This window comes from Nicotiana tabacum, chromosome 15, assembly GCF_000715075.1.
Source record: "Nicotiana tabacum cultivar K326 chromosome 15, ASM71507v2, whole genome shotgun sequence".
Classification (NCBI taxonomy): domain Eukaryota; kingdom Viridiplantae; phylum Streptophyta; class Magnoliopsida; order Solanales; family Solanaceae; genus Nicotiana; species Nicotiana tabacum.
Genome location: NC_134094.1, coordinates 77,009,848 through 77,081,936, shown reverse-complemented (window position 1 = coordinate 77,081,936; position 72,089 = coordinate 77,009,848). Strand labels below are relative to the sequence as shown.

General features: G+C 40.2%; 2 protein-coding genes and 1 pseudogene across 3 annotated transcripts in view; all 3 read right to left on the bottom strand.

Moving 5' to 3' along the window:
* Positions 1-29,600: 29,600 nt before the first annotated feature.
* On the bottom strand, positions 29,601-57,233 carry LOC107763579 (very-long-chain 3-oxoacyl-CoA reductase-like protein At1g24470; annotated as a pseudogene).
* A 2,787-nt stretch (positions 57,234-60,020) lies between these two features.
* Positions 60,021-60,428, bottom strand: LOC142169687 (uncharacterized). Its single transcript, XM_075231586.1, has one exon. The coding sequence runs from the start codon at positions 60,426-60,428 to the stop codon at positions 60,021-60,023; it is 408 nt and encodes a 135-aa protein (XP_075087687.1).
* Positions 60,429-69,481: 9,053 nt separating this feature from the next.
* The window catches only part of LOC107763578 (regulator of G-protein signaling 1), a 10,611-nt gene continuing 8,003 nt past the window's right edge, over positions 69,482-72,089 (bottom strand). Inside the window, exons 7-12 of one of the 2 annotated variants that reach the window (XM_016582066.2) lie at positions 71,383-71,471; positions 71,052-71,290; positions 70,615-70,739; positions 70,321-70,442; positions 70,006-70,175; positions 69,482-69,911 (exon numbers count right to left, since the gene is read on the bottom strand). In XM_016582066.2, coding sequence (XP_016437552.1) covers positions 69,905-69,911; positions 70,006-70,175; positions 70,321-70,442; positions 70,615-70,739; positions 71,052-71,290; positions 71,383-71,471 — 752 coding nt within the window. In that variant the 3' untranslated portion in view covers positions 69,482-69,904. Of the gene's footprint in view, positions 70,176-70,320; positions 70,443-70,614; positions 70,740-71,051; positions 71,291-71,382; positions 71,472-72,089 lie in introns of both variants that reach the window. The other variant, XM_016582064.2, reaches the window with a different exon arrangement.

Here is a 72,089-nt window from a genome sequence, read left to right as displayed (position 1 = left end):
ACATTCGCCGGAATCACACTTAAACATTCCGGATCACCACCAAACTTTGTACATATGTTCAAATCAAATTAATTAACCTATACAAGGTCTCAAAACCACAATAGGAGTCTGATAACCCCAAAGTCAACTTACAATAAAAAATATGAACTCTCAAATTCTTCAAATTGCCAATTGATAATCTAAGCCAAAACCTTCTAGGAACATCTAAATTCAAATCCGATCATATGCCCAGGTTCGAAATTGCCATATGAACCTATTGGAATCATCAAATTACCAATCCGAAGTCGTTTACTCAAAAGTCAAACATTGGTCAACTCTTCCAATTTAAGTCTTCCAAATTGAGAATTACACTTCCAATCAACCCCAAACCTCTATAAAATCAAAGACAACCATGCACACAAGTCATAATGCATCCTATGAAGCTGCTCGAAGGCTCAAATTGCCGAATGAAAATGCTAATGCTCAAAATGACTGATCGAGTCGTTACATCCAAAATGGCCACTAACTCCTCTTCGTAAGCCAAATTCCCATCCAATTTCACTGAAATAAAACGCAACACATATGACTGATTCTCATAATACTTCTGAAGCATGGAAACATAAAACACCAGATGAACTCCCGACAAGCTAGGTGGCAAATCAAGTCTATAAGCCACCTCACCAACTCTTTCCAGCACCTCAAATGGACCAATGTACCGATGGCTCAACTTGCCTTTCTTCCCAAACCTTATCATGCCTTTTATAGGCGAAACTCTAAATAGAACATTCTCACCCACCATGAATGCCATATCACGAACCTTCCTATCAACATAACTCTTCTGCCTGGATTAGGTTGTAGTGCCTCTCCTGAATCAACTTCATCTTATCCAAAGTATCACGAACCAAGTCTATGCCCAACAACCTAGCCTACCCAATCTCAAACCAAACAACCATAAAATGACATTGCCTCTAATATAAGGACTCATCCAGAGCCATCTCGATGCTGGACTGGTAGCTATTGTAGTTGGCGAACTCTGCTAAAGGTAGAAACTGATCTTATTGGCCTCCAAAGTCTATAACACAAGATCTTAACATATCCTCCAAGATCTAAATGGTCCGTTCGGACTTCCCGTCTATTTGAGGATGAAATACAATACAAAAACTCAACCTGCGTGCCCAACTTATGCTGAACGGCCCTTGAGAAATGCAAAGTAAACTGAGTGCCACGGTCCGAGATGATAGAAACAGGTACACCATGCACGCAAACAATCTCTCTAATGTAGATCCTAACCAACTGCTCCGATGTTTAGGAGATGTTATAGCCGGAATGAAATGCCCCAACTTGGTCAACCGATCAACAATGACCCAAATAACATCAAACTTCCTCAAAGTCTGTGGCAACCCTACTACAAAGTCCATAGTAATGCGCTCCCACTTTCACTCTGGTATATCAATCTTCTGAAGCAAACCACCCGGTCTTTGATGCCCATGCTTGACCTGCTGACAGTTCAAACATCGTGCAATATGTCCAACAATGTCCTTCTTTATCCTTGTCCACCAATAATACAACTTCAAATCACGATACATCTTCGTGGCACTGGATGAATAGAATACTGCAAACTGTGAGCCTCCTCAAGAATAAACTCTCTCAATACATCGACATTAGGAACACATATCCGACCTTGACGTCACAATACATCATCATCACTAACGGTCACCTCCTTAGCACCACCTCGTTGCACTATGTCCCTAAGGACAAGCAAATGAGGATCATCATATCGGCGATCCTTAATGTGCTTAAATAAGGATGATCGTGAAACAATACAATCAAAGACTCTACTCAGCTCTAAAATATCCAATCTCACCAACCTATTGGCCAACTCCTGAACATCCATCGCTAAAGGCCTCTCAACAACTGGAATGAGTGCTAAACTCCCCATACTCTCTGCCTTTCTGCTCATGGAGTCTGCTACCACATTAGCCATCACTAGATGAAAAAGAAAAGTTATATCATAATCCTTCCAGCTCCAACCATCTCTATTTCCTCAAATTAAAATCTTTCTATTTAAACAGATGCTGGAGACTCCGATGATCCGTATACACCTCACAATATAGGCCATATAAGTAATGCCTCTAAATCTTGAGCACGTGCATAATATTTGCTAACTCCAAGTCATGGAATAGATAGTTCTTCTCATGGGGATTTAATTGATGCGACGCAAAGGCAATCACCCTATCGTCCTGTATCAACACACACCCAAGACCAACCCGCGAAGCATTACAATAGACAATGTACAACCCCGATCTTGAAGGTAGTACCAAAATTGGAGCCGTAGTCAAAGCAGTCTTGAATTTATAAAAGCTCTCCTCACACTCGTCTGACCATCTAAATGAAGCACCCTTCTGAGTCAACTTGGTCAATGTAGGTGTAATAGATGAGAACTCCTCCAAAAAGCGACGATAGTACCCAGCCAAACCTCGAAAACTCGTGATCTGAGTAGCGGTAGAAAGTCTTGGCCAACTCTGAACTGCCTAAATATTCTTTGGATCCACCTTGCCTATCACTAGGCACCACGTGGCCCAAGAATGCCACTAAATCCAACAAAAAAGTCACACTTGGAGAAGTTAACATACAACTTGTTCTCCCTCAAAATCCGAAGCACAATCCTCAAATGCTGCTCGTGCTCCCATCTACTGATAGAATATATCAAGATATCATCAATAAACATAATAACAAAGAAATCCAAATAAGGATAGAGCACACTGTTCATCAAATGCATGAAAGCTGCTGGGGCATTAGTCAAGCCAAAAGACATTACCAAGAACTTGTACCGTCTTAGGAATGTCCGAAGCCCTAATCTTCAACTAATGGTATCCCAATCTCAAGTCAATCTTTGAGAACACCTTAGCACCCTGAAACTGATCAAATAAATCATCAATGTGCCACAATCGATACTTATTGCTGGTGGTAACCTTGTTCTATTGCCTGTAGTCAATGCACATCCTCATAAAACCATCTTTCTTCTTCAAAAATAATATGGGTGCACCCCAAGGTGAAACACTAAGCCTGATGAAAATCTTATCCAACTACTCTTGCAATTGTTCGTTTAATTCCTTCAACTCTGCTAGTGCCATACGATACGGTGGAATAGATATGGGCTAAGTGCCCGACACTAAATCAAAACCAAATCAAGATCCCAATCGGGTGATATGCTCGATAGGTCTACAAGAAACACATCTGGAAAATTTCTCACTACTGGAACTGACTCAATAGTAGGAGTATCAGCACTAACATCTCAAAGGCCAGATACGACAAACATACCTTCTCAACCATCGTTGAGCCTTCAGAAATAAAATCACTCTACTAGGAGTGTGACCAAGTGAACCTCTCCATTCTAGCCTCGGTAACACCGACATCACTAATGTCATGGTCTTAGAGTGATAATTAAGAATAGCATGGTATAGAGATAACCAATCCATACCCAAAATCACCTCAAAATCAACCATATTGAGCAATAGAATATTAACCCTAGTCTCATAACCCCCAATAGTAACCGTACAAGAACGATATACATGATTTACCACAATAGAATCACCAGCTTGTGTAGACACATGAACATAAATATCAAGGGAACTAGGAGGCATATCCAAGTAATGAGAAAAGTATGATGATATATAAGAGTAAGTGGAGCGAGGGTCAAATAATACTGAATCATCCCCATGGCACGTTGAAACAATACCGGCAATCACGCCGTCTAAAGCAAATGCCTCTGGCCAAGCTGGAAATACATAGCAACGGGCCTATCCTCTACCCTGACTGACCTCCTTCTCTAGGACAACCTCAAATAGACTAGGACCCACCCTTAGATGGTTGTGCGGGTGGTATAGATGCTGGCAGTGGAACCATGGACTGGGTTCCCTGATGCGATGTACTACTTAGAAGTCTGAGCCTCCTGAGATGACCCAAGTCTCCACGCTCAAAAGCAACCCATTTTCTCATGAAGCTACTAGCTCTGTGACTGCCCCTAGGAACTTGAATACTTGCTCGAAAAACCCTGAACGAATAGGGCACGATGTGAACTCTGCGCCGGCAATGCATTAAATGATGACTGGCTTGGCGAGTTTTGTATGAACCATGGCTGATTGAAGAACAATGATGAACCTACTGGGCTGACTAAACATGCCTAAAAGGACGACCGCTAATGTGGTGTCCCTATCTTCCAAATGAGGCATCATCAAAACCACTTGAACCATGGGCCCTCTTGGAATCCCGCTTCTCTCTCCCCCCCGGTATGCGAATATTCTCCAAGTGCCTGGAAATCTTAACACTTCGATGGAAAGTAGTATCAATCTCGGCCTCTTGGACCATCCAATACAAAATACCAAAGTAGAGGCCCTCAGTGAACCTCCTAACCCTCTCCCCCTCAGCAAGGATTAAGAACACTGCATGATGTCCTAGCTCCGTGAACCTCATCTTTTACTGAGTCATGATCATACCCTCCTAGCATAGATGCTCAAACTTACAAGGCAACTCATCTATGCAAGTCTATGGGATGAACTTGTCTAAGCAAAGAATTAAGAACTGAGGCCATGTGAGTGGTGTTGTGCCAACTGGCCTACTCAACTCATAGGTCTGCCATCATCTCTAAGCTGGCCTTGTCAGGTGAAAAGTAGTAAAGTCAACTCCATTTGAGTCCACTAGGCCCAAAGTGTGTAGAATTCGCTAACACTGATCAAGAAAACCATGTGTATCCTCAGTAGGCTCTCCACTGAAATAAGGAGGATGAAGTCTCTAAAATCTCTCTAGCTTCTTCTACTCCTCAGTAGTCAAGGATGGTCTAATCTCGGGTTGAGCTGCAATGAATGGCTGCACCGGCAAAACCCCCATTGTATGGTAACCCTAAGCTAATTGCTCTAGTGTGCGTGCAGCGAGAGTTTGGACTCCTCCCCAGCCTGCGAGGTAGCTGGTGAAACTAAATCTTACCCGTCTGATCCAAACTCAAATACACACTTAGAATCTGAGCAAAAGTCTCCTAAAGACCAAGTGTAGCAATGGGTCCCTTCAGAGCTTGAGATGGTCCTACTGGTTCAACATAATTCGGAACCTACTTCTCCACGGGAGAGACTGGTCGCTCCATTGTGGCTGCTCTAGCAGGACTATAGCTGGGACGCGCATTCCATCCCTACCTCTACCTAAGCCCCGGCCTCTCACGACTATGGCTTGAGGTACTGACGCCTGCTCAGCTGAACTTAATGAACGTGTCCTCCCCATCTTTGAGAGAATATAAGAGAAAAAAATTCAAACTTCAGGATAAACAAATCCACACGATAGAGAATGAACAAAAGAGAAGTTTTAATAACAGTCTGGTATCCTCTCGAATATAAGTACAAATATACCGATACACAAGACTCTACTAAACTTGCTCATAACCCGTAGAATCTATGAACCTAGGGCTCTAACACCAACTTGTCACCGCCCAAAACCACCACTAGTCAGGATGGCGCCTGAACTACTTGCTAGGCAAGCCAAACATAACACAATATCGAAACATGATAACCAATTACAGAATAAATAATGATGAGAGTCAAATAACCATAGATAAAGACTACGACAATACATAATCCTGAGAACTTGAAATACCAAGTCATGAGCTCTAATACAAGAATATAAATTTGATAATATAAAGTACTGTTAGAATCAAATATAGTAATAAAATGATAGAAGGAGACACCAAGGACTGTAATTAGGGTGAAACTCTACTCCGGTCTCCACAGCAGCAACAACAATCTCCAAAAGAGGCTCAGCTGGGTCCAACTCCCGGATCTGCACAATTAAGTGCAGAGTGTAGTATGAGTACAACCGGTCCTATGTACTCAATAAGTATCATGAATAACCTCTAAGAGGTAGCGGCAAGATATCATCAATGATACTCACATGATAAATCTGTACAACTCATAAATATATACGAATATGCAGTAACAATACTAGAATCTACGGATAATTGCAGATCAGGCCAACAGTGCATATAAAGAAGATATGCACTAACATCAAATAGAATAATAGTTCATCATATAGAAAAGATATGATAAATGGACAAGTCAAGTCACATAGAGAGAAACATATAGAGAAGATATGTAATGAGTATCCTTTTATCAACTAAGCGGCACATAGAGAAGATATGTGCAAAAAGGCCATGTATACAATTCTAGAGCTAACATATAGAGGAGATATGTCGTAAAAATTATTTATACATCCAAGGAATTTGCATAAAGAGAAGATACACTAAAGCCTAACACTGATAAGTTTTTCCATAACCGTGTGTATGTCATCAAGGAGAAACATGAGCGGATGACCCTAGGGGGATGGATCTTTATCCACACGCTGCCCGAATAACTCATATGCTATAAAAATCGCACGGACAACTCACGTGCCACAATTAGCTCAACCCACACAGACAACTAACGTGCTGTCAAACCAGTCCATAACACAAAAAATATATACAAGAATATATGTATACAATCAATGGATATCAAATTACATACTCCTAGGCTGATAACTAGCATGCTAAGGTATATGCATGTGCGAAGTGTGCGATTACAGCTCAGATTAGGCGGTTACACCATACAACAACGAGTATCGGGTTCAAACAGGAAGGCAAGCCTACACATGATCTCTAGTATGATTCACGAAGTTACATAACCATAAAAACATCAAAGACATGATATCAAGAATCACAATATCCAATACAAGGCATAATATAGCCTAAGGACTACCATGAACATGGATAAACCTGGTGCACGCATATGGGCTTGACCCCTCGCATGTATGCCACCCCTAGCACGTAGCCAATATCAATAATTCAAGAAACTAGTCCCTCGAGCCAAATCTAGGCAATATATTTACCTTAAACGAGCCAAGTCAATACTCCAAAAATGCCTTCCCATACGAATCGACCTCCGAACGGCTCGAATCTAGTTAAATAACACGCCATAGTGCCAAATAATACCAAAGGAAACAAGTATAGAGCATAAAGGTTCCATATTTAATCAATTACACATATTCAACCAAAAAGTCAACCCGCACTCGCCTCCCGAAACCCGACTAAACTTACAAATCCTGACTACCCATTCAGATACGAGTCCAAATATACAAGTTTCATCCAAAACTGACACCAAATTAGGGTTCAAAACTCAATTATTCACCTTCTAAAATCTAGCCCCAAATGCCAAATTTCCTCTTTCAATTTATGTTTCAAGTGTATAAATCCATGGGGAAACAAGATCTAATATCAAAATCAAGTAGAAATTACTTACTATCCAAAGTATGGTGAATATCCCTCTAAAACTCGCCTCTAGCCGAGCTCCAAAACTTTAAATAATAAAATATGAGCTAAACCCTCGAAATATAAGACTGCCCAGCAATTTCTGCATCCGCGAGCCTGCAGGTGCAATCCAAATCAGCACATATGTGGCCTTCTGACAACTGGCCAAACCTCTCAAGCGCGGTACCACTTCACAAATGCGATGTCTATATCTGCGGACTTCCCTCGCAGAAACGGGCCTCACAGAAGTGACCCAGCTTTGCAAAAGCGGCCACTACCCAACCAACCTCCTATTCGCATCTGCGAACCCCTTGCTCGCATATGTGACTTTGCACCTTCTCATACCATCTTCGCGTGTGCAATGCACCAGCACTAAATCTACCAACCAATACTAAAATGGTCCGGAATCCATCCAAAACACACTTGAGCTTTCTAGGACCCCATCCAATCATACCAAAAAGTCCTATTACCTCCCCCAAACCTATCCAAAGGCTCAAAATACCATAATTAATATCAAAACCAAGAATCGATGATCAAAACACAAGTTAACCTTCCCTTAAGTTCAATAACTTCCAAACTTCAAATCACACATCCGGTTCAAGCCTAACCAATCCGGATTACATTTAAACTTGCAAATCCAAATAACAAAACTAACCTATTCCAAGTTTCAGAACAACAATCCAAACCCAATATCATCAAAGTCAACTTCCGATAAAACTTGTGAACACTCCAAACCTTCAAATTGCCAACTTTTGGCAAATAGAGCCAAAACGTCCTAGGAACCTCCAAATTCGAACAAATGCCCAAGTCCAAAATCACTATATGAACCTATTAGTACCATCAAACTTTGGTCAACTCTTACAACTAAAGCTTCTAAAAATGAAACTAAGTGCCTCAATTCACTCTGAAACCTTTTCAAAGCCAAACCAGCCATCCCCGCAAGTCACAAAATATCAAACAAGCATAGGGAAAAATCAAATAGGGGAACATGCTCAAATAAACAAAACGAACGATCGAGTCATTACAAGTAGCATACTTAGGCTTTGGCAAGTGTTTCACCTTTTTCTTATCTTAAATATTTGATGATGCCTTGATACAATTGGATAGCATGTTTCAGGATGCCTATGGCTCGTTTTCTTAGCTAAATTGCTTTATGCTTAATATTTCTTGACTCTGTAAATATTTTCTTAATTTGAGAGCCGGTGTCATAATGTGATTGTCCTTAGTGAGTCATGTGCCATGTGTGGTGAGATTTTTGTATAGTCCATATTTTGCAATTGTGTATAAAACTTGCCTGGAATGTGTATCGAAGCAAAATCCTAGGTGTTGTTCGGTTGGAAAAAGAGTATTAGGCTTTCTTTGATCTTTTTAAATTTTATTACTTTTAACAAATAAAATTATCCCTAGTTAACCCTTTTGAGACTATAAACCTTTCATTTGGCACCCGCTTTACAAGCCTATACCCTTTGTTTTTAATTGAATTGTGTTGATTCTTTTACCTCTTAAAGCACTTGAACTGTAAAAGAAAGCACTAGAAATAAGTAATGAGGAAACTTAGGGTAGCTTATGAGTGGAACCAATCGACGGGAGAAATTTACATTTGTACCTTAAAGACGACATCACTAGAAGGGAGGGCAAATTTATATTTAAAAACAAAGTTGGAATATATATATATATATATATATATATATATATATATATATCAATTTGGAAAAAAAGAGAAAAAACATGTAGCTAAAGAATAAATCCATCTTGTTCTTGCTAGTGAGTGTAAGTTAAAGTAGTGCTAAAGAAAAAAGAAATGTTTTTTGATGACTTACTTGTAATGTTTGAAGTGGGTTGAAGAAATTTGTGCTCAAAGTTAACTATGTGATGTCTTAAAATGCTTATGAGGGTTAGTCACTATTTCTTATATATATCCTGTCCCTCCCTTAGTCCATGTTACAATTATAATAAAAGTCTTACTTAATTTTAGCAGGCCTACATTAGTAGAGATTTACATATTGGGCAAGCCTATGGTACCATTTACATGTATGCTACTTCTTTGTGAGAATAAGTGATTTCTTTCATATGAGTGAGTCCTTATAATATATTCGATCATTTGATTTGGATGTGTGGACTGATTACTCTCTTGCTTTTATTGTGCACATAGTTCACGATGGATAGGTAACGTTATTAGACTTCTCTATTAGGTTGAGTATTCAAGCCTTGAATGTATTGTGTCATTGAGTTAGTTATTGAGTCTAGGATTGCTATGATGCATGCCTTTTATGTTTACAATATTTTGTTGTTTGGCATAAGTTATGGGAAGTGTGTGTTGAATGCATATGTTAGAGCTTAATTATTGCTATCAACTATGGTCATGGGTAAAGTTTACTTAGACGGTATAATGTCGTGTGTTACTTGTTTTGCTTGTAAATAGTGAAAATTCATGTTATGTTTGCACTTACTTAAGTTGATTTTGTGTGTAGGACCATTTGGAAAAGAAGTGGAAAGAAAGTTGGAGAAAGAGGCATAAAAATAACGAAGTAGAGCACAAGAGGAATTACGACGAAAGGCCGCAAAATGTTTATGCCTCAGAGGGCGCTAGGTGACCAAAATTCTTGCGCCTTAAACGGTGCCTCACAAGGTTAAAGGCACAAAAGTCAGCGCGTGTAATGACCTGATTGGTTGTTTTGTGTAATTGCACCTCGTTACCCCTTTTATTTCTCCACACTTGTGTGTTTATGTCTTTATGGCTTGCAGGGTTATTTAGTTTCGTTCCGAGAAACTTTCAGGTTGATTTGGACCCCTGATTCTAGACTTAGAAGTTTAAAATTAAAAGCGTTGACCAAACTTTGACTTTTGTGAAAACGACCTCAGAACTATATTTTTATATCTCCCATAGCTTCGTATCGTGATTTCGAATTTAGGTGTATGCCCGAAATTGATTTTGACTGTCCGTAGGTTGATTTGTGTTCATATGCAAAAATTTGGCAATTTTAAGTTGAAACGTTTGACCATAAATTGACTTTTACCTATTGAGCTCAGAATTTGATTTTGGGACTTGGAATAGGTCTGTTATGGCATTTAAAACTTGTTTGCAAAATTTGGCGTCGTTCGGGGTTGATTTGATAGGATTTAGATGCTTAGTTGAAATTTTAGTTCTTGAAAATTTCTTTGAAAATCATGTGTTTTAGAGTTCAATTCATAGTTTTAGATGTTATTTTTGTGTTTTGATCGCGCGAGCGAGTTTGTATGGTATTTTTAGATTTGTGTGGATGTTTGGTTTGGAGCCCCGAGGGCTCGGGTGAGTTTCGGACGCTTAGCAGAGTGTTGTTGCAATCAAAGTTGCTGGTTTTTCTACATAGGCATCAAATCTCGCATTTGCGAGGTCTGGGTTCGCATTTGCGAAGGTAGGCCACGTCTGCTGGGTTCACATTTGCAAACCCAGTGTTCGCATTTGCGAAGGCCTTCTAGGATGGGCTAGTTCACAATTGCGATGATTCTGTCAGAATTTTGAGGCAACAGAGGTCGCAAATGCGATCCTATCTTCGCATTTGCGAAGAGTTCCCCAAGCCTTCAATGCCGTAATTGCGACATCTTTAACTGATCAAATAGCTGGGAGATGAGATTTTTGAGTTCATTCTCTCATTTGTGAACCTTAAACTCGATAGGAGGCGATTTGGAGGGGAGAGTTTCACCAACAAACCTTGGGTAAGTGATTCTAATCTATTTCTAGTCATATTTCATCAACATATCTTAGATTTTAACATCAAAATCATGTGAATCAAAGTAGAAATATATGAAGCTTTGTCATATTTTTGAAAAATAAGAAATTGAGTTTTGAGAGTCGATTTGGACTCGGATTTTGATACTAATCACATATATGAACTCGTGGGGTCATGGGTAGACGGAATCTACCATTGGACCCGGGTTTTGATCGGGCAAGCCCCGGGTTGACTTTTGTTAACTTTTTAAGAAAAGTGTAAAAATATTAACTTTATCTATTGCAATTGAATTTCCTAGCATTGTTTGATGATATTGAGTCGATTTTGGTTAGATTTGAGCCGTGTGGAGATGAATTTTAAGGGAAAAGCTATTTTTGAGTGTTGAATTTGCCTAGTTGAGGTAAGTGTCTTGCCTAACTTCGTGTGGGAGAAATACCCCTTAGGATTGGTATTGTTTGATTCAATTGTGTTAAGTGAAATCTGTGTACGAAAGGTGACGAGTGGGTACACGGATTGTACGTAGTATTTGACCGGTCTAGGCTACTTAGACTATTTCCATGCTTTAATTGAAATGCCGTATTATGTTCTAAATCTCATAGTCAAATCATCCTTAATTGTGTTAGGTTATCCTTAAATGCCTTAGTTGACTTGTTTAGTATTTGTTCTACATCCTACTTGCTAAATTGCTCCCATGCTTTAGTTGAAGTTGTTGTCCCTTTTATTGTTACATGTTATCTATTCATTGATAATTATCATTGTTTGAATTAATTGTTCATGTTGCCCCTTTACTTGTTGACTTCTATTATTTGAGATTCATTGTTGAAGATCATTTCCTTTATTGTGAGCTTGTCTTATCTAATATCGTGGTTATACGTTATTTTCTCATTGTTGAGTTATTTTGTGTTAAAGTTGTGAAAGTCATTAATACGTTGAGGCGATGTTGGTTATTGTTGAAACATCTATCTTATTGAGCATTTTCCATCCATCATTGCTGTTGGTATTCTTGTATACGTTGTGGTGGATCCATGGGCTATTATTGTGGAAATATTGATATTGTTGTTGTTGGCAAGTTGTGAAATATGGGTACTTGTGGTGCGAGTTGTTATTATAATATGATATTGATGTGCATGCAGTGGTATAAGGCTTGGGTTGATGTGCATGCAGCGGTATAAGGTAGTACTTATGTGCGTGATTGCTTGTAGGGGAACTACATGAAGCCACGCGGCATCATAAGGTGGGCTAAAGCGTGTGTAGCTATTTCGGAAAACTGTTTTCAAAACTTATTTTCAAATGTAAGGCTCACGCGGCGGTATAAGGAAGGATTGTGATTGGAATTGAGAAATGTGAATACGAGGTGGTACCACGGTTGTTATTCTTGATTATACGAGGCGGTACCTCGTTGTGTTTTTTGTTGTTTGTTTCATGTTGCAAAGTCTTGTGGAAGGAATATTTCTTGTTGCTTCATTCTTTATTATTCTAGCAGTTTTAGTCTGTATATGATCATTGTAGCATTTTAGTTGCTTCTTTTATGTTGTTTCTATTATTAACTTCCGGTACTAGCTCTTGCTATTATCTTATTCCGTATTAGTTATTCTTCACTTCCGTTACTTATATGTATTACATTTTAATACTGTCTATTTCACATCCTAGTAGGTGTCTTGACCTGGCCTCGTTACTACTCTACTGAGATTAGGCTTGATACTAACTGGGTACCGTTGTGGTGTACTCATGCTATGCTTCTGCACATCTTTTTGTGCAGATCCAGGTACGTCCGCTCATGCCAGTAGATAGAAATTTCCTGCTAGCTTCTTTTACCGGAGACTTCAAGGTATGCCCTCTTGGCGTCCGCAGACCTTGGAGTCACCTTTCCTTATTTTTATTATTGTTGTATTTCCTTTCGGACAGTGATGTAGTAGTACTCTAGTTGCATTCTATAAAGCTTATGGATCAGTTCCACCGGTTTTGGGGTGTGTATTTGTGAGATTCTATTTTCAGAAGGTTTTATCTATTATTCAGTCGCTTTTAGTAACTTGTTATTATATATATCTATTCAGTTTTTGTTGTTTGTTAGGATTACCTAGTGGTAGAGACTAGATGCCATCACGACATCCTTTAGAGAGAATTTGGGGTCGTGACAGCACATGTAGTAAAAGGTAAGCTAGGGCAACCAGCTATGAGTGCGACGTGCCACTACCACTGCCCGAGGTGTTTTGACTCCCAGTCAACTTAAGGATTGGTTATTTTGGCTCTAATTTTATTCTAGCATATAAATACCTCTTAAACTTAGTTTTTAAGGGTTAGATAATATTTTGGAGAGAAAAAACAACTGGAGCAATTGCAAGCAACGAATCATAAAGATTCTTCTTCTAATTCTTCCTAGTTTGTAGAATAATGGTGTCAATTATTAACGTGATTGTTAGCATGACTAAGAATAGTTAAATTTCTATCTAGTTTGTTGAACCTTCGGAAGGATGATCTTCCGTTATATTCAAATATAAATTTTCCTTTTAATTTCTCTACGTGTTTAACTACATATTTATTTTAGTTGATTGAATGGCCATCAATTAGCTTTCCCTATTTTTTATGTATTGCTTGAGAAAGAATTGATATTTAGGTAATTTCTGAATAACATACTCCCAATGTATATTATAGGTCAACACGACGGCTTTAAAGGCGGGTTTAGAGATAATAAAACTTTGACGTTATCATAGTGAGCAGTAAGAAAAGTGCAACTAACGTAATTCGAGAGAGTGCATCCAAAATAATATTGTAGTTACTTGAGAGAGAATTAGGATAAATAGAATGCTCATGATCCGCAGAGAATAGGTAGCGAAATTATAGGAGACGTAGTGGAGAGGATTCCGACTATTTGAAAAATCATAACTCGGGCTTTTCCATTCTTGTCTAAAAAAATTGTTTTGCTAGTAATAATTTACTGCATTTATTTATTGCATATTCTTATTCATTAAATTGCCAAAAACATACTATTTGCTACTTCTTGAAATTGATTGCTTTAATTCCCACGAGACGAATAGTTATGAGTAATAGATTAATTCTGGTTGGGAATCAACTCTAGACTCTAAATTGAAGTATATTTATAATAATCGCTAGACCTTTTAAGAGGCATAGTTGCGCGGGATCAAGCTTCAACCCCCACTGAACTATGAAGAACAAGAGCATTGTAATATCTAAAGAACTAGAACAATTTTTGACAATAGTAGATGTAGTTTTATAGAGAGCAGAATGCATATACATGTGTAAATATGAGGTATTTATAGCCTACGTCCAGTGTAACTGTCACGACCCAAAATCCCAACCATGGGCCGTGATTGCGCCTAACATCCTCTTGCTAGGCAAGCCGACATCAGCTAAATGATTAATCACTTTAACAATTTTTAAAAGTAGATTATTAAGTAGATAAAGATGTAAAACTATAAGAAAATTAATAAAATCCATACACGATGTCTAGACTAATCCCATAAACTCGTGCCACAAGTATATGAGCTACTAAAAGTACTATAAACATAGTCTGAAATAATAATACACTTGTCCGAAATGAAATAAATAATATAATAAATAAGAAGGGGACTTCAGGGTCTATGAACGTTGTGGAGATCTACCTCAAGTCTCCTGATGAAGCGGGTCCGAGCAAATATTCCCTAAACTATGCTGGGACCAATACCAAAATCTGCACAAGAAGTGCAGAAGTGTAGTATGAGTATAACTGACCTCATATACTCCATAAATGCCAAGCCTAACCTCGACGAAGTAATGACGAGACTATGACAAGGCACTCACTAAAAACCTATACGAATATAAGTAGAAAACAATAACGGAATAGAGAAACAATAATTGACATGAAAATCGGAATAAGAAATGCGCAACAGAGGGCCCCAGAATATCATCTATGCTCAGTTTCTCAACACAACATGGACCCATCCCATATATAATCTCAATACCGTTGCATAGTGCAATCTGATACCATATATAATGTATATGTACAATACTATAACCAACTACAGCGTATCTCACAATGTAACGCAAAAGGTAAATAAACGAATAAAGTCTCTAAGACAATTCAATATACATAGTAAAGTGATATGGAAACAAGTAACGCGATTAAACAAGCAAAGACATAAGACAAGTAAAAGCGGCTAATTATCAACATATAATAACATAAGGCAAGTAAAGGCGGTCAATAAATGAGGGCATGTATACATGGAAACATATAGCAAACTGAGGCATGTAACAAAAGAATGCATGAATTTAACAAGTAAAGACAAGTAGCAAATAATGCACGAAATGAGTAATAACATGGAATACAAGAAGCAAGTTATAAATGAAAACATGCAATTGAGTAGCCCACCCCGCATGCTTAAACCCAAAACAACGCATGCACGCTCGTTACCTTGAAAATACGCCGTCCCCACACATAAATGAAGTAGCAAATAGACCAATCAAGTCCTAATTCTCTCAAGTCAAGGTTAGTTATGACACTTACCTCTTTCCGAGATCGAATCAACAATCAAGCACAATTTTTTCTTTAGAACAAGCCTCCAAACCAACCGAATCTAGCCAAATATCATTCAAAAAATCCAAAACAAGCTTTAGAAACAACCCACAAATGAAAAAGGTTCAATATTTAACTAAATTTAAAAAGTCAACAAAAGTCAACCCCGGGCCACGTGGTCGAAATTCGATATTCGTACCAAATCTCAATTACCCATTCACCCCAGATTCCGGATACGTGATTTATTTTGAAATCCGACCTTAATTTGAGATCTAAATCTCAATTTTACAAAATTCCTAAATTCTACCAAAAACTCCTAATTTCTACTTAGAAATTCATAGATTTGATGATTAAATTCATGGAAAAGTAATTGAAAATGATTGAAAACTAGTTAAAGTTGCTTACCAATAAATTTGGGAAGGAAATCCTCTTCAAAAATTGCCTCTAGAGAGTTTAGGATTAAAAATGGTGTAAAATGAGTTAAGTCCGATTTTCCCAGCTTTTATCCAGCTACAAGTATCGTAATTATGAACACTTGTCGCAACTGCGATGTTCACAAAAGCGGGCCACTGTTCGCAAAAGCAAACAACTTCCTAGCCCCTCTGTTATCGCATTTGCGAAGTTCCCTCAATCGCAAAAGCGAGACAGCCTTCGCAAATGCGAAGACGTCCCAGCCTAACTTTCAGTCGTAATTGCGTCGCCAGGATCGCAAATGCGGCTTCCCCCTATTCGTAAATGTGACCCTTCTTTTGCAAAATCCAAGTCTTTAGTCCCCAACCCAAATCCGCAAATGCGAGCATGACTTCACAAAAGTGAAGCTGGCATTTGCGAACAGGTCTTCGCATTTGCGAGACCTGCAACCCAGCTACACCAGACTTCCTCAACAGTCCAAAAACACTCCAAAACACATTCGAAACTTACCTGATCCCCTCGAGCTCCAATATGAATATTTACACAAGTGTAAAAATATCACACAAACTCGCTCGCTACCTCAAATCATCAAAATAACATCAAATATTAAGAACCGATCATCAAAACTCAAGACTTTTAACTTAAAAACTAAACTTTTACCAATTTTTCACATAATGCGTCGAAATGCCCTTGGGTCATCTGGGACTCCAACCAAACATGCGCACAAGTCCAAAAATATCGTATGAACCTATCAAAATTGTCAAAATACCGATTCGAGGTAATTTACCAAAAACATTGACCGTGGTCAACTCAAGCCTCATTTTAAGTCAAAAAGTATATTTTCTTTAAAATATCACATAATAGCTTTCCGAAAAGCGACACGAGCAACGCATGCAAGTTGTAACTCATCAGTTTAATAAAAAAAAAGTATTGTCACTGTTGAGTTCTTCACTCAACATTGATAATAGGGAATATGTGGTTGTCAAAGTTTATTGCATTCATTTTGTAAGACCTCATGACACTATGTTTTTTATTTTAGATATATATAAAAACTAGTCCTAGGCACACTGCCTAGTGGATTTTCTAAAAAAAAAGTTGTAGAGAGAGAGAGAGAGAGAGATAGAGAGAGAGAGATAGAGAGAGAGCGCTTTTCGAAAAGCAACACGAACCACGCACGCAAGTTGTAACTCATCAAATAAAGCTACAAGAGGTCTCGGAACATAGAAAAGGGAGTTAGTACTCAAAACGACCTATCGAGTCAACTTTCCCTTTTAAGCATATATATTACACATGTTGTGATTAGGTAGCAAGATTCTCGCTTTCAAAGGCATAACTAACGAGCACAATTATAACAAGAAGATCCTGCATATCTTGGAATGCGATGCTAATGTGCAAAGATGTCTTCGGCCACTCTTGAATATTTCAGATACTTCATTCCGGGGACTAGTCTTCCCATCTCTAGATATATGGTTCCGGGAATTAACACGATTCTTACTTGTCCCAGGACTTTCTAACTTCGATTATTACAATATTGCTCGAAATGATTGTGCTGCGTGTCACCTTCTGCATCTGCCGCGTATCACGATCGATTATACCAATATAGAAAGAAACTTTAATCTATTCTCTATTTTATTTTAATGTGGACTCTCTCTCTCTCTCTCTCTCTATATATATATATATATATATATGAACTATGCACGTAAGTTGTAACTCATCAAATAAAACTACAAGAAGTCTCGGAACATAGAAAAAGGAGCTAGTACTCAAAACAACCTATCGAGTCAACTGCCCCTTTCAAGAATATATATTACACATTTTGTGATTAAGTAGCAAGATCCTAGCTTGCAAAGACATAACTAACGAGAACAATTATAACAAGAAGATCCCGCATATCTTGGAATGCAATGCTAATGCGCAGAGATGTCTTCGGGCACTCTTGAATATTTCAGATACTTCATTCTGGGGGCTCGTCTTCCCGTCTCTTGATAGATGGTTCTGGGCATTAACACGGTTCTTACTTGTCCCAGGACTTTCTAACTTTAATTATTACAGTATTGTTCGAAATGATTGTGCTGCGTGTCACCTTCTGCATCTTCCACGTATCAAGATCGATTATACCAATACAGAAAGAAACTTCAATCCATTCTCTATTTTTGCGACCACTGAAATATGACTTTCTTTCTTGTTCACTATTTTTATAATCATATTTAGGGATGTCAAATGGGCATGTTGGATTGAATTTTAATTGATCAAAATAGGCTGAATCAATAAAAGGAAGGGTCTCAAAAGTTAGTTGAACTGAGATGAGAGTTAAAATGAGCTAAAACAATATATCATAATTCAACTCGTCCAACTCTAATAAGGTTTTAATTTCTTTATTTATTTTCTTATAATTTATTTAAATAACAAACAAAGCTAATAAAAAAAATTCTTTATTAGTTATACCTAACATATCAAAAAAATAGTTTTGTTAAAAAATATTATATGAACAAGTTTCCTTATGGTCAATTCGGACTACATATTTAGTTTAAAACAATCCAAATTTTAGAGGACTTGCTTGGGTTGTTGTTGCGGCCAAACACACACGTAAGTATACGTGGTCATCAAGTAATAAAGTGACTAGAAGTAGATATCAAACCCACAGGAACTTGTTATCAAATATTGACTAAATTAGACTATCCTAATTATCTAAACAAGAGTTAAACTTAGAAGTATTTGACTCTAAACTAATTAATTAAAGAGAAAACAAATAGTGAACTTTGAATAAAGGAAGAGTAGATTTTTATGTTATCAATATGATGAAAATGATATACGGTTATGGGCTATCTAACAATAATATTATATTCTTTACTTGAATTGACTACTTAAATTATATAATTTATTGGTTGACAGTGTTAATATTACTCAAAAGAATCTATCGAGTTCTTGCTCGCCTATTCAAGCTAACTTAATGCCTATGTCTATAGAGTTCGGCAATTAGCATATGTCTATCCTAACCGCGAATCTATTCCCCGATGTCCAGGTTCAAGAACATACTCTATTCAATCCTATGTGCAATCTAGAATCTCCACTTTTGAGTTCAATTCTAGATTCACAGATTCAATTGGAGAGCAAGCAATCAAATAATTAAGTGCAGGATTGAATAAATAAATTAATATGATAAACCAAGAAATCAAAATCAATATTAGAATAACAATAGTCATGAAAGAACTACAACCCTAGAATGTGAAGTTAGCTCCATATAGACATGGTAGGCAAACAACAAATCATTCAAAAAAAATATAAAAATTACTAAGTTTGGCAGAAGAAAGATGAAATCTGATGAACTCCGGCCTCCATGGAGGCTCCTTGCTCTCCAAAGTCGAATTCCCCCTCAAAAATGAGTTCAAGGACTATTTATAGGTATAGGGTCGAAGTATCCAAGTCCAAAATCAGCAAGGAAATAATTTTCTCCCGGACAGGGGCAACTGGTTAGGCTTGGTCTAAGGTTAGGAAATAACATGGCAAGACCTGGTCTGGAGCGAGATAGGAGACCTTGCTAGGATGTCACGACCCAAAACCACCAACCGATCGTGATAGCACCTAATTCACGTGCTAGACAAGACAACATGACAAAAACGGGACATAATAATAGAAATAGTACAAGTATAATGCCAATAACATAAATAATTGCATCGAAATACAATAATTCCCCAGAATTGGTAAATACAATGTCATGAGCTCTAAACTGAAGTACAAGTCTGAAATGCAAAATAACCATACTGTCTGAATAAAAATAACAGTACTAAAAATAAAAAGAGACGCCAAGCTGCGATCGAGATACAGCTCTACCTCGTCTCCCGAAGATGCCTACAACAACAATTCATAGCTAGCCACAACTCGGTCCAACATCTGGATCTGCATAGTTAAGTACAGAGTGTAATATGAGTAAAATCAACCTTATATACTCAACAAGTATCATAGCTAACCTTGGCAAGGTAATAGAAGCAATAATTATTAATGATACTCGCTATTCACCTGTACAGTTCATAAATCTAACAAGTACAAAACAATAATATGGTCAAGTCATGATCAACAGATAAAACCACCTTGGTATACATAACAACTTAACATACTCTACTCAGTCAACAATCTATCATATCAACAAGATATGCAAATAAAACAAGTAAACAACAAAGGAAATTGCAAGTAAAGAAGAAATGCAATAACTAAATCAAACATTGGCCAATTTTGCTCATAAATACAATAACCGAACCAAACCACCAATTAGCTTTCCTCAGACCGCGTGTTCCATCAAGAAAGAAATATGAGAAAGTGACCCTAGGGGGATGGATCCTTAACCACACGCTGCACTGCGTATTTATGTGCCATAAATATTAACTGCACGACATATTCACGTGACAATAATCACAACTGCACGACCCATTCACGTGCCAATAATCACAACCGCACGACCCATTCATGTGATAACAGTCCAAACTATATCACATGAAGCAGATATACAAGAATACATGTACCTAAAAAATGGATATAAAATTTCATACTCATGGGCTGGTATAAGTGACATGCTAAGGTGTATGCATGTGCGAAGTGTGCTACCATAACTCAATAAGGAAATTACATCGCGAAAGTAGCAATTATCAGTTTCAATCAGGAGATTAACTTTAATGTAACCTCAAAACATGGTTCAAATAGCTCACAAAAGGGGTACAAATATAAGAAACATCACATCATGAAGCATAGCAATCAATTCAGGGCATATAACAGCCTAAGCACTATCCCGAGCATGAATAATACCCCGGTACATGCACATGGGATCAACCTCACACATGTGCGCCACCCATAACTCGTAGCTATCACAAATAACTCAGGCAACAAGTGCCTCAACCAAGTTTAGGTAAGATACTTACCTCAAGCAAGTTAAATCAATACTTTAAGAAACACTTTCTGCGTCAATCAACCCCAAAATAACTTAATAACAATAAAAGCCATAGGAAATAATTCCAAACAATAAAGCTAAGATCTTGAATCAATTATGCAAAGTCACAAATGTCAACCTCAGGCTTGCACCCTGGAACCCGTCAAAACTCACAAATCCCGAATACTCATTCCAGTATGAGTCAAAATATATGTGTTTCATCCAATTCCAACTTCAAATCGACCCTCAAATCATCAATTTTCACTCTCCAAAATCATAATCCAAAACCCCCCCAAATCCCACCTTTAATTCACATAAATTAGGTGTAATAATCTATGGGTAATCAATATCTAACACCAAAATCAAGTAAGGATTACTTACCTCTTCAATTGTGATGAAAATCCTTCCAAAATTCGCCCTTAGCCGAGGTCCACAAATCCAAAAATGAGAAAATAGTCAAACCCTTCGAATTATATCCTGTCCAGAAATTGCGCATTTGCCGATACTTAACCTCATATGCGATGCCGCTTATGCGGTCAGAATAGCACATCTGCGCCTTTCACTCAACCTCCATCCTTCCGCATCTGCAGCCCCTACGCCACATCTGCGGGATTGCTTCTGTGATGCAACTCCAACATTTTCTGTAAACCCCTAGACTCTAGACTAGTCCGCTTGTGCAGCTTCAAGCCCACATCTACGAACTCGCATCTGCGACCAACACTCCGTAGATGCGGAAACAACAGAACCCAGAAATCTTCAGCAATGCCAACAATGCCCAAAATGATCCGAAATCAATCTGAAACAAATCCTAGGCCCCCGGAACCCCGTCCAAAAACACCAACCAATCCAAAAACATAACACATACCTAATCAAGGCCTCAATACACACAAAACAACATCAAAATCATGAATCGCACCTCAATTTAAGCCTAAGGAACTAATCCAAATTTCAAAATTCAAAATTTATGCCGGACATGCCTAAACAATACAGAATGACCTCAAATTTTGCATGAAAGTCCTAAATGACACAACAGCCTATTCCAACTCTCGAAACCACAATTCGGACGTAAAATCATCAAAGTCAACTATCGGTCAAACCCATGAACTTTCAAAAACCGTCAACTTTTCAACTTTCGCCAAATAGAACCAAATCGACCTAGGAACTGCCAAATTCAAATTCGGACATACGCCTAAGTCCAAACTCACCATATAAACCTATCAGAACCATCAAAACACCATTCTAGAGTCGTCTACATAAAAGTCAAACTCTGGTAAACTCTTACAACTTAAGGCTTCAACCAAGGGACTAAGTGTCCCAATTCAATCCAAAACTTTCCTAAAACCAAACCAACCACCCCCGCAAGCCACATAATGACAATTACACATATGTAAAGCATCAAGCAGAGAAAGCGGGCTATAATACTCAAAACAACCGGCAGGTTCGAACATTGAGGTCGAAGAATATAGGATCGGTGAAGGTTCATTGGACTATGATGTACGAAGTTGCTCCTGAATCAGCTTTACCTTCTTCAAGGCATCACAGACCAAATCAGTGCCCAACAACCTAGCCTCGCCAGGCTCAAACCAACCAACCAGAGAATGACACCGCCTCCCATATAAGGCCTCATAAGGAGCCATCTGAATACTCGACTGATAACTATTTTTATAGGCAAACTCTAATGACGATAGAAAATGATCCCATGATCCCCCAAAATCAATGACGCAGGCTCGTAACATGTCCTTCAAAATCTGAATAGTACACTCGGACTGCCCGTCTGTCTGGGGATGAAATATCATACTTAACTCGACATGTCTACCTAACTCACACTACACTGCTCTCCAAAATGCGATGTAAACTGCGTGTCTCGATCCGATATAATAGACACTGGCACACCATGAAGGCGAATAAATTCACGAAGATAAATCCAAGCCATCTGCTCTAAAGAGTAGGTAGTCATGACTAGAATGAAGTGTGCAGACTTGGTCAGTCTATCCACAATGACCCACACTGCATCAAATCTCTTCAATATCCATGGAAGCCCAACTACAAAATCTATAGTGATACGCTCCCACTTCCACTCCGGAATATCTAGCCTCTGAAGCAAACCATCTAGTCTCTAATGCTCGTACTTCATCTACTGGCAGTTTAAACATCGAGCAACATACTCAACAATATCCTTCTTCATCCTTCGCCACCAATAGTGTTGCCTCAAACCATGGTACATCTTTGCGGAACCTGTGTGAATGGAATACCATAAAGTATGGGCCTCCTCTAGTATCGGCTCTCTCAATCCATCCACATTCAAAACACATATCTGACCCTGCAGCCTCAATACCTTATCATCATCAATAGTAACCTCCTTAGCATCATCGTGCTGCACCGTGTCCCTTAGGAAGAGAAAGTGGGGATCATCATACTGACGCACCTTGATGCTCTCAAACAAAGACGACTGTGATACAACACAAGCAAGAACCCTGCTAGGCTCCAAAATATCCAACCTCACGAACCTGTTGGCCAAAGCCTAAACATCCAATGCTCACGATCTCTCCCCAATTGGATATAAGCAAGACTCCCCATGCTCTCAGCTTTCCTACTCAAAGTGTCAGCCACTACATTGGCCTTTCTCGGATGATAAAGAATGGGGATATCATAATCCTTTAGTAACTCTAACTATCTCTGTTACCTCAAGTTAAGATCATTTTTATTGAATAAGTGCTGGAGAGTCATGTGATCTGTGAACACCTCGCAAGACACTGTATAAAGATATTGCCTCCAAATCTTGAGTGAGTGAACAATGACTGCCAACTCTAAATCATGTATTGGGTAGTTCTTCTCATGGGGCTTCAATTGGTGTAAAGCATAAGCAATAACCCTGTCATCCTGCATCAACACACACCTAATGCCGACTTGAGAAGCTTTAGAATATACTGTATAAGAACCCAATCTCGAAGGCAAAACCATAACTGGAGCTGTAATCAAAGCAGTCTTCAGCTTCTAAAAGCTCTCCTCACACTCATCAGACTACCTTAATGGGGCACCCTTCTGCATCAATCTAGTCAATGAGGCTGCTTTTGATTAAAATCCTTCCACAAAACGACGATAATACCTAACTAACCCAAGGAAACTCTAGATATCAGTAGCAGTACACAATTTGGGCCAACTCTAGACTGCCTCGATCTACTTTGGATCCACCTTAATCCTCTCACTAGACACCACGTGGACAAAGAAAGCCACCGTGTCTAACCAAAACTCACACTTGAAGAATTTAGCATATAACTTCTTCTCCCTCAAAGTCTGGAGCACAATCCTCAAGTGCTGCTCAAGCTCCTCCGGCTGCGAGAATACACCAATATTTCATCGATGAAAACGATGATGAAGGAATCAAGATAGGGCTAAAATACATTGTTCATCAAGTTCATGAAAGCTACTGGAGCATTGGTCAGCCCAAAAGACATAACCAAAAACTCATAGTGGCCATAACGGGTCCTGAAAGCCGTCTTAGGAATATCTGAAACCTTGATCTTCAACTGATGGTACCCCGATATCAAGTCAATCTTCGGGAATATCCTAGTACCTTGAAGCTGATCCAACAAATAATCAATAAGCGATAGTGGGCATTTGTTCTTGATAGTAACCTTGTTCAACTGCCTGTAGTCAATGCACATCCTCATAGAACCATCTTTATTCTTTATAAATAGCACTGATGAACCCACGGTGACACACTAGGCCTGATGAAACCCTTATCAAGTAACTTTTGTAGCTGCTCCTTCAACTCATTCAACTCTAATGGTGCCATGCGATATGGTGGAATAGAGATAGGCTAAGTGCCTGGCACCAAATCAATGCCAAAATCGATGTCCCTGTTGGGTGGCATGCCCGACAGGTCTGCAGGAAATGCATTAGGGAACTCTCTCACTACTGAAATCGACTCAACAGAAAGAGTGTCAGCACTAACATCTCTCACGAAGGCCAAATATGCAAAACACCCCTTCTCAACGTCACAGTCTTAGCATGACAATCAAGAATAGCATGGTACGGAGATAGCCAATCCATACCCAAAATCACCTCAAAATCGACCATACTAAGCAATAAGAGATTAACCCTAATTTCATAACCACCAATGGTAACCACACATAACCGATATACACGATCCACCATAATAGAATCACCACTAGTATGGATATATAAACAAGCATATCTAAAGAAGCATGGGGCATATCAAAATAATGAGCAAACTAGTATGACATATAAGAGTAAGTGGAACCAGGGCCAAATAACACTGAAGCATCCCTATGGCACACTAAAACAATATCTGTGATCACGACGTCAGAGGAAACTACCTTTGGCCTAGTTGGAAATGCATAGCAACCTGACTAACCTCCCCCTCTGGGGCGACCTCAAACTAACTGAGCCCCACCCCTAGGTGGCTGTGCATGTGGTCTAGATATTGGTGCTGAAACCAGATGTTGCATGCTCTGTTGTGGGACTCTGCTTAGAAGTCTGGGGCAATCCCTCTAGAGATGGCCCAAGTTTCCACACTCGAAACAACCCTTCCTACGAGGATGTTGAACCTAATGACCTAAATAATTGCCTATGGAACCCTGAGAAGATGGTGCACGGTAAGAACTCTGTGCCGGTAGCACACTGAATGAAGATTGAACTGGGCGAGCACTGTATGAACTGTGGCTAACTGATGAGCCACGAGGAATTTGACAAGCTGCCTGAGCGGGCCTAAAAGGATGACCTCTGTTGTGATATGATTGGACTCCAGATGAGGCACCACCAAAACCACCTGAACCACAGGGCCTCTTAGCCTCCCGCTCCTCTCGCTCAAGCTTGCGAACATGCTCCAAATGCCTAGCAATCTCAACCACTTGGTCAAACCTAGCATCCGTCTCGACCTCTCAAGCCAAACTATATCGTAGACCATAGTTGAGGCCATCAATGAATCTCCTAATATTCTCTCTCTTAGTGGGAACCAACCATACTACATGATATGCCAAATCCACGAATCTCATCTCGTACTGGGTCATAGTCATACCCTCCTAGCATAGATGCTCAAACTCCCTACGTAACTCGTACCTATGAGTCTATGAAATAAACTTCTCTATGAAGAGAACTGAGAATTGATGCCATGTAAGTGGTGCTGCGCTGGCTGGTCTACCTGACTCTTAGGTCTGCCACCACCTGTAGACTTGCCCTATTAGCTTAAAAATAGAAAAATCAACTCTACTAGTGTCCACAATACCCGATGTGTGAAGAATCTGATGGCACTGATCCAAAGAACCCTAAGCATCCTCTGATGCTACTTTATTGAACTAGGGAGGACAAAGTCTCTAAAATTGCTCCAACCTCTTCTGTTCCTCATCAGTCATAGATGGTCCAACCTTAGTCCACGCAGCAATAATTGGCTGAACTGGTAACACTCTTGGTGTCTGATAACCCTGAGCTAGCTGCTCCGGTGTACGGGCGGCGGGAGTCTTGGCTCCTCCCCCAACGTGCGAGGTAGTTGGTATAACTGGTATCATACCCGCTTGAGTCAAACTCGTGTACACACTCATAATCTGGGCCAAAGCCTCCTGAAGACCAGGTATAACAATTGGTACCGCTGGTGTCTGATCTGGTCCAATCAGCTCAACAGTATCCGGAACCTGCTCCCCTACTGAAGCAACTGGTGGCTCCACAGGTGCTTCTCTAGCTGCAGTGTGAGCCCCACCTCGGCCTCTACCTCAGCCCCGGCCTCTCACGGCCTTGACTGGTGGCACTGGTGCCTGCCCACCCGATCTAGTTATATGTGTCTTCACTATCTGTGAGAGAATAGAAGAGTAAAGGTTCAAACATCAGAATTTAGCAAATCTGCACAACAAGAAGGCAAGAAAGTGAAGTTTCCTAACAATTCGGTAACCTCTCGAAGATAAGTAAAGACGTCTCCATACCGATCCGCAAGACTCTACTAAACTTGCTTATGACCCATAGAACCTATGAACCTAGGGCTCTAATACCAACATGACAAAAGCAGTACATAATAATAGAAATAGTAGAAATAGTACAAGTCTAATGCCAATAACATAAATAAGTGCGACGAAATACAATAACCCCCAGAATTAGTAAATATAGTGTTTATGAGCTCAAAACTGAAGTACAAGTCTGAAATGCAAAATAACCATACTCTGTGAATGAAAATAGCAGTACTAAAATGTAAAGAGATGCCAAGACTTCGATCGAGATGCAACTCTACCTCATCTCCCGAAGATGCCTACTGCAACAACTCACAGCTAGCCACAACTCGGTCCAACACCTGGATCTGCACAGTTCAGTGCAGAGTGTAATATGAGTACAACCGGCCATATGAACTCAGCAAGTATCATAGCTAACCTTGGCGAGGTAATAGAAGCGAGAGAAGAAAGAATTATTAATGATACTCAATGTTCATCTGTACAGTTCATAAATCTAACAAGTACAGAACAATAATATGATCAAGTCATGATCCACAAATAAAACCACCTAGGGGCACGCAACAACTCAACATACTTTGCTCAGTCAACAATCTTGAATACAAAGAAGATATGCAAAAAAATAGGTAAACAACCAAGGAAATTACAAGTAAAGAAGAAATACAATAACCAAATAAAACACTGGCGAGTTTTCCTCAGAAATACAATAACTGAACCAAACCACTAATCAACTTTCCTCATACCGTATGTATGCCATCAAGAGACAAACATGAGAGTGTGACCCTAGGGGGATAGACCTTATCCACATGCTGCATGGTGTATTCACGTGCCATAAATATCAATCGCACGACGTATTCACGTACCAATAATCACAATACTACGGCATATTCATGTACCAATAATCACAACGCACGATGTATTCACGTGCCAATAATCACAACCGCACGACCAATTCACATGCTACCAGTCCAAACCACATCACACAAGAAGAAAATATACAAGAATACATGTACATGAACAATGGATATTCATGGACTAGTATAAGTGACATGCTACGGTGTATGCATGTGCGAAGTGTGCTACCACAGGCTCAAATCAGGCACTTACATCAAGAAAGTATCAATTATCAGGTTCAATTAGGATATTAACCTCTATATAACCTCAAACATGGTTCAAATAGCTCACAAAAAGGGTACAAATATAAGAAATATAACAATTGAAGCTTAACAATCACTTCAAGATATATCATAGCCTAAGCACTACCACGAGCATGAATAATAATCCGGTACACGCACATGGGCTCAACCTCACACATGTGCGCCATCCATAGCATGTAGCTATCACAAATAACTCAGGCAACTTGTGCCTCAACCAATATTAGGTTAAATACTTACCTCAAGCAAGCTAAATAAGTACTCTAAGAAGCCCTTCCCGCGTGAATCAACCTCCGAACGGCTCGAACCTAGCCAAAATAACTTAATATCATCAATAAAAGATATAGGAAACAATTCCAAATAATAAATCTAAGATCTTGAATCAATTATGCAAAGTCAACCCAAAAGTCAACCCCGGGCCCGGCATCCCCGAACCCGACAAAACTCAAAAAAATCCCGAACACCCAATCTGAAACAAATATATGTGTTTCATCCAATTCCAACCTCAAATCGACCTCCAAATTATCAATTTTCACTCTCCAAAATCATAGTCCAAAACCCCCTAAATCCCACCTTTAATTCATATAAATTAGGTGTAATAATCTATGAGTAATCAATATCTAACACCAATATCCCGGAACCAGACAAAACTCAAAAAATCTCGAACACCCATTCCGATACGAGTCCTAATATATGTATTTTATCCAATTCCAACCTCAAATCAACCCCCAAATCATCAATTTTCACTCTCCAAAATTATAGTCCAAAAATTGTAACGACCAGGACGATTGTTATGAGTATTGTAGCCCCGTTCCCCAATTTGTTTCTTATTCTATGTTCATTTGCGGTTATATGACTTGTCGAGGTGGTTGGTTTGGTTCTGGGGATGTTTCGGAATGAATTGAGACACTTAGTCCCAATGTTGGAAGCTTAAATTGAAAGAGTTGATCGGATATTGACTTATGAGTAAACGACCCTGGAATAGTATTTTGATGGTTCCGATAGTTTCGTATGGTGATTTTAGACTTTGTAGTATGTCTGAATATTGATTTGGAGGTCCATAAGTCGTTTTGGCTTGAATTGGCGAAAGTTGGAAAGCCGAAGATTTGGAAGTTGAAAAGTTTGACCGAGAGTTGACTTTGTTGATACCGAGCTTGGATTTTGATTTTGAGAGTTGGAATAGGTCCATTATGTCATTTATGACCCGCTTAATATCTTATCGGGTGGCTAGCAAATTAGTACATTTACAAGTCGATAACCGATAAGTCGAACCGTTAAGCGTATATATCCGCCCGATCAGCCCGATAAGCAGTCCTAGTCCATCCCGTATGCTTAAACCCATGACATTATATATGCACTCGTCACCTAGCATATATACCGTCTCCATACATAGATCGCGTAGCAAATAGACCAATAACATCCTAATTCCATCAAATCAAGGTTCAACACGATACTTACCTCTTTCCGGAACCAAATCAAAAATCCAACACAGCTTTGCCTTTAGCACAAGCCTCCAAACAATTCGAATCTAGTCAAAAACGCTCAAAATTACCTTGTACCAGCTTTACTAGCTATATTTAGCTGATGCAGTAATGGATCTAATTACAAATTCGCGGATTCAGTAGAATTAGACACAGAGTATATATTTTTGAATCCATCTCTATAATAGGTATTAATAATTTCAGTTTGGAGAGCAATCTATCATACTTGACATATTTGTGTAAAATATTTATACAGTATAAAACAAAGCTAATGAAATTACTCTGTAAAGAATTATGAAAGCTTAATAAATATTGTGCTTATTACTCCTCCTGCTGAGGCCGATGGAGAGGCGCCAGGCATCAAGAAGAGGTTCAGGCAACAAAGAAGCAAACCACCATTGAAGTGAATGTGGCCAGTAAGGCATTCTCCTTCCTCCATATCCTATTTGTCCGACAGCTGCTTTCGCATACTTTTCCGCTGATGGACTGAACAATGTAGATCTCTCTATGCTTGCAACTCTAGAAGTCATCTTAGTTTTAACATATAATGGTACCTAATTAAAACAAATAAACCATGAACTCGATCTTAAATTCACCTTTACATATTTCCATTTCTCACTCCATGTACTTTAAATTAAGATTCAACTTATATACTCTGACAGTGTAAAGAATCTTTGCATTATTCAAATATTTTAATATGTTGCAGCCAGAGGCGGATTTAAGATTTCTAGTAAATGGGTGAACTATTAAAAAAAAAAGAAGAAAAAAAATATATTAAGTGAGAATTGATTCATATTCCTACTCGTAAATAGCTCAACATTCAATAAAGTGCACCATAAAGACTTTTTAAAACATGTATGTCAACAATTAATATTATACGAATTTTAATAAATACATATATATAAAATATTAAATTTTACGAAAAGACTATGGGCTCACGTACAACAAAATCTCTGTATCAGATAACCAGAGGCATTGGTAGCATAGATATAAGGATCAGTAAAAGCTCAATAAATAACAGTATTAAATTCATTCATAATTATAAAAGTACAAAGAGTTCATTATTAAAGTAATGATGGGAAAGTTGTTTGTTCATAGAGAAAATTGACAATTCCATCATGTATAGTAATAATATATTATTGCAGATCGACATATACGGTCAAGTTAATTTGTAAAGTGAAAAGACATGATTTAAAGGTACTATATTTTGAATGCATTTGGAATGTCCGAAGATCATAACTTACTCCCTCCGTATTTTTACTTCTCAAAAAGTGAAACGTGACAGGAATATATTGCAACTAAACAATGGAGATATAATGAGTTAGTAGTACGTACCTGACACTGAACATCTATACCGTGGGGTTCGTATTCGACGTATAAGCATCTCGACAACTGATCGATATACCTGAGCATGTTTATTTCAATTTTTATTAATATATGAATACACCAGAAATCCAATTCCAGTAGTCCATATAATAGCATTAATTATAGCATTAGATAAGATCCATCTCTGGAGATCCAATTATTTTTTGTTTGGATTTTGGGGGTGAAGGTTAAAAAAATTGTGATGTGGAAGTTGCTTAATATATATATATATATATATATATATATATATATATATATATATATATATATATATATATATATATATATATATATATGACGGGGCAAACGAGGCATCACATGCACAAGGTATCAAGAACATGGATTTTCAGAAGCTAACGTGATTCTATATTTGTTCTAACAAATTTGTAATTTTGTATCTATTATCGTAAACAATAGTGGTTTAATGTGAATAGCTCGCCTTCGTACTAATTCCTAGTGACTAACGAGTTTGTATTAGTAAGTGTCCTACTTTAGTTAAATGCAAAAGTGCAGTGGACCTCCAATTGTTGTATGTTGGAAAGAATTTACTACGAATTACTGACACCAGAAGAGTGTCTGATCAAGAAAAAGATAGGTGTTTACCCTCAAAATTGGATAACAATTAAATTTGTGAGTGATTTTAAGGATATGCGGATTAATTTGATACAAAATGATAAATTGAGTTAGAATGGACAAGTAAAGATACAGTAAATTCAAACCACGCGAGGAGGATGATTCCAGCCTCAGTGAAGCATTCACCCTCGATCCGGGCTCACATTGGACAACTTTGACGAACGATTGAAAAAGCTTACAATAACAGTAAAAATAGTAGTATATTGCTTTGGAATACATGTTACAATGTCCCTCATGAATTATCAGACCCTCCTTTATATAGTAGGGGAATCCTACTCTAAGTACAACTTTATAAAAGGTAAAAAAATCTTCTGTTTAACTGATTATCGATTCTTCATTGATATGTGTCGAGATCCATGCCGTGATATTCGGCCGGTCGCGGATATTACAGCCTTCTGTTGATCATGTTCGATTACCCGAAGTCTTCCAGGGTTTGGATCGATCTCGACTCATGACCCCGATATTTTCGAGGGCAGATAACGTGCACCCGGATTCTGACTTGATGAGTCCTTTACTTCGATCCCGATCCTTCGCAATCATCTTTGAGCCCGTTCTACCTTGATGGAGGCCGGAGTGTATCATGAGCCCGATTTTTACCCGTATACAGATAGTCCCCTCGTTTCTCGGAAAGCGGGCTGACGAGAAACGACATGAGCATCCCGATTCCTTCTCCAATACGTCGTGTCATAAACAACAAAAAGCTCGAAACATCTCGTCAGTCATGTCATAGTGGCATTAAATGCATGTCATCTGCCGGTCGGCTGTCCCTGTAGACAAAGCGTAGCGGAACCATTATAAATAACCCCTCTTTCGTTTATTTTTTACTTTATATTGAACCGTCTACACTCGTACCCTTAGGATTTCACTACTCTTTTTCACGTTCTAGAATTTTTACCTCCGTTATGCAAGATTCCTTTGAAACTTTTACTCATCATCTATTCTAGCCAACACATCTGAGCTTCGAGCTTTCAACCTTTCTCTATCTCTTTCAAGCTTTCCCTTATAACAATGGCAAAAACCTCAAAATCTGTTCCCCAAAAGGTCACTTCTACTTCCCGAACGGCTGCTGAAACCACTTCCGATGTGGTCGACCTCGGGAGACCTGCTGCTAATGTGGCTATCGATGAACCGGCTCCTGAACCTCCCTTGAAAATGTTCATTCCAGAAGGTTGTTCGATCGCTGACGATTTCAAGGTCGAGAAACCTTCTTCGGTTCAAGGTCGATGTGAGGATGCCTCGAGATATATTTGCTCAATCACCGAAGAGGACCTCCCCATGGTCCGAAAAGACTGCAACTGGGCCGACAAAGACATTGTGGTCTCCGACTCCGAAGAGGCCATTACCACCCATGTAGAGGGATACCTGAGTATTTACACCTATCCCTTTACATTGGGCTCGGTGGATCCGGTCATCTTGGACTTCTGCAAGAGATATAACGTATGCCTCGGCCAAATTCACCCTTCACTGTGGAGGATCATGATCCTCCTTCGATTTTTTGTGAATAAAATCGATTCGTGCACCTTCACCATCGATCATCTGCTCCGTTTATACAGTCCCCGAATCTTCCGGGGGGGGGGGGGGGGTGATAAAGCTTGTACGCCGGACCAGTAAAGCCCCATTTTTGAGTATCGATGAGGACTGGGATCGAGGCTAGCAAGGTCGTTTTGTCTGGGTGAGGACCTCGAATTTGATCCTAGCAGAATTCAGACCATTCCCCGAGAAGTTCAATGTATCACATAAATAAAATTTTCCCTCGAATGTTGATTTCATGTTCATCTCTCTTTTTCTCAATAGTATTCGTGGTGGTGCAGCTGTCGCTCGAGTCCCAAATGTTGTCCCTCGACTCAAGGAGTGGGTCAAAGGCATTGTCTCACAGATGCGCTACTCCGAGCGCTCGTGGCGCAAACTCTCAAAGGGCCGTTGGGAGGTCCGTTCCCATGGTAAGATTTCTTTCCCGAGTAGGTTGTGTTAGGCTTCATCTCATCACGTTCTTATTATTTTTTCTTTACTTCTCTTTTGCAGGTTTGCCTAACACCGTCGAGCTTAGGCCCCCGGTTGGGTACGAGGGCTTACCTGCCGATTCTTCTGCTTCGGGACAGCTCGGGGCCACAACAGAGGAGAAGAAAAGAAAAAAGGTTGTGAGTTCACCAAGCTCGGAGAAAACGAATACGAAAAGGAGGCTGGTTCGTAAGCCAAAAGAAACCTCAAGCTCCCGAATGCTTGACTCGGAATCATTCCTCTGGCTCAGAGACGAGCCCGAGGAGTATGACATCTTCATAGCCCATGAGCCATCTGTCCCCGAGGAATGGGTGGCAGCCGAGGGGGAAATAACTCAAGCTAATCCCCCTCGAGTTCGTGAGGCTGATGCCGAGGTAAGGGCCGAGGACTTGCAAGATGTCGGTCCTGCCCTGCCCGGCATTATAGATATTTCGGGATCGCCTTCGTTCACAAAATCAATGTTTGATGAAGCCCGAACAACGAAGGAGCGATCCCATAAGGAGGTCCATAGAGCGGATGATCCCCTCCGAGGCTTTTTTGATGGTATAGACTCATCCGCCCCGGAGGAGTTTACCGGGTTGGGTGACTTAGAGGTGACGAAGAAAATTTCACCTTCGGCTACTGGCGGGTCGAGCTCGAGACCGAGATAAACCAATTAGTTCCTTGCTCCGAGCACGGATCTTGGTCGGAAGCGGACTGTCGTTATCACCATTCCCGAGGATGCCCGGATTCTTTCTTCCCCCGTAGGGATAGCCATTTATCTCTGATATCTAGTAACCAAAGAAGACCAAGCCAAAATGAACGAGGTAGACGTACCATGCCTGCTCAATGAAGCACAACAGGCGCTGAACCGGGTAATTCTCGATAATTCTTGATGATTCTAATATCCCTTCTAATATTTGAACTAATTTTTGATAATTCTAATATCTTTTCTTGTATTTGCAAGCCTCAGTACTCCACCACGAGACCTTCCTCTGGTACCGGGATGAGCTGAGCCAACTCGAGGCTGAAGTCAAAGAGCTTGTTGAGAAGAGAGGCATGTATAAGCTTCTTAGCGAGCAACGTGAAGGAGAAGTCAAGAGCCTCCGAGCCGAGTTGGACGCGGCTCAGAAGGAGCACGCCGACCTGTTGGAACACGTAAAAATCTTTGAAGTTAGTAATGATGAGCTAGGCACGGTGTCTAACGATCAGAATCCACAGGTCCAACAGAAGGTTGATCAGGTCGATCAACTTCGGGCTGAGATGGATGAAGTCAAGGCCATGGCCGAGGAGTGGAAGTGCAATATGGATTGATTGGATTTGGAAAAGGAGACCGCTCGGGATCAGTTGGCCTCAGTGGAGGCCCAACTTCGATCAATGAAGGAGAAGGCTGAAACCCGATCCTAAAAAATCGGAGACCTCCAGTCTCAGCTGGGCTCGATCGTCGTCGCACGGGATACCCTTGCCAAGGAGGTTGAAGTGGCCAAGTCAGCGGCGGAAATAACCAGGGTCGACGCTGAAGAGATGGTGGCCCAGTATAAAGCTGATGCTGAGGCGGCTCAGGAACGCCTGAAGGCCATCGTCAAATATGTGAGGTGGCAGTCCCGGAGGGAGGTTCTCGAGGAAGTTCATGTCCGGGGGTTCAATTTATTGGCCGAGATTTAAAATGTTAAGAGGCTTGAGGCCGAGGCCAAGAAGTTGGCGTACTCCGAGGAAGAGGAAGATTTCGAGGGTTCCGGCAGATCCGAGGACGGGAAAGACCCCGATGGTTTCGGTGACGAGGCGGGCTCTGGCGAAAATCAGGCTTCTTAGGTGCCTTGTAGATTTTTCTTTTCTTTTGTACTTTTGTATTTTGTTGAGGATGTTTGGCCTTTGTAAAAAGTTATGTATATATACAAGGCTTTTTCCCTTCGACAAATTTCAAGCTTGTTTCTTTTTGCTTCTTTCTTTATGATCGCAGAGAATTTGAATGCCTTAGCGCATAATAACAGGTCTTGTTCGGAGGTTCGAACAATGGTCGTTCTTGATATTATTTTTCTTAAGACTCGTGGGGGCTCGGTATGACCAGAAGCTTTCCCTGAAGTGTTTACTTAGAATTTTTTAGATTATAATTTTGTCGAGGGTAGCCTTTGAACCGATTTGGAAATTTTGAAGGCCTTATGTTTTGGTTACGGATCTTGGACGTCTCCGAGCCGTTCTAGGACGGCCGTAGCCTCTTAATTTTGGGTGTTGCCCAATGGGCTCATTACCCTGAGTCATCCGGGCTCGCCCGGGATGACACTCCCCGGATGGGGATGGCCGTAGACTTTAAAGTTCGGGCACTGCCTAATAGGTTTTGTGCCTCCAGGCTTCGTAGCCCGAGTCATCTAGGATTGTCCATGACGGTAGTCCCCGAGCGGGATTGATCTCTTGGATTCGGACAGAGGTGGCCCTTGGGCCCGATGTCTTTAAGGAACAAAATACAATGATTAGACAAAATATGTATCTGTAAGGTAAAACCTTTCTTTTATTTCTGTGCAACATACAAGATTGTAAATGTGTACAAGCTTCATGTTATGGCTTAAGTGGTCTATGTGGACACGGTTCATTTGACCGTTTGGCCCTTACAATAAATCCTATCCACCAAGCCCAGACTTGTCTGAGCATGAAGTTTCCTTCTTGCTAAAATCATTGCCCGAGGGCGATGGCCCCCAGTATTCCGGGCCAATCTTAGAGAGAGCTAGGATATTTTTGATGCGAACCTTGACTCCGGTTCATAGTCGGTCTTCAATTCTAAGTTAGCACGATCCATTGTTGCCTCGTTAAAAACCTTGCCGGAAAATCCATTTGGGAAAAAACCGGTCCAAGGGAAAAAGAGTGCAACGCATGCTTTCGGGCCTAATAGTTGCATCATTCCTTGGTTGTTACCTACAAGTGTTAGTCCCATCCGTAATATATTTAAATAAAGTTAATAAATGGGATCGTACCTTAGCAGTAGTATCGTTTTAAGTGGGTTTTGTTCCAGTTGTTCGGTTGCCGCTCACCGTTCACCGTTTCTAGTTTATACGATCCTTTGTCAGTGATTTCTATAATTTGATATGGACCTTCCTTATTTGGTCCCAGTTTCCCTTCGTTCGGGTTCCGGGTGTTTAGTGTTACCTTTATTAACAGCAAGTCCCCGTTATTGAAGTGTCGAAGATTGGCTCTCCGATTGTAATATCTTTGATCCGTTATTTTTGGGCGGCCAACCGAACGAGGGCGGTCTCGCGCCTTTCGTCTAACAGTTTCAGGTTCATACTCATGGCCTCGTCGTTTGATTCTTCGGTTGCATATCGGAACCTGGGACGCAGTTCTCCTAATTCAACCGGTATAAGAGCTTCGGCACCGTAGACCAACGAGAATGGGGTGGCCCCGGTACTGGATTTTGAGGTCGTGCAATATGCCCATAGGACTTCGGGCAAGACTTCATTCCATTTCCCTTTGGCATCGGTCAACCTCTTTTTGAGGTTTTGGATTATGGTTTTGTTCGTGGACTCTTCTTTCACGTTTCCTCTAGGGTGATAGGGCGTTGATAGGATCCTTTTGATATTATGGTCCTCGAAAAACTTGATCACTTTGCTGCCGATGAACTACTTCCCATTGTCGCATACGATCTCGGCCGGTATTCCGAATCGACATATTATGTGGTCCTATATGAAATCAATAACTTCCTTCTCCCTGACTTTCTCAAATTCCTGGGCTTCCACCCACTTAGAAAAATAATCAGTCATAAATAAGATAAATTGAACCTTACCGGGCGCCCAGGGCAGGAGACCAATGATGTCCATTCCCCATTTCATGAACAGCCAGGGTAACAAGACTGAATGCAACAGTTCCCCGGGCTGATGGATCATCAGAGCATGCCTCTGACATTCATCATATTTTCGCATGAACTCCTTTACGCCTTTTTCCATGTCGATCCGATAGTAGCCAGTTCTGATTATCTTCCGAACCAACGACTCGGTACCCGAATGATTCCTGCAGGTGCCCTCGTAGACTTCCCTCAAAACATACTCGGTGTCCCCCAGTCCTAGACATATGGCGATGGGTCTTCTAAATAGGGTACCGTCTTTGTACAAGCTAAATCGGGTCACCTTCATATGTAGAGGTCTCGATTCTTTAGGATCCGAGGGAAGTTTTTTGGTCTTTAGGTAATCTATGTATTTGTTTATCCAGTCCCAAGTTAAGCTCGTAGAGTTTATCTCGACATGGCCTTCCTCCACTACCGACTTCATGAGTTGTACGACCGTCTTTGTGTTGAATTCATCATCGTCAACTGACAATCTCAAGTTAGCAAGAGCATCGTCCTCGCTGTTTTGATCTTGAGGCACATGTTGTAAAGTCCATTCCCTGAACCGATGTAATGTCAATTGTATCTTATCCAGGTATCTTCGCATTCGTTCCTCTTTGACTTCGAACGTCCCATTGACTTGGTTCACTACGAGGAGAGAATCGCACTTAGCTTCGATAACCTCGGCCCCCAGGCTTTTAGCCAATTCAAGACCTGCAATCATGGCTTCATACTCGACCTCGTTGTTAGTCAATTTTACAGTTCTAATAGATTTCCTAACTACATTACCCATTGGTGGCTTCAGCACGATGCCAAGCCCGGACCCCTTTGCGTTCGAGGTGCCATCCGTAAAGAGGACCCAGATTCCGGAAGAGGTCCCCGAGTTCAACAACAACTCCTTCTCGACCTCAGGAATTAGGGCTGGTGTGAAGTCGGCCATGAAGTCCGCCAAAATTTAAGATTTGATGGCGGTTCGGGGTCGATATTCGATATCATACCCGCTAATCTCCACGACCTATTTGGCCAATCATCTCGAGAGCTCGGGTTTATGCATTATGTTTCTCAATGGGTAAATAGTCACAACACATATGGGATGGCATTGAAAATACGGTTTTAGCTTCCTAGAGGCGCTTAGCAAAGCGAGCGCCAATTTTTCTAGGTGAGGATACCTAGTTTAGGCCTCGTCTAGAGTTCTGCTAACATAATAGATAGGAAATTGCGTACCTTCCTCTTCCCGGACCAGGAATCCACTTACCGCTATCTCAGATACCGCTAAGTACATGTACAATTATTCATCTGCCTTCGGAGTATATAGTAAAGGTGGGCTCAAAAGAAACCGCTTCATTCCCTCCAAGGCTTGTTGGAACTGCGGGGTCCATGAGAAATTATTCTTCTTCTTCAACAGTGAGAAGAACTGATGGCTCTTGTCGGAGGACCTCGAGATGAATCAACCCAAAGCAGCTATGCGCCTGGTTAACCTTTGAACGGCTTTGACACTATCCATAATGGTGAGGTCCTCGATATCCTTGATTTTATCGGGATTAATCTCGATTCCCTGGTAGGACACCATGAATCCGAGGAATTTCCCGGACCTGACTCCGAATGCGCATTTCTTCGGGTTTAGCTTTATGTTGTATTTTTCAATATATTGAAGGTTTCCTGCAAATGTTTCAAATGGTCCTCTACTCGCAGGGACTTAACCAACATATCGTCAATGTAAACCTCCATTGATTTTCCTATTTGCTCTTCGATCATCCGATTTACTAGGTGTTGGTAAGTGGCACCGATGTTTTTTAGTCTGAACGGCATTACGTTATAGAAGTAGGTACCATATTTAGTGATGAAGGACATTTTTTCCTGGTCGTCCGGGTCCATCCGAATTTGGTTGTACCCGGAATAGGCGTCGAGAAAACTAAAGATCTCATGACCGGCCGTTGCATCGATCATGCGATCGATGTTTGGCAGAGGGAAAGAGTCCTTGGGGCATGCCTTGTTTAAGTCTTTATAGTCTACACACATTCTTAATTTATTCCCTTTTTAGGGACTACTACTGCGTTTGCTAACCAATCTGGGTACTTAATCTCCCAGATGGACCCTATTTTATGGAGTTTAGATACCTTGTCCTTGATGAATGCATGCTTGACTTCGGACTAAGGCCTCCTTTTCTGCTTGACCGGATGGAACTTCGGATCTAGGCTCAGCTTTTGAGTAGTTATCTCCGACGGAATCCTTGTCATATTGAGGTGGGACTAAGCGAAACAATCTATGTTAGCTATAAGGAATTGAATGAGTTTTTTCCTGAGCTCGGGATTTAACCTCGTGCCCAGGTATATCTTATGATCGGGCAGGCGCTCAATCAATATGACTTGTTCCAGTTCTTCGACCATTGATTTGGTGGCTTCGAAATCATCAGGGACTATGAAAAACCTGGGAACTCCGTAGTCATTGTCCTCACTCGTCCCCTGCTTCTCCGGTTCGATCGAGGCTAGTGTCGGTAATTGCTATTTGGTTTCCTCTTTGGCCACCAAACTTAGACCCTTCGATGTTGAAAGTGCGGATACCGGGATTACCTCGTCGACCGCAAATATCTCCTTTGTGTCCGGTTGTTCCCTTAAACTATTTTAATCCCTCCTAGCGTCAGAAATTTCAGCACCTGGTGCAGCGTCGAGGGTACTTCCCTCATGTTGTGAATCCACGGTCTCCCAAGCAAAGCATTTTACCTCATGTCTCCTTCGATCACGTAGAACTTTGTTTCTTGGATGGTTCCAGCGGTGTTCACCGGTAATGTTATTTCCCCTTTAGTGGTCTCACGTGCCATGTTAAATTCGTTCAGAACTCTGATTGCATGCACGATTTGGTCTTGTAGACCTAGTTGTTCCACAACCCTCGATCTAATGATATTGGCCGAGCTACCTGGATCAATTAACACATGCTTAACTCAAGATTTATTTATGAGTACAGATATTGCCAGTGCATCATTGTGGGGCTGCGCAATGCCTTCAGCGTCCTCGTCATTGAAAGACAAGGTTCCTTCTGGTACGTAATCTCGAGTCTATTTTTCCCTCGTGATGGATACTTTGGTGTGCTTTAACATCGGCCCCTGGGGGATGTCGACCCTATTGATGATCATGTTAATGACGTGCTGAGGCACCTCATGCTAGATCTGCTTACTAGAATCTCTATTCCTGAAATGGTTTTTGGCTCGATCGCCCAGGAACTCTCGGAGATCTCCGTTGTTGAATAACTGGGCTACTTCCTCGCTCAATTGTCGGCAATCCTCTGTTTTGTGGCCGTGATTGCCATGATATTTACATATTAAGTTGGGATCCCTTTAGGCTGGATCAGACTGTATAAATCGAGGCCACTTGGTGTCTTTGATGCGTCTGATGGCAGACACGATAGCAACAACATCGACGTTGAAGCTCTACTTCGATAATCTCAGCACTTCATTAGGCCCGATGGGCCTGTGGAAACTATTTTTGCTCATGAATCCCCAGTTATTTTGACCTCGGTCGTTTCTCCTTTCACTTCTCACAGGGTTCTGTCCATACCCGTTACCCTTATGATCACCGTTGTACGGTTGATACCGATCTCTACTCGACCTTGCTTCATGATCAATGTCTCTTTTGGATCTGTCACTATCTCAGATGGGATAAACAAACCCGGAAGGGACCCTAAGCTGATCGTCTTTGACCCTAATTTTTGATTGGTACCGGTTGTGCACATCGGCCCAAGTTACGGTTGGATATTCTACCAGATTTTTCTTCAACTACTGCGAAGCCAATGAGCTTCGAGTATTGAGTCCTTGGGTGAAGGCCTGAACGGCTCAATCGTCTGCCACAGGCAGCAGGTCCATCCGTTCCATTTGAAACCTTGACACGAATTCCCTGAGTATCTCATTATCTCGCTGCTTTACCTTGAAAAGGTCCGACTTCCCAGTCTTGACCTTGATGGCTCCGGCGTGCACTTTTACAAAAGAATCTGCCAGCTTAGCAAATGAGTCAATAGAATTGGGGGGGGGGGCAAGTTGTGATACCATATCATAGCTCCTTTTGACAAGGTCTCCCCAAACGTTTTCAGCAGGACAGATTCGATCTCATCATCTTCTAAGTCGTTCCCCTTGATGGCGCACGTGTACGAGGTCACATGTTTATTTGGATTAGTTGTTCTATTGTACTTAGGAATTTCAGGCATGCAGAACTTCTTTGGGATCGGCTTCGGAGCTGCGCTTGGAGGAAAGGTTTTTGAACAAACTTTTTAGAATCTAGGCCTTTCAATATCGGTGGTGCTCCGGGGATTTGGTAGACCCTGGAGTTGTAGGTCTCCACCTTCTTATAGTTGGCATCGATCTTCTTTTCTCCCGTTTCTACCCATTTTGTCAATTCCTCAAGCATCTTTATTATCTCAGGGTTGGTCCCGAGTTCAGCTACATTTGGCCTATCCATGGCTGGTTCATTTCTGCGAGTGTTTTCCTGGGACAGCTCGGGCTCAACTCTACTGGGAGCGCGGCTTTGGTTTTGCAATTGGGCTATCGCTGCCTACTGAACCTGCAGCATTTCGAAAATCAACCGTAAATGGATCCCTTCCTTTTCACTGTCATGAGTATTTTGGGATACCGATCAGACTCCCCCGCGGATGCCGTTCTCAGGATCGGTAGGCAAATTCGTGTTAATTGACACATATGAGTTGGCATCGATCGAATCCGCGACCGGAATTGGATCGGCATGGGGTACCTCATTATCGGGAACAATGTTGTTGTTCTCACCATGGTGGCCAGTCTCAGCATCTGTGTTTAGAGGGGCGGATTGAGAGTTCGACATTTTAAACTTAGACCTGAAATCAAAGACACTTCAAAGAATGAAATGGGGTGTGTTGTGGAAATTTATATCAAATTTCCATTATTATCCTTAGCCTCACGGTGGGCGCCAAACTGTTTACCCTTAAAACTGGATAACAATTAAATTTGTGAGTGGTTTTAAGGATATGCAGACTAGTTTGATACAAAATGATAAATTGAGTTAGAATGGACAAGTAAAGATACAGTAAATTCAAACCACGCGAGGAGGACAATTCCAGCCTCAGTTAAGCATTCACCTCCGATCCGGGCTCACATTGGACAACTTTGACGAGCGATTGAAAAGGCTTACAATAACAGTGAAAATAGTAGTATATTACTTTGGAATGCTTGTTATAATGTCCCTAATAAATTATCAGACCCTCCTTTATATAGTAGGGGAATCCTACTCTAAGTATAACTCTATAAAAGGTAAAAAAATCTTCTGTTTAACTGATTACCGGTTCTTCATCAATACGTGCCGAGATCCACGCCATGATATTCGGCCGGTTGCGGATATTACGGCCTTCTGTTGGTCATGTTCGATTACCCGAAGTCTTCCAAGATTTGGATCGATCTCGACTCATGACCTCGATATTTTCGAGGACAGACAACGTACCCCGGATTCTGACTTGATGAGACCTTTACTTCGATCCCAATCCTTCGCAATCATCTTTGTATTAGTTATACATATGTTGAAAAAGTATATCAAACAAAGCATTACTAATACACAAAGCTAATGCATGCATTATTTTCTCTAACACTCTACCAAACGACCTCTTAGAAGTCTAACCACAGCCCTCCCATGCATGCAATAAAGTAAAGGATGAGATGTTTTATGGATTGCCTTGCACAACTTGTGTGGGGCCTTAATTTATCTCACAAATTTTTGGATCCATATGTTACACTTTTGGGTTTACAAAATTTTGAATTCACAAAAACCCTTAAACTTGCATGTTTTGTAAGTGGACATTCTAACTAACCTAGTGACAAATTAGACCCTTCTATTTGACATAAGTGTGTCTAACGAATACTCGCGTTCATAAGACCAAGTGTAACTACAACAACAATAACAACAAGTCCAATGAAATTCTACAAGTGGGGTATGGGGAGGGTGAAGTGTACGCAGACCTTATCCCTACCTAATGAAGGTAAAGAGGTTGTTTCCAAAAGACCCTCGGCTCAAAAGAAGTGAAAATGAAGCAATAAACAGATAGTAGCAAGTAGCAATAACCAGCTAAGTAGACATGGGAACAAATGAAGATACGTGCAACAATAGATATCTAAGAATAATACGACACTATAAAAATATATTCAGTCTTGCTGGAAATAATGACACTATGAAATAGCAAGGGGCTAGGCATAAAAATATACAAGACTAGGACTAATACTACTGGGATGCCTAGACGAAACTCTAGACTGCTTGTCAACCCACAACCCTAATCCTCGACCTCCACACCCTCCTATTGAGGGTCATGTCCTCGGTAAGCTGAAGTAGGGTCATGTCCTATCTAATCACCTCACTCCAGTACTTCTTAGGCCTCCGTCTACCTCTCATCTGATCCGCCATGGTCAACCTGTCACACCTCCTAAATGGGACATCAGGCCCTCTCCTCTTCACAGGCCCGAACCAAGTGTAACAAAAAATATAAAAATACAGTAATTAAATAAAAAAGGAAGTAAAAAAAACAATTAGACTTTCCTCAAACCCATGTCGTCCCCTCCGTGATCCCCAACCCCTTGACCGTTCCTATGATGACCCAAAAGGTCATCTTATTCTTTAGAACTCGAATATGCGCTCTTAAGCCTTAAAAATCTCATTTTTACCCTCCTCGATTGGCGTGCACAGCCCAGGCAGGTTTCCGGAAAGCGTTTATATTGAAAACTAATGAAAAAATAAGACCTTTTACCTTAAAAGTTGATTTTAGTTGACTTTGGCCAACATTTTTGGTAAACAGGCTCGGATCTGTGTTTTGACGGTCTCGGTAGGTCCGTATCGAATTATGGGACCTGGGCGTATGCCCTGAATTGAAGTTGGAGGTCCCTATCTTGAGTTATGAATTTTTGATAAAAGTTAAAAGTCTAAAAATTAATTATTTTTAAGAAATAATCAATGTTTGGCATTGTTAGTATCGGGTTCGTATTTTGGTTCTGGAGCCCGGTACAGTTTCATTATGATATTTAAGACTTGTCTATGAAATTCGGTGAGAAACGGAGTTGATTTGACGGGATTCGGACGTCCAGTTGAGAAGATATGGATTTTAAAGTGTTCTTGAGAATTTCATTTGATTTGATGCTAAATTCGTAGTTCTAGGTGTTATTTTGGCAATTTGATCGCGCGAGCAAGTTCGTATGATATTTTTAGACTTGTGTGCATGTTTGGTTTGGAGCCCCGAGGGCTTGGGTGAGTTTCAGATAGGCCACGGGATGTTTTAGACTTGGGAAAAATCTGGTTTCTGCAGATTCTGGTGTCTGGCATATCCTTCTTCGCGTTCGCGAAGGTCCTCTCACGAACGCGAAGAGTAAACTGGTGAGGCTGAGACTTCTTCTTCGCGAACGCGAAGGCCTGGTCGCGAACGCGAAGGCCTGGTGGATTTACCCTTCGCGAACGCGACCTGACCATCGCGAACGTGAAGCACTTGGGGACCTGGGGGAGGGTTGGTCATGTTCTTCTACGCAAACGCGTCCACTGGGTCGCGAACGCGAAGGCTAGGGGGAGTTGCCTTATGCGAATGCATAGGAAGACTCACGAACGCGAAGGCCTTAGGCTGTTGTTCATCGCGATCGTGACGGGCCTCTCGGGAACGCGATTAAGACCTGTCCAGTGGCTTAAAACAGACTCCAAACAAGGGTTTGAGCCATTTCTTCAACATTTTCAAGAACCAAACGGTTAGAGGGGTTTTCCAAGAGTCATTTTCTTCCCCAAAGTGTTGGTAAGTGATTCTAAACCATTTTCTTTTAATTACCCATTACAATTCTTGAATTTCTAACAAAAAATCTAGAGTTTTCATGGTAGAATTAGGGGTTAGGGTAGAAACTAGGGATCTCGGAAATTTGAGAATTTAGACCTCGATTTGAGGTCGGATTCCACAACCAATTATATATTCGGGCTCGGGGGTGAATGGGTGAATGGATTTTGGTCCGAGCCTCGGGTTTTGACTAAGCGGGCCCGGGGTCGATTTTCTACTTTTGGGGGGAAAAATTAGGAAATCTAGATTTATGCAATGTAATTGACTCCTTTAGCAATATTTGATAATATTGAGTCATTTTTGAATAGATACGAGTGGGTTGGAGGAGAATTCCAAAAGGAAAAGCTGTGATTGAGAATTAAGTGGCCTTCGCAGTGAGGTAAGTGTTGTGTCTAACTTTGGCTTGAGGGAGTAGGTATTGTGTGAGTATTTGCTACGTGTTTTGTTGTTGAATACGACGTATAGTTGAGGTGACGAGCATCTATACGTTGTGGTCGAGTCATAGCATGCGAGTAAAATTTCATTTCTTGCAAATTTGTAGTCTTAAATCTTGCTATCCATGCTTATTGTTGTTGTTGAAATGTTGGAAGAATTGTATCCGGTTCCACAAGGTCGATAAAATTATGAATATTGATTCGAGGTTGAGATGTTAAATTGTGAAAGTAATCATTTATGAAATAATGATTTCTTGTGAAACTACTCTCTATCCGTTGTTATTGATTCTGTGAATTGTGAGGAAGAGAGTAAAAGCACGAAAGATGATACCGTGCATAATTTAATTATATTGTGAGGAAGAGTGTAAAGCACGAAGGGTGATGCCGTGCATAATTTAATTATATTGTGAGGAAGTGTGTAAAGCACGAAGGGTGATGCCGTGCATAATTTATTTATATTGTGAGGAAGAGAGTAAAAGCACGAAGGGTGATGCCATGCAGGCTTATTTGTTATTTGGTGAGGTTGAGAGTAAAAGCACGAAGGGTGATGCCATGCAGTTTTCCTTGCTGTCTTGATTGCTCAATTCATTTAAGGATTTCCTATTTAATTATGTCCTTTCATTATTCTCACCCTTTATGTTGCATTCCCCCACTGTATGTTCCCCTTCCATTATTTCTGCATTATTGTTTTACTTATTGTTGTTGCCTCTAGCATGATTATACTGTTCAGGTTATATATGGGTGTCTTGTCTTAGCCTCGTCAGTACTTCGCCGAGGTTAGGTCTGACACTTACCAGTACATGGGGTTGGTTGTACTGATGCTCCACTCTGCAATTTCTGTGCAGATTTTGATACTGGCTCAGGTTGATCGAGATTTGCTACTGGTCCGCTGTCCGGAGACTCAAGGTAGATCTGTCGGCGTTCACAGACCTTGAAGTCCCCGTCTATCCTTTATGTCTTATTGTTTTCTTTCGTTCAGACAATTGTATTTCTTTCAGACTATTACTTGTTGTAAATTCTAGAATGCTCGGGAATTGCAACTCCAGATCCGGGTGGTGGTAGTTAATAGAGATTTATGATATTCCGCACTGGTTATATTTCATTGTAGTTTATTAATGTTAATTGCTGAATGGAAATAAGAAATTGGTAAATGATTGTCTAACGTTGGCTTGCCTAGCAAGTGTAATGTTAGGCGCCATCATGGTCCCGTTGGTGGGAAATTTCGGCTCGTGACAGTTGGTATCAGAGCACTAGCTTGCCTAGGTCTCACGATTCACGAGCAAGCTTAGTAGAGTATGGAGGATCGGTACGGAGACGTCTGTGCTTATCTTCTAGAGGCTATGAAGTTTAGGAACAAGTTTCACTTCTTTTCTTCTCTGTCGTGCGATTTTGCTTTCTCAATACTGATTGAACTCTTCTACTTTTATTCTCTCGCATATGGCGAGAACACGTACCGCTTCTTCAGCTGAGCAGCAGCCAGAGCCTCCAGTGACAACTCCTACGCGGGGCAGAGGTCGAGGTCGAGGCCGAGGCCGAGGCAGGGGCAGAGCTCAGCCTAGGGCCCGAGCAGCAGCCCCAGTAGTGGAGCCTCAGATAGAGCTTGACGAGGAGGTTCCATCCCAGACTGTTCCTACCGGACCAGCTCAGGTTCCGGAGGGGTGCGTTGCTACCCCAGTACTTCAGGACGCTTTGGTCCGTTTGGTGGGTCTTATGGAGAGTATGGCCCAGACTGGTGCATTTCCCATGGCACCAGCAGTATCTCAGGTTAGAGGAGGAGCTCAGACTCCCACCACTCCCGCTCTGGAGCAGATAGCTCCCCAGTATCAGGCTCCAGTAGCTCAGCCAATCGGATTAGTTCAGTCGGTTATTGCGGCATAGGTCAGAGATGGGCCAGCTATGTCTTCGAGGCCTTATAGAGATTAGACAGGTTTATCAAGCTCTTTCATGTTCACTTCAGCGGTGCTCCGTCAGAGGATCCCTAGGAGTATCTTGATAGCTGTCACGAGGTTTTACGGAACATGGGTATAGTGGAGACCAATGAGGTCGATTTCGCTGCATTTCAGATGAGTGGTTCCGCCAAGAAATGGTAGAGAGATTACTTGTTGACCAGACCAGCTGGGTCGCCTGCTCTTACTTGGGACCAATTCTCTCAGCTCTTCATAGAGAAGTTTCTGCCTATCACATTGAGAGAGGAGCGTCACCGTCAGTTTGAGCGTCTCCAGTAGGGCAGTATGACTGTTACTCAGTATGAGACCCGTTTTGTGGATTTGGCCCGTCATGCTATTCTTCTGCTTCCCACCAAGAGAGAGAGGGTGAGGAGGTTTATTGATGGACTAGCTCAGCCTATTAGATTGCAAATGGCTAAGGAGACGGGGAGTGAGATTTCTTTTCAGGCGGTTGCTAATGTCGCCAGACGAGTCGAACTGGTTCTTACTTAGGGAGGTCAGGGGTCTGATAAGAGACCTCGTCATTCCGGTGAGTTCAGCGGTGCCTCACCTAGAGGCAGGAGTACTTTTGGTAGAGGCCATCCTCCCAGGCCGTTCCATTCAGCGCTTCAGGCATCTCACGGTGCCTCAGGTGGTCGTGGCCCTCAGATGTATTATTTCGACCAGCTAGCCTACAGTGCACCACCAGCTCCTATTAGTGCACCTCCACTCCAGAGTCATCAGGGTGGTTATTCAGGTCGACAGGTTCAGTTTCAGGGCCAGTAGTCATAGCAGTCGAAGTTATGTTATACTTGTGGTGATTCGAGGCACATTGCTAGATTTTGCCCTCGGGCAATGGGCAGCTCACAGCATCAGAGTTCTCGTGCTATGGTTCCGGCACCAATTGTTGCACCACCTGCTCAGCCAGCCATATGCATGGGTCAAGCAGCCAGAGGTAGAGGCCAGACTGTTAGAGGTAGAGGTCAGGCCATTAGAGGTGGAGACCAGCCAGCTAGAGGTCGTCCCAAGGACGTAGTTCAGGGTGATGGGGCCCAGCCCCGGTGTTATGCTTTCCCAGCCAGGCCTGAGGCTGAGTCATCTGACGCTGTTATCACAGGTACTGTTTCAGTTTGTAGTAGAGATGCTTCAGTTTTATTTGATCCGGGATATACTTACTCCTATGTGTCATCCTATTTTGCTTCCTATTTGGTTGTTCCCCGTGATTCTTTGAGTGCTCCTGTGTATGTGTCCACACTAATGAGAGATGCTATTATTGTAGATTGTGTTTATCGTTCGTGTGTGTTCACCATTGGGAGTCTTGAGACTCGTGTAGATATCCTACTTCTCGATATGTTTGATTTTGATGTCATACTGGGTATGGATTGGCTGTCACCTTATCATGCTATATTAGATTGTCATGCCAAGACAGTGACCTTAGCCTTGCAGGGGTTACCTCGATTAGAGTGGAGAGGAAATCTTGGCCATTCTGCCAGCAGGATTATCTCTTATGTGAAGGCTCGGCATATGGTCGAGAAGGGGTGTCTAGCTTATTTGGCTTATGTCCATGATTCTAGTACGGAGGTTCCTTCCATAGATTTGGTGCCGGTTGTTCGTGAGTTTCCAGAGGTGTTTCCTGCAGACTTGTCGGGGATGCCACCCGACATGGATATTGATTTCTGCATTGATTTGGCTCTAGGCACTCAGCGTATTTCCATTCTGCCATATCGCATGGCCCCGCCAGAGTTGAAAGAATTGAAAGAGCAGTTGCAAGATTTGCTTGATAAGGGCTTCATTATACCTAGTGTCTCGCCCTGGGGTGCACCTGTATTGTTTGTGAAGAAGAAAGATGGATCGACGAGGATGTGTATAGATTATCGGCAGTTAAACTAAGCCAACATCAAGAACAAATATCCATTTCCGAGGATTGATGATTTATTTGATCAGCTTCAGGGTGCCAAGGTGTTTTCAAAGATTGATTTGAGATCTAGCTACCATCAGTTGAGGATTAGGGCATCCGATGTTCCTAAGACAGCTTTTCGGACTCGGTATGGGCATTATGAGTTTCTAGTGATGTCATTTAGGCTGACAAATGCCCCAGCAGCATTCATGGATTTGATGAATCGGGTGTTCAAACTCTACCTGGATTCCTTTGTGGTGGTGTTTATTGACTATATCTTGATCTACTCCCACAGTCGAGAGGAGCATGAGCAGCACCTTCGGATCATTCTTCAGACTCTGAAAGACAGCCAGTTATATGCTAAGTTCTCAAAATGCGAGTTTTGGTTGAGTTCAATTGCTTTCTTATGTCACATTGTATTAGCAGAGGGTATTCAGGTGGATCCTAAGAAGATTGAGGCAGTTCAGGACTGGCCTAGACCCACATCAGCTACAGAGATCCGTAGTTTCCTGGGTTTGGCGGGCTATTATCGTCGATTTGTGGAGGGGTTTTCATCCATAGCAGCCCCGTTGACCAGATTGACCCAGAAGGGTGCCCCGTTCAGGTGGTCAGACGAGTGTGAAGCGAGCTTTCAGAAGCTCAAGACTGCTTTGACTACGACACCGGTATTGGTGTTACCCACAGGTTCAGGATCTTATACAGTATATTGTGACGCATCTCATATTGGTCTGGGTACGGTATTGATGCAGGGTGGCAAGGTTATTGCATATGCTTCGCGGCAGCTGAAGGTTCATGAGAAGAATTACCCTATTCATGATCTAGAACTGGTAGCCATTGTTCACGCACTGAAGATTTGGAGGCACTATCTTTACGGTGTGCCATGTGAGGTATTCACTTATCATCGGAGCTTGCAGTATTTGTTCAAGCAGAAGGAACTCAATTTAAGGCAGAGGAGGTGGCTGGAGCTATTGAAAGACTATGATATCACTATATTGTATTATCCCGGGAAGGCCAATGTAGTGGCCGATGCTTTGAGTAGAAAGTCAGTCAGTATGGGTAGTCTCGCATATATTCAAGTTGGTGAGAGACCGCTTGCATTGGATGTTCAGGCCTTAGCCAACCAGTTTGTGAGGTTAGATATTTCTGAGCCCAGCCATGTTCTAGCTTGTACAGTTGCTCGGTCTTCTTTATTTGAGCACATCAGAGATCGGCAGGATGACGATCCTCATTTACTTGTCCTTAGAGACACAGTGCGGCACAGTGGTGCCAAGCAGGTTACTGTTGGGGATGACAGAGATTTGAGGATGCAGGGTCGTATTTGTGTCCCTAATGTGGATGAACTTCGTGAGTTGATCCTTGAGGAGTCCCACAGTTCCCGGTATTCTATTCATCCAGGCGCCACCAAGATGTATCAGGACTTGAGACAGCATTATTGGTGGAGGCGAATGAAGAAGGACATAGTTGCCTATGTAGCTCGGTGCCTAAATTGCCAGCAGGTAAAGTGTGAGCATCAGATACCTGGTGGTTTACTCTAAAGGTTAGATATTCCTGAGTGGAAGTGAGAGCGTATCACTATGGACTTTGATGTTGGACTCCCACAGACTCAGGGGAAGTTCGATGCAGTTTGGGTCATTGTGGACAGGCTGACTAAGTCAGCGCATTTCATTCTTGTGGCAGTTACCTATTCCTCGGATTGGTTGGCAGAGATTTATATTCGGGAGATCGTCCGTCTTCACGGTGTGCCCGTGTCTATCATTTTTGATCAAGGTACGCAGTTTACCTCACACTTTTGGAGGGTAGTTCAGAGTGAGTTGGGTACGTGGGTTGAGTTGAGTACAACATTTCATCCTCAGACGGACGGGTAGTCCGAGCGTACTATTCAGATCTTGGAGGATATGCTCCGTGCTTGTGTTATAGACTTCGGAGGATCGTGGGATCAGTTCTTGCCCCTTGCAGAGTTCGCCTACAACAACAGCTACTAGTCGAGCATTCAGATGGCTCCCTATGAGGCATTATATGGTAGGCGGTGTCGGTCGCCAGTTAGGTGGTTCGAGCCGGGAGAGGCTCGATTATTGGGAACAGATTTAGTTCAGGAGGCCTTGAATAAGGTCAAGATTATTCAGGATCGGCTTCGCACAGTTCAGTCCAGGCAAAAGGGTTATGCCGACCGTAGAGTTCGTGATATTGCATTCATGGTTGGAGAAAGAATATTGCTTCGGGTATCGCCCATGAAGGGTGTTATGAGATTTGGGAAGAAGGGCAAGTTGAGCCCTAGGTATATCGGGCCATTTGAGATCCTCGAGAGAGTGGGGGAGGTAGCTTATAGACTTGCGCTGCCTCCAGGGTTATCCTCAGTTCATCCGGTATTCCATATGTCTATGCTCCGAAAATATCATGGTAACCCGTCCCACGTGTTAGATTTCAGCTCTGTCCAGTTAGACAAGGATTTGACTTACGAGGAGGAGTCGGTGGCCATTCTAGACCGGCATGTTCGTCAGTTGAGGTCAAAGAGTTACCCTTCAGTTCAAGTGCAGTAAAGAGGTCAGCCTATTGAGGCGACTACTTGGGAGTCCGAGTCCGATATGCGGAGTAGATATTCCCACCTTTTCACCAGCCCAGATACTTTTCTATGACCGTTCGAGGACGAACGGTTGTTTTAGAGGTGGAGATTGTGATGACCCAAAAGGTTATCTTATGCTTTAGAACTCAAATTTGCACTATTAAACCTTAAAAATCTCATTTTTACCCTCCTCGATTTGCGCGCACAGCCCGAGCAGGTTTTTGGAAAGCTTTTATGTTGAAAACTAATGAAAAAATAAGAATTTTTGCCTTAAAAGTTGATTTTAGTGGACTTTGGTCAATATTTTTAGTAAACGGGCTCGGATCCGTGTTTTGACGGTCTCGGTAGGTCCGTATCGAATTATGGAACCTGGGCGTATGCCCGGAATCGAATTTGAAGGTCCCTAGCTTGAGTTATGAATTTTTGATGAAAATTAAAAGTCTGAAAATTAATTGTTTTTAAGAATTGATCGATATTTGGCATTGTTAGTATCGGATCCGTATTTTTGTTCCGGAGCCCGGTACAGTTTGATTATGATATTTAAGACTTGTCTGTAAAATTTGGTGAGAAACGGAGTTGATTTGACGTGATTCGGACGTTCAGTTGAGAAGATATAGATTTTAAAGTGTTCTTGAGAATTTCATTTGATTTAGTGCTAAATTCGTAGTTCTAGGTATTATTTTGGCGATTTGATCACGCGAGCAAGTTCGTATGATATTTTTATACTTGTGTGCATATTTGGTTTGGACCCCCGAGGGCTCGGGTGAGTTTCGGATAGGCCACAGGATATTTTGGACTTGGGAAAAATCTGGTTTCTGCAGATTCTGGTGTCTGGCATATCCTTCTTTGCGTTCGCGAAGGTCCTCTCGCGAACGCGAAGAGTAAACTGGTGAGGCTGAGACTTCTTCTTCACGAACGCGAAGGCCTGGTCATGAACGCAAAGTTATGGTGGATTTACCCTTCACGAACGCGACCTGACCATCGCGAACGTGAAGCACTTGGGGACCTGGGGAGGGTTGGTCATGTTCTTCTACGCGAACGCGTCCACTGGGTCGCGAACGCGAAGGCTAGGGGGAGTTACCTTACGCGAACGCATAGGAAGACTCGCGAACGCGAAGGCCTTAGGCTGTTGTTCATCGCGATCGTGACAGGCCTCTCGGGAACGCGATTAAGACCTGTCCAGTGGCTTAAAACAGACTCCAAACAAGGGTTTGAGCCATTTCTTCAACATTTTCAAGAACCAAACGGTTAAAAGGGGTTTCCAAGAGTCATTTTCTTCCCCAAAGTGTTGGTAAGTGATTCTAAACCATTTTTTTTAATTACCCATTACATTTCTTGAATTTCTAACAAAAAATCTAGAGTTTTCATGATAGAATTAGGGGTTAGGGTAGAAACTAGGGATTTCGGGAATTTGAGAATTTAGACCTCGATTTGAGGTCGGATTCCACAACCAATTATATATTCGGGCTCGGGGGTGAATGGGTGAATGGATTTTGGTCCGAACCTCGGGTTTTGACTAAGCGGGCCCGGGGTCGATTTTCTACTTTTTGGGGAAAAATTTATGAAATCTAGATTTATGCAATGTAATTGACTCCTTTAGCAATATTTAATACTATTGAGTCATTTTTGAATAGATACGAGTGGGTTGGAGGAGAATTCCAAAAGGAAAAGTTGTGATTGAGAATTAAGTGGCCTTCGCAGTGAGGTAAGTGTTGTGTCTAACTTTGGCTTGAGGGAGTAGGTATTGTGTGAGTATTTGCTACGTATTTTGTTGTTGAATACGACGTATAGTTGAGGTGACGAGCATCTATACGTTGTGGTCGAGTCATAGCATGCGAGTGAAATTTCATTTCTTGCAAATTTGTAGTCTTAAATCTTGCTATCCATGCTTGTTGTTGTTGTTGAAATATTGGAAGAATTGTATCCGGTTCCACAAGGTCGATAAAATTATGAATATTGATTCGAGGTTGAGATGTTAAATTGTGAAAGTAATCATTTATGAAATATTGATTTCTTGTGAAACTACTCTCTATCCGTTGTTATTGATTCTCTGAATTGTGAGGAAGAGAGTAAAAGCACGAAAGATGATGCCGTGCATAATTTAATTATATTGTGAGGAAGAGTGTAAAGCACGAAGGGTGATGTCGTGTATAATTTAATTATATTGTGAGGAAGAGTGTAAAGCACGAAGGGTGATGCCGTGCATAATTTATTTATATTGTGAGGAATAGAGTAAAAGCACGAAGGATGATGCCATGCAGTCTTATTTGTTATTTGGTGAGGTTGAGAGTAAAAGCACGAAGGGTGATGCCATGCAGTTTTCCTTGCTGTCTTGATTGCTCATTTTGTTTAAAGATTTCCTATTTAATTATGTCCTTTCATTATTCTCACCCTTTATGTTGCATTCCCCCACTGTATGTTCCCCTTTCATTATTTCTGCATTATTGTTTTACTTATTGTTATTGCATCTAGCATGATTATACTGTTCAGATTATATGTGGGTGTCTTGTCTTAGCCTCGTCACTATTTCGCCGAGGTTAGGTCCGATACTTACCAGTACATGGGGTCGGTTGTACTGATGCTGCACTCTGCACTTTCTGTGCAGATTTTGATACCGGCTCAGGTTGATCGAGATTTGCTACTGGTCCGCTGTCCGGAGACTCAAGGTAGATCTGTCGGCGTTCACAGACCTTGAAGTCCCCGTCTATCCTTTATGTCTTACTATTTTCTTTCGTTCAGACAGTTGTATTTCTTTCAGACTATTACTTGTTGTAAATTCTAAAATGCTCGTGAATTGCTACTGCAGATCCGGGTGGTGGTAGTTAATACAGATTTATGATATTCCGCACTGGTTATATTTCGTTGTAGTTAATTAAGGTTAATTACTGAATGAAAATAAGAAATTGGTAAATAGTTCTCTAACGTTGGCTTGCCTAGCAAGTGAAATGTTAGGCGCCATCACGACCTCGTTGATGGGAAATTTCGGGTCGTGACAATTCCATCTTTATTTTTGGTACAATTAGACTCCCTTTCTCAAGTGTTTGATTCCTTTTTTTTTTTGATTAAGATAGAGATTAGAAAATTAGTAGGCAGTCGAGCTATTCTCCTTTTCGTTCCTGTACTGGTAGTTTTAGTGTTACTATGGTATACTAACACTAATCAAAAACCTTGCCATTCCTTTTATTTTGTTTTTTTTTTGGGGGGGGGGGGGGGGGGTTACACTTTATTCACAGTCACAGTCACTAGAAGATGGTTCAATATGAAATCAAAGACAACAAGTACACAAGAGTCAAGACTATTGTTTTCTGGTTTAAATGTGACAGAGTGGCTCCTGACCACTACATTGAAATTTGAGCTGTGATCCTTGAAGAGTGGCGCAGAAAGAAAAGAGAAGAAGAAAAGGAGTACTAATACTTCATCAAGTTTTAACTGGATTTTGGTAAATATCACAATTTTTATCCATAAAACACCAAGCAGAGGCATTCATTATGAATCAAAAAGTAGACACCAGCAAACGTTCTAGCTACGGGTATCTATACTGACGCAAAGAAGGAGCTAGTATTTAAAGCGTGTAGGTTCTAAATATTAAGAAAGAACACTGGCCTAAAGCTTGTGTTATTTTTTTTATGAAAAAAAGAAAAGAAACGTGGTAATTGCATGTTCGTTTTAATAAAAAATGTGAAATTTAAAACGGAACAAAACTAGAAGGGAAGACCTATATATGTTGATAGATACACTAGAGAGAACTAAAGAACTTCAACCAAAGGCGGATTTAAAATTTTAAATTTGTAGTGTTAGTCTGTTAGATTTTAGAACTAGACAACTTACGGAGTTACATTCATAATAAATATTTATATATATTAAATAAATTTTAACTGAGCTAAAATTACTGAATTCTGCTCGACTCATAACTAAGTATAATATAAATCCGCCGCTAACGTCAACTGTACTAAATGGTCACATAAATTCTAATTTCGTCTTTTCTTTAAAGGTCAAATAGAAGAGGTAACAATTTTAAGTATGTAGTTATTATGTATTCTTCTGACAAAAGAAGACTCGACATATTGATTAACTTTTTGCATAATAAGCAAATTTCTGTAGTAATTTTACTATAAAGGAATTCTTGTTTCAATTTTCACATGAAAACTAACAGGAAAAAAAAAAACCTTAGTTCACATAAAATGATGAAAAGAAAATTATAAATGGCTAGAAGAAGAAAGACTCACGCTTTAGTTGCAGCATAGATGGCAAAAAGAGGGTGAGAAGGTACAACAATTGAAGCACCAGAATCCATATTCACGATTGCACCCTTTCTTCTACGTATCATTCCCGGTAACACTGCCATTGTCACTAAGTGGTACCTATTAAAAATATAACTAAGTAAATAAAAATATATTTAACTTAAAGTATATTTTTAAATAAAATAATCACACAATTTAATACTGTATAGTATCGAAGTAGGCACCACTAGGCTTCCATCCATTATCAAAATTAATTTACGCATGCTAGGCTCATGAAAAAGAATAAAGTCGTACATGAATGACCGTTGAAGACATAATTAATTAATTTAAAAAATGTGTTTTTTTAATAAAAAAATTTAAATCAGATAGCCACACAATTCAATATAAAAGCAGAGACACCGCTAGGCACCAACCATTAATATGTTAGGTTAATGAAAAAGAATTAAACTTGCCGAGGAGGAACGTGTACAGTTGAAGCTTTTAAATAAAATAGGAATACGTACAATTCAACAGTACCTTCCAGGTTCACTTTCACTATATTTTTTCCATATGTTCTCATCAACCTCATGAAAAAACATGGCTCCTGGATATGTGACACCAACGTTGTTAATTAAAACACCAATATCTACCCCTTCAACGGCCTTTTTCATTTCTTGAATTCCTGCAGAAAGATCACCAGAGAAGTCTAGAACAACAATCTTGATTTGGGTATTTGGATTTTGAGCTTTGATTTCAGCAGAGACTTGTTGTAGTTTGCTTAAGTTTCTAGCCACTAATATTAGGTTAAGATTGTCTTTTTGGGCCAGTTGAAAAGCAAAAGCTTTTCCAATTCCATCAGTTGAGCCAGTGATGAGTGCCCATGAGCCATAAGATTTAAGATTCTTTGAATTTCTGAAAAATGTGATGAAGATCCATTTGAGAAAAATAAAGGAGTTTTTGAAGAAGGAGATGAATCCAATAAATGAGAGAAGAAGAATTAAGAAAGGTTGAGATTTGAGGTGATCCATGGCAGTTGAAAGCATCTTCTTGAGTAGTTGGAGGATAAGATCAGAATGTTTCTCAAATTGCTATGTCCTATCAAACATTTATTGCTTTTTATTTACACTTTGATTTATTTTTACAACAGAAAACAAGAAAATAAATGAATGAGTGATTGAATTAATGGAAGTGCATTGACTTTGTCCGATCCCTATTGCTATGAGTTATGAGTAAAGACTGGTAGGTTTAGTTTACGTGGAGAAACAGAGGACAGAGATGTGATCGTCAAGTGTAAACAGTTAAGAAAGGGTCATGGGCTGATATATACATTATTATGTTAGGTAGAAAACAAGGATGTAATACGGTAGGAAAACTACCGACTAATGTCCATTTATAAATAGTTTATTATAAAAATTGGTTAATTCATAAGATATTACTAATACTAGTCAAATATTACCAATATTAGCCAATTAGTTATTTGTAGCAAAAAAGGTTAAATTTTGCTTTCTTTTGAGCGGATGTTATTAGAATAGATTGGGTACATCATAAGGAGCTTGAATCTCAGTTTTGGGATGATTTGGTGGTGTTTTGAGGTGGTTTGAATTGCAAATTCGAAGTAGAAGATGAACATGAAAAAATAATAATATTTGTATCACACTGTGTATCATTTGTGTATAACATATGTATTATATTTGTATCAAATGTGTATCACATGTATATCCATGTATACCTGTGCATGTATACCTGTGTGTAAGATACATGTATCGCAGAAGAATATTTTTTGAACTCGATTTTAACTACGAATTTTGATACCAAATCACCTCCAATCTTCCTCAAATTTTGTATATTGACTCATCTATATGTTCTCAATGAATCTCAACCATACCCATTGAAAAAAGTCTTTTTTTTGCTTAGATTTTTAGAATCTTATATATATATTTCATCTAATGTTGCTAATCACGCTTTAAAATATGGAAGGAGATCTTAGCATGTGATTCTTTGAGAGAAAGAACCTTATTTATTTGGGTTTTAATATTTATATGTGCTTGGCTATTTTTGGTAAGTCTATGATTCATGGCTAGAGGTTGGTAAGTTGGGACTTATTTGGGACATTTCTGTAAGATTTTCATAATTGTAAGCACTAAAATTTTATTGGATTTAAATTTAAAAAATAATTTGGACTATATTAAATCCAAGATATATTAGTCCTAGTAATATCGCGGCCTAATAATAGTTGGATTAATTTTTTAACTCCAATAGATATGAATTTAATAAATAGATCCAAATGCATTAGGCTAGCCCTTTTAATTGAGTTACAAACAATGAGTCTACCATGTTAAGCCCAAGATGTCATCTTATCTTAGAGGACCAAACTTGTGTCACGTGTCAAATGATATGGCACACCAAGTCAAATGAAAGAGACAATAGGATCATGCCACATGTCAAAATGACATGGCATGCCAAGTCAAATAAAAAAACCTACGAAATTCGCGTCACGTCTACAAGTGACATCTAGCCAAACAAGTATGGTCTTGTCGCGCTTCAACCTAATTGGCCGGAAAGAGTTTATTCTCATCACCATTCTTCTATCCTAGAACTGGAGATTAGGGTCTTCATAACTCAGAATAGGGACCACAATTCATAACCTGAAGCAAGTGGGAGCTCATGAATTGAATGCTACAAATTTTTCTACAAGCTACAAGTATTCAAGCGTTCTAAGGATTAAAAAATCAAGACGGAGGGTCAAGAATAAGCTTCAAGCTCTTGGATCAAAATACATAAAATTTGAGATCAAGCCACAAGCCATTGGATTAAAATACATCACAATCCAGATCAAACTTCAAGCACTTGGATTAAAATAATATAAAATTCAAAATCAAGCTCAAAGACCCTTGAATCTAATTTTAGAAAAGAAAATCAGAGATTCATAGATATTGTAATATATCTACGATATTGAACTAAACTACTATAGTTGTTGTGACTCGAGTTTTATTGTATACAATAATATTTACTTGGTGTAGCTAGTTCACTTTAACCCAGGGGCGGAGCTAAGTTCAAGCAAGGGGTTCAATTAAATAACTTTCATACAAATAAATTATATATACTATGCAAATAGGGAAATATCAATTGTTTTAGTTTTATATATGCTGTTGAATTTTCTTGATACAATAAGAAATTAAGATTCTAGAATTTAGTATAGCGGCAAAGGGGTTCAAAAGTTTCTTCTAACCCTATGTGTGATATTTTATATTGTCACACTGTCAGTACATATATGATAATAAAAATATTACACAAAAACATGTTCAAGGTAATCAAAGTGACACGAGAATAATGGCCACAACATGTAGGCAATATAACACTAATATGTTCTCTGTAATTGCAAAAATAGCATGTTAGGTCAAAACCAGTCGCTAAATTCTTCAAAATTTATACCTTAACATAATCGTTCAGTACCAATTTATTTGTTTTTCTCTTTTCCGTTTTCTTTTTGGTGCGCATTAATTCCAGATAATACGAGCTTTTGATTCCTCAGATGGAATCTCAAAATTTTGTAGTTCCTAGTTTTAAAGTTACTACATATAGAACCTTAGGTGTAGCGGCTGCTACGATGCCAAAAATGTAAAGAAAGGAAAAGACAAAATTAAAAGGAAAAAGAGATAAATTTCATTTAAGATAGATTCTCTAGTACACTGAGCCTACTATTTATACTATGTTGGACATCTGTCATCTCAGAATAATGTCTAACAGCTCTATATAGGGAACTACACGTGTCCTATTGACTACACAGCCACCCAGACTTACTAGACTAACATAATGTGCTATATATGAAAATGAGACTATGACTAAAATACTAGTATCAGCTAATGACTGGCCCAATAAGGTATTAACCACTCCGGCCCAAAAGGTTACGAATGCAATTCATAACATTTCATCCCTCTTCCAGAAAAGACTTTCATCTCTTTAACGATCAAATTCTGGGAAGTGTGAAGTAATAAATGCGTAGTCCTTCCAGATGGCTTCTTCCTTAGAAAGGTTAGCCCACTGCACCAAGACCTCCACTGTTTCTTTGTTGCCCTTTTTCACCATTCGACGCTCTAAAATTGCGATAGGTTCAGTCAAAATTTGTCCTTCATCGTTACAATAGGGTCGGTCTTGAGATGGGAAGATTCCGGAACCAACCTTTTTCTTCAATTGTGAAACATGGAAAATTAGGTGTATTTTGAAGCCCACTTTCAATTCTAGCTCATATGCCACAGTACCAATTCTTCGAAGCACCTTGTAAGAACCAAAATACTTGGCTACTAGTTTCAAGTTCCTTCTAACGACTACTGAGATTTGGCGGTAAGGCTGCAATTTGAGGAAAACCATGTCCCCTACCTCGAAGGATCTGTCACTCCTCTTTCTATCAACGAATTATTTTATTCTATTCTGGGCCTTTTGTAAATTATCTTGCAGAATTTTGCTCATAAGCTGCCTATCACAAAGCAACTAGTCTACTGCTTCAAGCTTGGTCTGGGCTACCAACTCGAAGGTAGGCTGAGGTGGATCACACCCATAGAGGGCTTTGAAAGGTGACCTCCCAATAGATGAGTGATGGGTCGTGTTGTACTCGAATTTGGCTAGAGGAATCCATTTACACCATTCCTTGGGCTTGTAATCCGTCATACACCTTAAATAGGTCTCTAAACACCTGTTCAACCTCTCTGTTTAACCGTCCGTTTATGGATGGTGAGCCGTGCTTAACTTCTACTGAATTTGCAGACCTTTTATCAATTCTTTCCAGAAATTACTGATGAAAATGGGGTCCCTATCCTATACCACTGAATAGGGTGCGCCATGGAGCTTGAACATATTATCTAAAAACTTTTGTTCTACTTGGGTGGTATTGTAAGGATGAGACTAGGTTAGGAAATGGGCATACTTAGTGCATTTATCGACTATCACTATTATGTTGTCGTTGCCCTAACACTTAGGAAGTCCATCAATTAAATCCATTGTCACATGTTCCCATGCCTTAGTTGGAATAGGAAGGGGTTGAAAAGGGCCAGGATAGGGCACACTTTCCCCTTTATTTCTTTGGCACACTTCATAGGACCTCACCATTTCTTTAACATCTTTTAATAGACTTGGCCAATAGAATAAGGATCTCAATCTTTGCTGAGTTGGTAAGATCCCAGAGTGACCCCCCATCTCCTCCCCCCAAGGAGTAGCATGCATTTCCTGTATTAATCTCTCTCTGAGGTGTCCATGGTTGCCTACCCAAACTTGACTATCCTTGCTCAGAATCCCATGTTGAAAAGAAGTGTTTAGGACTGATGAAGGATCAATGCTGAGTTGCACTATCAGTTGTTGTACCTCTTGATCATTCTCATAACTTTCCATGATTTCTTGAGCCCAACGAGGTTGAATGACTGAGATTCCTTGACACTCACCCATCAATTCTTTCTTGCGTGAGAGAGCATCTGCCACAACATTTTCAGCACCTTGTTTGTACTAAATTTCATAATCCAAACCCATTAGCTTCGTGATTCTTTTATGTTATAGCGTAGTAGTCACTGGTTGATCTCGAAGGAACTTTAAACTGAAGTGATCCGTGCGTATGAGGAATTTATTAGTCTGCAAATAATGTCTCTATTTGTCTACGGCTACCAAGAGTGCGACCAATTCCTTTTCGTATGTGGACAGGCCCAAGTGTTTTGGGCTTAATGCTTGACTCAAGAATACCAAAGCCCTTCCATTATGCATTAGAACTGCACCTATACCACAACCACTAGCATCCACTTCGACTGTAAAGGGAATGGAAAAATCTGGTAAGCCCAAAACATAGGCCTTGACCATAACTTTCTTAAGTTCCTCAAAGGCCTGTGATTCTGAACCACTCCACTGGAAGCATCCCTTTTTTAACAGCTGAGTCAAGGGCCTACTAATTATCGCGTAATTTTTTATAAAATGCCTATAATAACTAGTTAGGCCTAGGAATCCTCTCAGCCCTTTAATATTCACAGGTTGTGGCCTAGATAGCATTGCCTCCACTTGGTAACATATGTACTTACTCCTTCGCCCGAGATGACATGGCCTAAATACTCCACTTGTGTTTGTGCAAAATTACATTTCAATCGTCTAGCAAACAACCTGTTTTGATGCAGTAATTCAAACACTTTTATGAGATACCTAATATGGTCTTCAAGGTTAGCATAGTAAACTAAAATATTGTCAAAAAATACGAGGACGGACTTTCTTATGTACGGAACAAAGATTTCGTGCATCAAAGCCTGGAAGGTAGGAGGGGCGTTTATCAATCCAAACGGCATTACGCAGAATTCCCACAATCCATGATGTGTTTTAAAAGTGGTCTTGTACTCATCCCCTCTCCTCATTCGTATTTGATGGTAGCTAACCGTAAATCTAATTTGGAAAAAAGCTTTCCCCTTGCAACTCATCCAACAAGTCTTCTACCACCGGAATAGGATACTTGTTTTTCACAGTCACCTCGTTTAGTTTGCGATAATCAACGCAAAACCTCCATGAAGAATCCTTCTTCTTGACCAGAATCACAGGGGATGTGAATGGTGAAGAACTGTTAGTGATCACTTGGGCTTCTAGCATTTCTCTCACCATCCTCTTAATTATGTTTTTCTGCTCATATGAGCAGTGATATGGCCGTTGATTGACTGATTTAGAGCCTGGTAACAAATCGATGGCATGATCATAATTCCTTGGAGGTGGAAGTCCATTTGGCTCTTGGAATAATGTGGAATATTCCTGTATCAAGGACTAGATTGAGTGGGGAACCTTTTCCTCCTCTTTTGATTCATTTTCGGGCAGTAATTGGGCTGACAACATGAATTTTCTCATTTTGAGCAACTTTTCAATCTTTTTCATATCTTTGGACTTAATTGGGATCATTTCTTCACAACTCACTAATATAAGTAGTTTATTTACCTTAAAGAACGAGATGATGTGTGGCCGAGTGTGTAACACAACTGGTGATATAGTGCTCCCCCAATCCATACCCAAAATTATGTCACTACCACCAACTCTCAGCAAGCCCAAATTGAAACTGAAAACTTCCCCTCCCATGGTCCAAGTAAAACCAGGATAGCTGTGAGAGCATGGCATAATTTGCCCATTGGCTACTCTGACTCTCACGGAAAGGCTGCCCTTTTAAATTGAGTTGTTTGATGACTTATGGGTCAATAAAACTGTGGGTCGATCCACTGTCAATCAAAACCAAAACTCATTGTTTCTAGGCCCAACCAACAATTCTGATAGTGTTGGAGAGTGATTGAGGTCCATCACTACATTTAAAGATACCTCGCCTTGTTCCTCCTGTACAATATTCTCTGCTTCATTTTTTAATTACTCATCGGAGGCTTTCACAACATTCGCCTCTCCCTCCAATACATTTAAGGCCCTGTTTTTGCATTGGTGACCAGGCGTGTACTTCTCATGACAAGGGAAACATAGGTTTCTTTCTCTTAAGGCCTCAATGGTAGGAATTTTAAGGAGTGGTGGTTTGGTATTTTAGGGTGGTACAGTATTTGTTTTGGGAAAAAGAGGGGTAGTTTGGGCTCTGGGGTTAGGATAAATAAATGGACTGGCCTATTGTGCTTGTACGTCTGTTGCTTAGTAGCATTTTGAGACTGCTCATAGAGTTTGGCCATAGTATAAGCTGCGACTAATATTTTTGGATTGACTACTTTGACCATTGGGCCTATTTCTTCTTTGAGCCCACCAACGAAACACTGCACAAAATAGATCCCATCAAGGTGGGGACGAACTACTTGGACTTTACAGCGTAAATCCTCAAACTTTTTCTGATAGCTTAAGATATCGGCCCATTGTTGTAATCGATTAAAGGTTGTGACTACATCCAAGGGCCCAGTACCATCACTCCATTCACAAAGGTCCATACAGAATTGCCTCCAAGTGATCCACCCCCCATGGTCCATAATGGATGAGTCAAACCAGTTGCCCAAATCATCCTTAGTCATTGCTGCTACACACAACATTGTTTCTTCTTCAGCAACCTGATAGTAATGGAAGTAGTATTCATACCGCCTTATCCAGCCCCTTACATTTGCTTCATCAAAGTTAGGAAAAGGCAATTTGGCTTTTAAGTGACGAGGGTTTTTTGGTGGGTTTGCTGGTAGGGAGAAAATGGTGGGTAAGGACATGTCGGTGTAGGAAGGTAATTGTGTTATCATTGTAGGGGTTTGCGAGCTATAGATGGGTGTTTGGGCAATGGTAAGAGGGAAATGTGGTAATGGTCCTGCTGAGAGAGAATTTTGGTTTGAGGAAAATGGAAATTGGGGTAGGTAGTGTGGCATGTGAGATGAATTATTGACCATTAGTGACTGTCCTGGTCCTGTCATTGGCGTCTTTGCCACGAGGTTGGGAACATATGTGCCAAAGGTTAAAGGGTTCATAGTTGATGAGGTATGTGAAGGTGTGAAGGGTCTACTGTAAGCTGATAGTGAAGAAAAAGGTTTGGTCGAGCTGATGGAGGTTGGTATGGTGGAGCTCAAAATAGAGATATAAGTGTGGGAAAAATGGGGGTTCATAGGGGGTAAGGCTAGGGTTTCGCTCAGCGAAGGTCCAGATCCATAACGAGGTGCATTGAGGTTAGAGGGAGCTAAGGGTCCTCCTTGACTAGTATTGAAAAGTTTAGGAGTATACCTGTTAATCGGGCCGGGCCGGGCCAGCCTAATAACAGCCCAATTCAACCTGGTTCAGCCCGGGTCTGCCCGGTACGCTAGGGGTGGGACGGGTTGGGTGAGGGTTGGGGGGAGAGCCAGGCTTGAACGAATATTTTTTGGTAACCGGTGCCCGGGAACCCGGTTAGCCCGGTTATCCTTTGCCGGATTTTTACCGGGCTACAACCCGGTCCAGCCCGGTTACCGTTGTCAATTTTGTTTTTTAATGTTTTGACCATTGCCAAAGGTCAAATTCAAAATAACAGTTGGGCAACGGCCATATTTTGCAAAAATGGCCATTTCGGCCTACCCCTTAAGAAAATAGCCTCCCCCCCTTCCCCACCCCCTAATAATTGATAATTTGTAATTTTAACCTTTTAAAAACTATAAATAGCCTTCCTTCTTCATTTTTTTCTCACAATTTGCTCTCTTACTACTCTAATTCACTCTCAATTCTCTCTTAATAATATTGCTTATTGCTCTTAAATTCTCAATTACTTATTATTTCAAGTTTCATCAAATATTTACTTTAGTCACTATAAAATTATAATTATCAAATATCAAGTATTCAAGTGAAGTGTGATATCAATATTCAATATCATCAAATATCAAGTATCAGTCTATCAACTGAAGTTTGATATCAAATTTAGTGCGGCATCCGAAATCCCGGTACACTCGTTCCATCTCTTTATCTTCTTTGGTGTATATTTTTATTTTATTATTTTGAATTATTAATTTAATTTACATAATAGATATATTTAGAGCATCCAAAAAAAGCGTGTGCTAGTATGGGCGGTAGTAATAAGAGTAAAACTTCTAAAAAATGAAGAGGTGGTGTTGGTTCTTCTAGTAGCTTTACACATATTTCTGAAAGTTCACCTGAAAATTTAAATGTAGATTATGAGCAATTTCAAGAAAATTATGGTATAAATGATAATTTAGATGATATTCAATCATCTGATAATCTTGAAATACCACCAGCTATACCTAGTAATGCTAGTCAAACTCAAAATACTAGGGGTGGAGGTCGTGGTAATACAGGTAGGCCTCCCCTCCCTATTAAGAGGAATCGAAGATTAAAAAGTAAGTGTTGAAATTTATTTGAAAGACTAGAAGAAGATAAAAATTGTGTAATATGTCAAATTTGTAAGGAAGTTTATAAACATGAGACCGGAGATAAGGCAGGGGGAACGGGTCAACTTCGTAGGCACATGGTAGATAACCACCCTATTGCATGGGGTACTAATGAGGAAGGTGGGCAATAAATACTTAACCCGGGTACTGGCAGTTTAATGGGTAAATATGATATAGCGAAAGATCGGGAAGAATTAGCTAAAATGATTGTTTTAGGTTGTTTACCTTTTAGTTTTGCTGCTTCACCATATCTTGTTACTTATATTCAAAGAATTTATAACCCTTTGTTTAAAGGTATTCCTAGAAGTACTTGTAGAGCTGATATCTTTCGACGTTTTGGACAATATCAGACACATATCCGTTATTTGTTCGCTAGTCTTTCTTGTAGAGTTTCTCTTACTTCTGATATTAGTCATGCTGTTAATGAAAATAATTATTTGACTGTTACATTCCACTGTATAGATGATAATTTTTGTATGCAAAAATGTATTATTGCTTTTAAATATGATGAAGATCAAAGTCATACTGGTGCATTTATAAGTAATACTATCCATGAAGTTGCTATATTTTACAATCGTTCAGAAAAAGTTTTGTGTATGTCATTTGATAATGCTTCTAACAACAATTCTGCTATTACAATATTAAAATTGCATCTACACCCGCCACTTCCTGAAATATTTCATATTAGGTATGCATGTCATATTTATAGTTTAATTGTGAAGAGTGGCGTTGAATTATTTAGAGATGAGATCACTTTAGTTAGAAGAGTTGTTGGTGTAATTCAAGAAAATAAAAGAAGTGCTAGATTAAATGCATTTAAGGAAAAATGTATACAGTATGGACTAAAGCCAAGACTCATGCCTGAAGAAATAGTTACTAGGTGGAATTATATTTATTTATTCTTAAGATGTTGTCATAAATATAAAATTTCTATAACTGAAGTTGTTAATTCTCATTGTACCGATCATAACTGTTTGTTAACGTCTAGAGCTTGGGATGTCATTGAAGATATTGTAAAATATTTATAAAAATTTTATGTGGATACACTTGAGTTTTCTGGAACATATTATACTACTATTGCAAATGGTTTAGTTTATATTGCTGAAATTTCTCTTTTACTCCATAATTTAAAGAAGAAAGAAGGATATTCTTCTGTTGTTGAATCTATGCTAGATACATTTAAGAAATATTTCTACCCAATTCCCCCTATTTACCTAATTGGTGCTATTTTAAACCCTTATATCAAAATGGCCACTTGTCGCCAATTAATCACTGCTTTATATGTTTATATGAATATTGGACCAACTGAAACCCCTGATGTTGAAACTTGTATTTCTGATCTACACAAACATTTACAAACTTTATATAATTATTATGCTAACATTCTTGATGCTTCTGCTGTTGTAGATGCAAATATTTCTTCAAGTTTAGTTTCAACATCTGCATCCGGTGCTTTGGAGGATAATGATGGTGTTAAAAATTATTTGATTTGGTCTACACTAGGAGAGCATCAACAAACCAGTAACATTGATGAACTCCAATTCCACTTGCAAAAGTCACCAGAGCCCCGCACAAAGAAATTTCTACTGCTGGGTTGGTGGAGGAGCAACTCAAATCAATTTCCTGTTCTTTCGGCCATAGCTCGAGACGTGCTAAATGTGCTGATTTCAACAGTCGCATCAAAGAGTGCATTTAGCCAAGCAAGGAAGCAACTAGGAGATACTCGTCATTTATTGGGCAGCAACGCTTTGGAAATTCTAGTGTGCTTCAGAGATTGGATAAGATCAGAACGATGAAATCAAGGGCGTGAAGAGGTAGATGAAGCGGAGGACCATAAAATTGGAGATATAATAGTTTATGGTTCCGATTCAAGCAATGCCGGAAATCAAGAACCTCATGTTGACATGGATGAATTTAAAAAAATGATGCAAAGCATGTGACATACTCTTTCTTATTTTTTTATAATTGTTGTAAACTTTTAATTTGCAAGTTCAAAAATAAAAAAAATCAAAATAGAACTTGCAAATTAATTTGAAGTATTATTTATTATTCAATAAAAATATAAAACGAAAGCCTTCGGAGTTTGATCTTTACATATTGCCTATTGGTTTTATTAAATAATTTTTTGTAGCCACTTACTTTCAAATTTCAATTTTAAAATTCAAATTTCAAATTTAAAACTTTAAAGTTTAAAGTTTAAAATTTAATTTTAAGCCTTAAAAGTTTGCAAACACTTAAGTATCAATAACATTGAATAAGAAAATAAAATATACTAAAAAAAAAATAAGTAATCCTGGCCCTATCCGGACCCGTTAAGCCCGAACCCGGACGGCCCCTAATTAGACCGAAATTTTCCAGCCCGGTACCAGCCCGTTTATCCAGCCCGCTACAGGCCCGGAACAATAACCGGACGGTTATTTTTTTTCGTGTCGAGTCCGGACCAGCCCGTCCGGTTAACACCTCTATTTAGGAGTTACCGCTGACGACGAGGACTAAACTGGGGTCGTGGGTGAGGACGTCGGTTGGTATCCACCACGCACTGATGATTGACCAGTTTCATAATAGGCGATCCCTTGAGCCATGGCTAGGCGAGTATCTTCTTTTCGTTGCAAATCCAACATCCAACCTTTCATGCGCTGATTTGCTTCCAAATGGCGCCTCTGTAGTTCTTCCATCTGTTCCATGCGTTTAACCGAGGTTTCCATGAACGTCTGTATTTGGAGCTCGAGGTTGGAGGAGTGGTCTCCTTGGTCACCTCCGTCGGTGATACGCGGGGATCCACCATTGATGCCCAGAGAAATGCTTTGATACCAGATTGTGCGGCTGCTACGGTGCCAAAAACGTAAAGAAAGGAAAAGACAAAATTAAACGGAAAAAGAGATGAATTTCATTTCAGATAGATTCTCTAGTACACTGAGCCTACTATTTATACTACGTTGGACAATTGTCATCTCAGAATAATGCCTAACAACTCTATATAGGGAACTACATGTGTCCTATTGACTACACAGCCCCCCAGACTTACTAGACTAACATAATATGCTATATATGAAAATGAGACTAGGACTAAAATACATCAGCTAATGACTGGCCCAATAAGATATTAACCACTCCGGCCCAAAAGGTTATGAAATCAATTCGTAACATTAGGATTTGTTGGTTTGAGTAAACATTAAAATTTCTCCAAGTAAAACTGTTGTGAGAGTGGCAAACGTGTCAATAAGAATTTGCAACATATGGATTTCATCAGGTCCGTGTACAGTGCACACTAATGCTTAAAATCGATGCTCTAATGGTGGTGTCCTACCAATTTTATAGCATATCGGAGAAATTCTTGCTCAATTTGATTATTGTATTGCGTAGCTACTTCTTCCCACTAGTATAAGTACCGTAGAACTCTTTCCACAAAATCTTAAACAGACAGGAAAAAATCACCTAAGTAATGTTTTTGTTTCTAGCACATAACACTATTTCATCCAAGTAGCATGATTGATCTGCAATTTACTTGGTTCATTTCGGTAAGTTACATTTTCCTGTTACGGCTGTCTTCAGGGACGCCACAGTAGTTTTCACATTTAAGACAGCAATGGATATCAAAGGTATTTCACTCGTTGATTTATATAACAAGTCTGGGTAAGATACACCTTGCAAGTTCTTAACGGATACAAAAATATGCTACATAACCACAACTATATGTCCTATTCATTGTTGAATCTACCAGCCAACATAAATTGCCACCCACCAGCTATTTGATACAAGAAGTCACCATCAGTCTTCCAACAGCCGCCCTGTGTTTTCACATGCAAGGAACTTGCCAGTACTCTTTAAGGTCCAAATAGCACGACTGGGCCACACCACTGCACAGTGCAGAGAAAAATTTGGTTTTGAAGGCTCGTGCTATCTAAGAACAGGAGAATCAGGCTGCTGGGGCACATCATGTGAGTATGAATATCATGCATCTTTTGCTCAATCGATCGGGATATGCAGGATTCTTGGGCTTGCTCCTCTTCCTGTTCAGTGCCTAATATATACGACTCCATCAAGTTGGAACACTATGACCCCCTCACATGTTTTGTCATTGCAGTTTTGAATCATGACTATGGCAAGCAGAATACCTGGGGCTATGTTCATGCTGAAAAGGGTCATCACTACAATGGACAGAACTCAATCTTGGAGAAAAGTTCCAACCGCTAGCATGTTCCAGCTCATGATCAACTGTTCTCATACTGACCTCGTCTTTCAGCTTCATGAAATATATCGATGACCAGTAATCCTTTGCTAAATTCTATGTCCGCAAGAAAGGCGATTGAATAAGAGTAGATGAAATAAAAGCGTAAGACAGGGAAGGAGGGATAGAAGGAGCAGAATTAACGTAATGCAAAGTACCATAGCAATCAAGCAAGTAATTATTTAGAAGGTAAAAGACCAACCAGTTTCATCAGCTGCATCAGTTCACCTAGAGTATTTTTGAAGAGATTAGTATGGGAGAGATCATTAGTACTCAAAATTTCCTGCCGAATTCTGTGAGAAATGTTCACCTCCATTGGTGCTCCTATAGGTGTTTAATGAGTAAATGCAAGTCAAAAGAGCATCAAATTTAAGCACGAGCATAATTTCCAGAAACAGGACTAAGTCGAAGAATCAAAGTGTATAGTTTACCAAGAAATCCCTGAAGAGAAGATGAAATGACCATCAAAGTTGAATCATACAAGAATTGACCATACCTGCAGCTATATACTTCTCTATTATGTGGCGCGCCATGTAAATTCTCCTAACTGGATCTTGAATAGGAATTTTATCAAACTGTTGCACTTCATCATAGAAATGGACACTCTCCCCAGCCAAACAACTACAATGTGAACAAAGTTTAAAAAATGGGTCCATTACTGTGTGGAGGAGAAGTAAATTTCAGCGTTCACAGGGTTGATTACCTGTCTGACAGAGCTTATCATTAGAAAAGATGGTCTGATTTCGTCTGTGATTTTTTTTTACTTGTTTCCAAGAATATCACAAACATTTTACTTTTTTTTTAATATTCAATTATGTTAAATCAAGGACAAAAGACAGGACCATGCATCTTCTCTCTTTAATATGATAAGCTGATCCATGTACACAGCACAAAGATATGATGCTATTTTCGCAAAAGGAGAAAGAATAAAACCTGTCTGCAAATTCCATGAAGGACTGCCGGAACCTTCGGTTCAGCAGGAGCTTATCCAAAGGTTCATTTGGATCTATAATGCTTATCGGTTCCCTCTGTAGAAGAATCCCACTATCATGTATGCCTAATGCCTGACTCATTGTCTTGTACTCCTTATGATCCTTCTTCCTCAAGCTCATAAGTGAGATAAGAGGTTGAGAAATTGAGAAAGAGAAGAATGCTAGCACAAGGACACTTGTCTGTTGAAATAACAAGAGAAAGCTGTGGGCAATCCACAAATATTTCTGGCACCCACATATTAATAAAGTAGCACAAGATCAGGAAATTGTACCATAACCAATAACAAAAATCTAGAGGCAATTTCTAGCCATGATATGTCCTCGCGAACTTCATTCATAACATAAGCAGCCACCCAAATTCCTTGAGACAGAAAACAGACAGTGATATCAGCAAAAAAAAAAAAAAAAAAAAATCTTGGGATGTCTAAGACGAAAAATCATTTTTGATCTATTATGCTTTGAACTACAAGTGAATGTGGAAGCAGACATAGATGAAAGCCATAAAACATGTATTTGAATAAAGCATGATGTAACAAACACATGAATATTTAAACTAAAAAACAAGTTATGATATTACAGAGCTTACTTTTTATGGCTTCATATATTACTTAAAAAGAAAGAACTACAGAACCTTATAGCAATAATCTCTGAACTATTTAACGATAATCACGAACTTGAGGCCAATCAGATTCCTTTCCATAAGATTTAGTAACTGAGCACCATCACATGACAGAAGGGCAGAGTGGGCAAGCACCTCTGGACATCTACTGGGATATATGTAGCTAGAGACAATACCATGCTTCACGACGTTAGAATATTGTGAAAAATTATCTCCAACCTTTATACAAATGCTTCAGAAGTTCCATACTCTAGTAGTGCTATCTTGGCACTTGTTGGGTGTTTAGTTCGAAGGCGAATAGTCAGGATCAGGCGTGCATAAGGCTAGAAAAGTGAGTAATTCTTTGCAGCCAAGTTGACA

Excerpts from the sequence above, each read along its gene's own strand:
- LOC142169687 (XM_075231586.1), bottom strand. The coding sequence starts at position 60,428 with ATGGTTTTCCTCAAATTGCAGCCTTACCGCCAAATCTCAGTAGTCGTT.